General features: G+C 30.8%; 2 protein-coding genes across 2 annotated transcripts; one reads left to right on the top strand and one right to left on the bottom strand.

Moving 5' to 3' along the window:
- The first annotated feature begins 14,320 nt into the window (after positions 1-14,320).
- LOC132937152 (uncharacterized) lies at positions 14,321-69,945 on the top strand. Its single transcript, XM_061003983.1, has 4 exons — positions 14,321-14,581; positions 59,054-59,445; positions 62,628-63,048; positions 65,768-69,945. The coding sequence occupies exons 2-4, from the start codon at positions 59,054-59,056 to the stop codon at positions 65,810-65,812; spliced, it is 858 nt and encodes a 285-aa protein (XP_060859966.1). The 5' UTR covers positions 14,321-14,581; the 3' UTR covers positions 65,813-69,945.
- LOC132942065 (filaggrin-2-like) lies at positions 36,263-55,275 on the bottom strand. Its single transcript, XM_061010368.1, has 3 exons — positions 55,158-55,275; positions 44,172-44,346; positions 36,263-38,514 (listed from the first exon to the last, which is right to left on the bottom strand). Exons 1-3 carry the CDS (start codon positions 55,273-55,275, stop codon positions 37,734-37,736), a joined length of 1,074 nt encoding a protein of 357 aa, XP_060866351.1. The 3' UTR covers positions 36,263-37,733.
- Positions 69,946-72,089: the final 2,144 nt, after the last annotated feature.

Raw genomic sequence — 72,089 nt, 5'->3', positions numbered from 1 at the left:
ATCGTCATAACTATTGCATAACAATAAGTCTTATAGGTAGTTGTTATAACGTCGTAGCGATTAAATGCTAAAATATAACTTTGGCAAACTGTACGACCCAACCTTTACGGTTATGGTTTATACCACACAATATGTATTAAGCAGACCACACACGGTGGTCAGTGGTTACGCCTTATGAATAACATTCTTACAAAGTTATTATTTAATACAATAATAATACTAAAATACCTATATTATTATTTTCCGCTTACGAAACATTATTTACGCGTGCCAAATAGTCGTATTCAACATTTTCCAGAGAAAAATACAAAAATGTTTGTGGACGTGATGTATCATAATAATATTAGGGCTATAACTTTTTTCATATGCACATTTTTTTCTGCTTTTTAGATTAATTTCCGCATATTAAGCTCTATAATATTTCGCGAGTTTGAAAATGAATGAAATATCAATATATAATAATGTACCTATATTTTTGCATTTTTAAAATTTTTTTTAGTTCTAAGTACATATTTATTTTTATTTGTATTTAATTTCAAGATTTTAACGCCTATTTGGCATTAATACTATTTTTAATACCTAAGTATAATATATGCGTTTCAAAAATTTCGTGAATTAAGAATATAGACATTGATTTTAGATTAAAATATTACAACTATGTCATGTATCCGTGACCAACAATATATATTTTGCTTCGAAGACCGTAATTTATTATTTTATACCTTAACTCTACATAATAATATATATTGTAAATCGTCTATATATAGGATGAGTAGAGTACTAAAATTTTAGATTCTGAGTGGAGCGAGAGAATGTATTAATTTTACAATGATGTGTATTTTTTTTCTGTCTGTCAGCAACATTTAAATTAATAAAAATGCTCCGATTTTCGAGATTAGTTTTTGGGAGGTCACAATTGAAAATTCCAATTAGTTTTAAAATGCGTCAAGAAAAAAAAAAGTTGTAATATTTTGAAAAAATCGATTTTATTTTTCTAGTGTAACTCAAAAGTTAATAGCATCCTTTAAATGTTCATCAAAATATATTTATTTTAGCATTATCTATAAACGGTAACGTTTTCGAAATATTTTGACTATTTTTGAGCTATAGTTGTAGACTTAAGAAATTTTTCGAAATATGTAAAATTTTTTAAAATTATTTTAATAAAAACATTTTCACTTTGTAAAAAAGCTTGAAAATGTAATGCTAGGTTCCTTATAAATTTCGTTAATGGAAGTTCAAATATATTAAAGATACATAAGCACAATTATATTTTATATTTTTATATTTTCATTGGTAAATTAATGAATTTTCAACTATCAATTATTGATAATTTGTTGTAATTCAAAAACGAACAACCCTAAACACTTGACATTCTTATCGAATGTTATAATGAGCGTTTTTTATATATGGTAATATTTTCAAACAATTTTGACTATTTTTGATCTTTGTTCATTTCATTTAACTATTAAATTTTACTATTTATATAATTATACTAGGCTGACACTACGTCTCCGCTCAGAATCATTTCTTGTATACAATGATTTATCATTGAGTTCAAATATAATACATCCATAATAAAACGTCATGCTTTACAACTACTGTACAGCAGAGTGGTAACCACTTGTCCATTTTTTTATAATTGAATATGTATTTAAATTTAAAATCAACTTTAGTAAGCGTATTGACAGAAAAAAAACTGCGTATTTTGTATTGACTCTGTTTATCACCGCATGCATAATATTTTATACATTTTAAGATCGTCAAAGTTTGACACATTCGACCCATTCGATATAGCTCGAAAGTCGCCGTTAACTGTCATTTTTTTTTACAGATGGGTTATAGCCTTATAGGTACGTATACATTTACAGCACGTTAGTGTTACCCAATAACAATCTTTTCACGTATTTATAACCGACCATGAATATATCACAAATGTTCATCTAGGGCCACGTGACAACGTGATTTCAAAATATTTCCTCAAGTCAATCTTCGTCCAAAATAAATATATATATATTGTATATAAGATATATAATATAATCACGCTACAGTAAAGAGTTGATATTTTTGAAAGGGTTCGGGTGAATTCTTGAAAGGGTCTGTCCGTCCAGCAACCTAACCTCCTCCGCAGTAGCCCTCGTCGTAACCACCAAGTCAATATCTACGTAAACGATGTATTATTGCCGTACACTGTTAATCAAAGTCTTCCAAAGGTAGCAAGTAGCTATACGTTTATTATAGTTTCCGGAAGACTAACCACGTGGAATTTTCAATGACTTCGGTAGTGCTTTACTTTTTACAAATCCGCTCAAAAATGAGGTGAATTTTAAATTTTGATTTGTATTACATAATATTACACGCATGCGATCATTCTACAAATTGTATTTTTAGTGTATACGCGTGTCATAAGGATAAGACTGCGTTGGAATTTTATCGGATAATCCACCTGACTATATACGTTATATATAATATATATATATATACGTGCAATTTTATTATTTAATAATTTTAATCGACTAAAAACAGTGGTAAATTATGTTCATTATAGGAGCGTGAGAATTGTTGAGCCGTATCAAAAAAAAAAAACAATAAGTTAATCGTTTGTAAGTCAGGAAAAAATTAATAGTTTAAAAAATATAATAATGTTAAGGAATCTTATATAAAAAATATATATGTATTCATATAACCATTTCATGAACCCATAAAGCATATAATAATTAAATACGCATACAACCAACTTTAAAAACGTTACATTTGTTTAATATGATATAAACTCTTTTGTTAACTGAATAAATACAAATCTGGTACACATAATATAATATAGCAGTAAAGTAATTTTAACATTTTCGAAACACTAATTAATAATTATATATAACGTTGTTTATTTGAATCCAAACAAACGGAGCGTATTCGCTAAACATAATAATATTATAGAGTCCCATTATATCGGGCGAAGGGCGTAGTATGATGAATGAAAAAAATTCATCAAAAACTGGTAAATATTAATGTTGAAAGTTCGTGCAGTAAAAATTGGCCGCAAAAACATCAAGTCTGAGTTATTTATTATTAACTTTTTTTTGACGAATACATCGTTCGGTATTTGTACACGAACTTTTATAATCTAAGATGGAATATAGGTAAATACTATATAAGTAGATATCGATTTAAGTGTAAAAACCAATTAATACGAATGTGTCTCTGATAAAATTTCAAATTATGTTATCGTGAAAACCGTCAAGATTGTCCCTCATGGCACGCGTTTTTGAAAACAGCGATGCATTAATTCTAATATATAAACATGGGTCTAATATAATAGTTCACTATATAGGTAGGTACATTATATAGATCTCCAGTAATATAAATGTTTTTTTTTTGTTTCTGAAAATACAGTTTTGTTAGAAAAAAAAGTACACTGCAGAATATTCACTATGAAATATAAGCTAGAAAGGCTAGAAAACCTTATTAAATGAGCCGAATAGTCTGAAAACCTCAAAGTAAAAGCAAAAGTAAGCAAACAAAAGGTCATGTTGAATGTAATTTGAACCACGGTACTTATATTGAAACAAATTCCTATGTTGTCTAGAATTCAAATATTTGAGCGATCGTGGTAGTATATTTTTTGGAGTAGCTGGCATATATTTATCACCCGACTTCCTATTCACTTATACTATTTAAAATAATAATAATGGTTGTTCGCATAATGAAATAGTGAAGTTATTAATATTTGTATTACAGTTATTCATTTAACGTTTAAATTTCGTTTTAAACAGTACATAATATTATTATACTATACAATATTATTAAACAATAGTTTTAAATGTTCGAATAATTTAATTTCCTCGAAAAATATCATGATTTTATCTCATTTTGGTGAAAAATAAAATAATAATAATTCAAATTTAATACTACATTGAGTCACATGCTTACACAAGTTGTTATGTCAATATTCTGTGACAGGAAATCTATTTAAAATTACAGCACAATATATATATACATATAAATATAAAAATATATACGGTTATATTATAATGTATGAGTATATACTATTGTTCAGTAATTAATTTTGAAGTTAGCATATTTATATTCCATTATGTACTTAAATATTTAATACATTGAATATATATGATTTCAAGAACAAAAAATACTGTTTTATTATTTAATATTTGTAATATTTTTATGTATTTCATATTAAATGATCTATGTAGGTACCATATAACATTTGAATATTGTCAACTCTGTGCAAATATTATAGCATATTATAGCATATTATAATATTATAATGTTATATACTTATATACTATCTGAGATAAATCATTGTGATTTTATATTTGTAAGACCGTTTGTAATCTCTATAAAGAATAATACTTTGGAGCTAATAATCATTTTTGATTCATAAAACTACGTAACGTATCAATGAAATTTAAATATTAAAATATATATTACAATGAAATAACTTAATTCCATGTTTCCAAAAAAAAAAAAATAAAAAATATAGGTAAAATTAAAATTAAATTTATTAAAACACATTCATTCCCACTCCCACGAAAAGATAAAAAAATTAATTAAAAATAATGTTTTTCTAGGTGGGTGAAATAAATCACACTTATAGCCTTAAAGTATTATAATACACGCTGAATCTATTGTTATAACTCGGTGAAAACTTAACTGTGGTACAAATTAAACAATCACCCCATTTAGAATCCGAGAATTTTCCATCGTTTACTATTAAACTGGAGTAGTCATATTATTATACACGAGGATAGTTGAACAGTACAAGTACGTGAATAATGAATATTAGTTTTTTTGCGGGGGAATATACAGAGGGATACCGTTCGACAGTCGCCTACACGCCAATGTACCGAAATTGCCTATACACTGCGCCCGCCAACGGATATGAATAATATTATCATTGGAAAAAATAAATATATTATACCCACAATTCCGAGTAGGAAAACCATATACACCATATTTATTTTATTTAGAGCACCCTACGAAGGGTAAAATTGTAGTAAATTAATAATCATAGCAATATTGAATAAAATGTTATAATATGTAATAATTTAAGTGCAATACAATATGCAAAATGCATTAATAATAAATAATAATAGTAATAAAAGTGTATGTATACATCGAAATAATTAATTTAATAAATAATATATTTTTAATTTTCCTAGTGAGTTAAAACACGAATGAAAATAATTACTCTCAAAACTATATTATATTAGTGGATTTCTCTCTTCTATCTATCGTTCTATTTGAGTTATTAAATATCCTAATTTTGTTTAAAATTAAATATTATATTTAGTACGCGTTTCACAACAAACAAACAATAAACAACAACAACAATAAACAAAGTTGATTAAAAATGGTTTTAAAATTAGAACATTTAAAGAAATAAAAATGATTATAATAATTAAAAATGGTTTAGTTGCCAATTTCAGGTTACCTAACCTGAAATTGAACCCAAAGCCACTACTATTCACATTTTGATAAATCATATAAATTATTACTGACTTTTTATTTGAATAATCATAATGACCATCCAGTGCACATAATATTTATTTTTTATATATATAATGCAATATTAAATGTGTTTAAAAATATTTTAGAAATATTCACTTGGTCAAAATTGTTTTTAAATACCACAAAAAATATTCATCATGAGACTTGACCATTTTTCTGTATAACAATTAGGTTAAAATTATACGCCATGTTTAAATCATTTTCCACTTAGCCACTTAAAGCATGCCAACGACAATAAGTACTTAGTCCAGAATTATTTCTTTCATATTTTCTAAATATACATTTTCGATATTACTTTTGAGTTAGAAATATAAAATATAACTTCCCTGCAACTCCACCACGCAAACAAAAAAAACGTATCTACGCCACTGAACACAATATGTATAATAAAATTATCGGTGTCAACATAAATACAAAGTCAAAAGATGCAATTAACATATGCAATTTTATACAACAAAACGTTTCACCCATATAAGGAATAAATGTTTTTTAGAACTGTACTTTAGCTGTTTTTAGTATTGATTTTATATAAGCTTAATAACAATAATAACATATATATAGCGTACAAATGTCGTAAAAAGCTTTTGTACTCCGTTCTACCACATTACCGTGTGTAAAATAATTTGTTTCTTTTTTTTTTAAACACGAATTTATACTTTTTAAACACTGTTGTTGAAAGAAAAATGCACACCAAACCTAAAGTGGATTTTATTCCGTTGTTGTCCGAACCACAAGGAACATGCGAGTTAACGTAAAATATGAAATTATTTAAATTATAATAAATATGTTATTATTTCGATCGTTGCAAATGATTAAAACAACAACAAAAAAGTGGCTATAAAATATATATTTACCTTTAAAAAATTAATTATAGTGAAATAAAATTAAAACGTTTTCAAACGGAGTGTCATCGTATTTGATGGAAGGTAGAAATGTGGTGGTAAAACTGCCTTAACTCTTTTAATTTTTTTAGTTTATTTTACAGAAAAAACTCAACTGTATAATATATAATAAAGGGAGTGGTGGTCACTAATGTATGCCGATGGAACTTGTCTCGCATAATAACGAGTTTTTCAATCAACTATACTCTCCTCAAAATTATAATGATCATGGTTACCAATGCTTAAGATAAATAAAAAAAAAAATTAGTTATACTCATAATTTATAATACACCGGTCTACCAGTAAGTTCTTTCGCCAGATGGAGCAGATACCTACCGTTCATAATATACGACTGCCTTGCTGAATGATTTTTAAATTTGAAGCAAGAAAAGAATTAAGGATCCGCCTACACGAAGAATGGATTTTGTCTCATATAAATAAACTTTTGACAGAAAAAACCAACAATGTTTTATTTGATTATATATTTTTTGTATTCTTAAAATTTATCATACACCCACTCATTCTAGATTTGAAGCAATTGCCTGAAAAAAACCTTCTTTGATACGCTACTGACGTGTATTATACGGATAATTCTGTGTTTTAAGTATTTTTAACTACATAGAACTACATACCGTTTTAGTCTAAAACATGGGTACACGTAGAACGGAAACTCATACATTTAAATTATAGTTTGATTTATGTTGATGAAATACTTGTAAGTTAATTATATATTATACTATATCATAATTCATAATATATTAGATAGACTTTTATTATTTTTATCATTTTTATAATTCTTTGTCAATTTGTATTATTATTAATAAGTACATATTGGTCAGTTAATATTTTTGAGTATACAAATTTGAATTTTTTTTTAAAACTGTTATGACTTATGAGTTATGATTAAAAATTTTAAAGTTATTAAGAGTTGTATATGTTGTAACTTCAATTTTCTTATTTTTTAAAATGTATGGGTTCAATCGGTATTTTTTTTAGCGTTTAATAAATATTGGTAGTAGCCTCATATTTCAACACAATCATTAATTAAAAATGTACAAACATGGTATGTATTGGAACATTTAGATCAAACATGAAGATTTATAAATACAATGGACTTTTTGAAGATGGTTGTCCGAAGTACAGAAACTATTTATGGTGTACACACACTGTATTGTTTAAAACAATAATAACGAGCTCTATAAAATTCGTAGGATTTTTTTTTTTTAATGTATTTTCTAGATATTTTTAATTCTACAACAAAATATTGTTAGTTTTTAAAAATAATTTAATATTTAATTGTATTTGGTATTATATTTATTTGGAATCTATATACTATCTGTCGATATGCAATGAGTTAATATATAACGTGATTTGAGTAAAATTAAATTTATTACAGTGTTAATAAATAAAAAATTACCGCTGCAAATTCTTTTATAATTTTAGTTCAAACGCATATTTTAGGTTTCGTTCGTATAAACGTGCGCTAAGCGTTTAATACGTATTTCGTATACGCAGTTTGCCGTTAGCCTATCCCCCCTATCCAGTAATAATTCAACTAGCAAATGTTAATATAGCTCTTAATTCGTATGGTAAATGCCTTATTAGTTTTCTTATTATTCGTAAAATATTTTCTTGGTTGTTCAATTTCATTTGCATATATACTTTCAATTTGCATTTATTTCTTAATTATAATTCGTGCTATTTAAAACGCCGCCATCAAATTCAAAAAGTTAACGAAGTCACAAATTAATTCAAAACTCTCAACTAAGTACTGTCAGGTGCTACTATAAAGTTAATTATTCGACTTTAAGCACTAGCGTTTATTCTGAAGTATAATTATTTTTAGTTTGTAATAATATATTAGAATTATGGTTTTGAATGATTGCGCAAAAAATTATATTACATTGTTACACTGCACCCAGTAGCACCAAACCTTCAATAAAAGGTTGAGACACAACATTTCATAATTACACATACTAGGTACCTTCCAAGAATTTAAGTGGAACCAAATAACCATAATCCTAAATGTCTAAGTTTTAACAATAATAAATAAATATATATAAATAAGAGTAAATCATAGTTACCCTAACTATAATAAACCTCAACTACGCAGTCCACACCATAAATTCCATCTATGCCCTTTGAAACAAAAATAACGTGATCACTGTTACACGTTTAACTTTAGTGTTTTTAGCTACACTATTTCTGCAACTGATACAGTTTCGGCATAAAAAACAAACGTAGAATTAACCAGTAAACTTTAATAATATATTGGGGGACGGAGTGGTCGACCCGAGTTCGATACCTTGTATCTTCGGGCAAGTCACGGTGTCCAGAGAACAAGTGCCGCCATCCCCCCACCCGGGGCATGGTAGAAACCTACGGGTGCCCCATTAGAAATTCTGCTAAAACACAACACACACATGTACCAAACTACCCATTTAAAAAAAAAAAAAACCTACAGTGCCCTCTTCCACACACAATGGCCTATGTTGCCGCGGGTTACCCAATAAAAAATAAAAAAAAAAAATAATATATTGAAATCCATAATTTCACAAAACCGTTTATCATAAGATTCAAGTTAAACTAAAATAGAAATTGTATAATAGTTTAGATTTGTCATAATTCATAAAGTTCAAGTTAAATTAAAACACAATTGAAATAGGTAGATAATTTTATTGCAAAGATTGACTCGTGTCACACGAATATAAATCAATTATAACATTAAACGTACTCCGACCGAGTAGGGGTTTATGTTCTTTTAGACTTTATAGTTACAGATACTAATAACTAATAAGTTATACATGATCTGAATTAATATGCGAATGATATAACCGGATATAACCATTGTTTCTTTTGTAATTTAAGTATTTAGTGTGCTGTGAACATATCATTAAATAATGGAATCACGTTATGATATAATATTATAATACGTTTTTGTAGAACCATAGAAGTTTCATCAACGCTCATGGCCATTTAACATATTTCAGCCCTTATCCATTTATTTCAACCCCCTACCCGGAAACCCATAACCACACACATACATATAATATATTTGTATATAAATTATTTTATTTTACTTTTAAAAAAGTAACATAATTAATAATAATAATATTAATAGGCAAATAATTAACAATACATTGATAATTATAAACATAAATTTACATAACAGTCAATAACTGTTTTTAATAAGACACATGATACCAACAATCCAACCGATCGAATTTATGTTTAAATATTTAGCTGGCTTAAAGGTTAAAATATCATATCACTATCTAGCCAGTTTTCCATATTTCTCTACTGATAAATATCTGACCTTTGATTATTAAACATAGCCGCAGGTTTAAAATAAATAAAAATTGAAATGAAATAAATTAGATACTTGGTGTGAAGATAATTTAGTCTAATATTATTTCTATTCACTTAACTCCAAATAAGATGTAGGTTTACGATTTTTATTCCCCTCATGTTTTTTTTTTTTAATGTGTCAATAAACTAAATGTTTTTATATTATTTAGATTCAAATTGTATCGATAAAAACCAACAAATGGTAAACTACTATAATTGTATTGTATACTACCTAGATAACATTCTTACAAATAATTATTTTGTATTAAAAACTTACAACTTTTATTAATATATGATTATTAGTTTTTAGAATTAAGTAGGTAAATTTATTTTATTTTGTATGATAATTATAATAATAAATAACTTACCTTAGAATTCCTCGAAGTGTTTCCTTTCATGAACTTATATAAAATGATTAAATATTGAAAACGAGTATATAATAATATATATACTAGGGAGGTAGTAATGGTAGTATATATCTACCCATACATATTAATATATTGCAGGAAGCCTTTAAATATGAAATTTGTTATCCTATTTTAACTTTAATATTATGCACTTAATATTTTATATTTAATAATTAATTTTCAAAATTACTATGTTGACTGTCATTTGCGTGCTGAAGTGGCAGTATAACCAGTAGGTAGTAAAATCTATAAATAAAAATAAAAACATACTATCGGCCACTAACAGCTCTTAATATCATATTATCACTCGGGCACTCGGCATAATTATATAATAGAGTCGTATTATTTTGTAAACACTTGTAAATTGTAATGATTATTTAAAAAATCAAATCCAACAGACTCTTACAAAAGAATCACAATGAATTAAGTAATTAATTAATTAATTAAGTAATTCTGTATGAATTCAAAAATAACGGTGGTTATATATTACTTGCATTCAGAAAAATTTAGTTTAATAATTCAAAAATGATGAAATAAAAGTTGTTTGGATATTGGCCAAACGCGTGCAGCGAGTGTGGAATTCACTGACCAAATAATTGTGTATGGGACGGAACAATATTTATAATTTAATAGATTATAGTGCATAAATGGGAATTAAGTATTTTTTTTTGTGGGGGGGGGGCTTAATTTTTTTTAGAAAACATCGGTTTCATTTAAATAGGGAAGCAAATCCACTAAAACCCTCATCCTGTATTGTGTTCTATAATAAACATAAATACAAATGATATATTATTATGTAAAGACAGATATCATATCATCTCGGGTACAGTGGTACACAATATGTCAATATAATAATTGCATACCTATATCGTATAATATAACGGACGATGGATTTTATTCATTATAATAATATAATAATATTCACTCGTCTACGGAAGTGTCAACCGTTATCGATGGAGCAAAGTTCTCCGAACTCGACGTGTATGTCGATACAACTACAACAACAACAATGAGTTTTACTGAATGACGGTCGGCAGTCGTGTCCGAACTATCGCGTAAACTTTATGTGAAATTAACGAGAAATAGGTAATTATAATGACAATAGGTTATCGACTATAGAGTTCACCGAAGAATTGTGTACCAAAACACAATAGTTTTATAATAATATAATTTATTTAGTGTAATCACTAACCATAGTACCTACGAATAATTGTTGAACTAAAATAAAAAAAAATTTGTTGAATAACTGTTGAACTAATATAATTTAACGGAATATAATACTTTCCGTCTGAAATCGCTGTTTCCGATAGTATTTAATGTATTGCCTTTATAAAATCGTTTTTTGGAGTATTATTAAAACGAATATCACACGGCGTTAACCAGTTTTTTTATCACTTATAAATTATAATAGATCAAATTAATCGTCACGATAATAAAATCAATGTACGCACAAATGTCACCGAACTCTTTCAAATACAAAATATGTAATACAAATATTATACTTATAATGTACCTACTATAATCTAGCTAAATTTGTGATCTACCGCAATGATAATAATATTATATACACATAATAGTAGACACTTACACCGACGTACAAAACACGTATTTGACGGTCAGTTTTTTATCATGAGTTAATTGGAGTCCGGATATATATTCTGTTAAAACGTTTGAAATGTGATGTTTATATTATGCAGCAATAATTGACAAAATATTCCCAAAATATTTTTAATAATATTAAAATATTCTAAAATATTCTCTAATATAAACCTAACATAGCGGAAATATACTGAAATATTCTTTAATATGTAGGTACCATAAGATAAAATATTCTGAAATATTCTCTAAGCTCAAAATATGCACCAATATGAAAAAAAAAATGTTTTTGATCGATTTTATAGGTTATGAAACGCAAACATTTCTTACTCCCATCATACGCTTGTTAAAAATATGTTTTTTTCAAAAAATCCAAACCCTAGGCTTATCACTATAGGTAATTATCATCAGCATCGTTAAAATATAGCTATACGACACACCGTTTATACTATAATCCATCCAAAAATAGGCATCCATGGTATTATAACTAAAATGTAAAAAGTTTCCACCAAAAATAATTATGTTATAGATAGGTATAATATTTGGTTTTTGATATTTGATGGCAGGTACTGGAACCGAAAGTAAAAAAACCGGTTCTAAAACCAGAACCTTTAAAATATTAAAAACCAGAAACAGAACCGAAACCTTTATTTTAACAAATAAAGTACCGGAACCGAACCGGAAATTTTAAATTAAATTGGTTCTTTTGGTTCAAAAATGAAATAATTTTACTCTTCATAATTTAATAGGTAGTATTAATGTTTTGTGGTTAAACAATGTATGATCATAATATGAGTTTTCTAATATTTCTCATACTATTAATGAAACCCGCATTCCGGATGGGTATTTAAAATTATTATACTTTTCGGTACCAAAATTATTTGGAACCAATACCTTTATTTTTTTTTTATCAAAAAACCAGAACTGAGCCAGAACAGTTATTGTATTTTTGGAGAACCAATACCGGAACCGATACCGATAAATTCAAAAGGTTACGCAGTCTCTGACGGATGGTTTGCGTGGATATATGGAGATCAACAAAAGTTTATTTAAAATCAATTGACCAGTAATAACTAATAACCGAATTTTTTCTCTTATAAACTCTCTTATAAAGTATACGGCGCACGACGTTTACATAATATTAATATAGGCCCTGCTATATGTGACGAATAATATAATAATGTTTATTATATAAACAAACCAGTGAATTGCTATGGGTATAGATCGTATAAATTCTCTGTGCGAACGTCGACTGTTGACATTTGTGATTAGAATTATTATTAACTATTAAGTCCTTATTTTTCGAATCGCTTCCGGGGAACGCGTACCTATATTGATGATATTTCAATGGATTGAGTGGTGTTTTGGCGTATAGTTGACCATGCCAATACGTAAACAGTGAAACTATGATAAAATATTATATAATATTGTGTAAATCGGGAGTATAATTCGGTCAAGTGCATCGGCGGTGGCCGGTGGGCGGTATACCGGTGTAGTACAATATTATTGTACATAGATGTTCAGCTGTGTATTTCGTCATATTATTCTGTTTCGCGTATATCAGATTATAACTCGGATCCTATCATAATACAATACTCTATTATACATACGCGTTTCCTAAAATAATAATAACAACAATAACAACAATAATACGTGTGTTATGATGAGCGCCGTGAGCGAACCGGAAAAACAACAGTCGGTAATAATAACAATAATGACTCGTCACAACGAAGACGATGACGATGACGATAGCAATGGCCAATGATATTGTTGCTATACGTTCCGCGCGCAAAATAACGGTAAGAGGACGGCGGCGTTGGGGTTGGCGTAGTAATCGGCTTATCATTCATTCACAATCCCGAAACGAGTGAAATCTATATTTCCGGCGGCGGACGCTTAAAACCCGGACGGGGTGGGTCGCGCGTAGAGAGGGATTTCGTGGTCCAGCTGGCGGCGGCGCCGAGTCTGTGTGCGTGTGCGCGGGGGCGTATGCAACGTGTGTGTGAGTGGGCGTAGAGAAGTGCGTGTGACTCGGCTGCGGCGACGGTGGTTGATGCCGCCGGTGGAGCGATAACGGAGCGAGTGCGAGCAGTGGCAGAACGAAACGGCACGGCGATAAAAGCCCGCCACCGCCGTCGGGCTTCGGCGGCGGTGGATGGTTGGGTTGTGGGTGGGAGGGAATCGTGACCCCCGGCTAAAAGTGTGAGTGGGTTGTCCCACCACCACCGGCTAAAAGCTCCCGGAGTCGTATGCAACACGCTCGCACGCACGAACACGCTCGCGATCGGAACCTCTCTCTTTCTCGGGCGCGCGCGCGCCCTATCATAGAGAGGCACCTGTTGTAGATGCTGGCGCGCGCGAATTTTCTGCCACCACCCTCCCCGCCTCGCACCATTCACACCGGTGCCGTTTCCGCCGTATCACCCGCGCGGTGCGCGACAACCACCCAACATCACCGGTGGTCACCAGCCCATCGCGATCGTCGTGGTGACGGCGGTGCTTCGCTCTCTCGGCGCGCGGACGGAACCGTTTCGCCGCCGAGTCGTTCAGTACGCCACAGGACACCATAACATCGGCACGTCGCCGCCCTCGTTCATCTCCAGAACGCCACCAACAAGCACCGTCCCACCGTCACATCACATCCCAGTCCTCGCCCTCACCCCCGCCCAGCACCACCGACTCCAAAGCCGCCGCCGCCGTAATCACTGACTCTGTGATACAATTCAGTCAAACACACCGCCACGACAACATACTCCACCACGACCAATCGCGACCGGAGGCTCCCCGGCGACGTGTCAACATTGAATCATCACATAAACACCGGAGGTAAACAGAATAACAATTTTTTTTTTAAATAAATTTGTAACATTTTTTTTAGAATATTTTTTTTTTTTTTAAATATTTTACGTATTTTATTATGATATATTAATAGTGTAATGACATTGATGTATTATACTATATAGTCTATTATGAGAGAACCTTTAATAGAACACGTAATTAATTACGAATTACGCGCGTGTTGAAGCCTGTCAATGGTTTTCGGCAGACCTTTAAATAACGAACAGAGCCACGTGCACAATCAGCGATTACCTAATTCGTTCATGCAATATATTTTTATTTAATATAGTAATTATTTATTACTAATAAAGTTTATTAAATTTTATAATAGTGGAGTAACGAGCTGCTTGAATTGAAAAACCATGAACTTACAAAAAAAAATTTCAAAAATCGAAATTTTATCATGGCGATACATCTTAAAAAGTGTCAAAGTATTTTTAGAATTTTTAAATGTATGAAAAATACTAATTAAAGTATTTGGTGACCATTTCAAGTTTCTGTAGTTATTAGTTTTTGAGTTACACCAAAAAATTTAATTGATTTTGTCAAAATTATTTCACGTAAAAATTACCATTTTTACAGAATTTTTTTTTGTTTTTCCTCACTTTTTTGAAAAATAATTTTTCTTAACGAATGTACCAATTAGATTCACTATCTAGTCAGAAAATATGCTGAAGTCGTAAATCAGAGCATTTTTAATACCACAAAAGTTGAGGACAGATAGCAGAAAAAACACACATAATTGTAAAACTAATACATTGATCGCTACGTTCATAATCTAAAAAATGGAATTAAGTATTATATTTTCGTATCAACAGTTATCTTTTAAGATTTTTTAATAGTTTGGTTTGGATTGGATTTCAATAAAAATTTCAATGTTGGTTCGATTTGAGCTGGTTAAATTTAAAAATTAGTTTGATTCGTACTCAGAAATCAGAATTCATAATATCACTTTATTATACTGAATCGTTTTTTAAGACGTATTATAAATCTAATATGCGAAGTCCGTACCTTATACATAACTGAGATTCAAATCAATGTCGCCGACAAATGTTGTATCATTCACTTAAATATGCTAAATAAGTATTAAAATACAATATATAATTCTATATTTATAGAATATTAAACAGGTACAATTTTAATGAAATTTTAAGATCCACTGAAATGTATTTTTTTTTAAATTATTTAATTATTATTAATTTTTATTATTTAATTATTTAAAAAAAACTATTTAATGAAAATTATTTACTTATAATATCTTGTTGTATAGCTATTAGTATTCTTTTAACAGTGATTGGCTTTTAATTGTTTTTTCATATTTATGCAACGAATGTACCTATTTTTTTCTTTATATTTTTGCGGCGTATCTAACTCTAGCAATCTATATGAACATTATAAGACTCTAAATAACGATGCGTCGTTTCACGACATTTTTTTTTTGACAGTTTGTGGTTCCCCAAAGTCACATCATATAATATTATTTCATATCTTTCAAGAATGACCTTAATTTTTTTGGATTTTCTCAAATTTTTTGTGGTTTTGAGATGCTTTAAAACCATTTTTTGTTCAACGAATCGATATTTTACATTTTTACATTTACCTACACGGACAATAATCTTCTTTCGTATAGTTCTAGTCGGTATTTACAAGATTATAAAGTAACCATTGTCCAATCTGCTGCTGCATAAAACTGGACGAAAAACACTCTTTTGTTTCACGTCGTTTTTCTTCAATAAATTCATTGAAGTGAAATAACTCTACCCGCATAATTTTTCCATTAATAAATTTACCGGGGCGTATATTTTGATTTTTTCGGTTTTAATTCAATTGTCATCGGATCCTTTGTTTAACATTTAGTACGCACACTTCTCGTCAAATGTTTTTCGGTGGACAATAAAGTGTGTATTTATTAATTCTTAAACGAAATATTGTATTTGCTCTATTTTACTGCAGACGTCTACCATAACTAATCGATTCATACCTGGTGAAAACAAACCGAATATCATAACAAATGGAAGCCAAACTTAAACCTATCCGTCGCAGACGTTTATATTTTTCTGGCAATAATTGTTACATTCAATTTCCAAAATATAAAATTACTTTTTCGAAATTTAACTTTGCAGCTGCTCTGTCTTTGGGTTATTATTATTGTTTCACCATTTCGAACAAGAACCCTACGAACCATTCAACTTTCGGTGTATTTACGAATATCAAATAACAATTATAGCCAATTATGGATATTCTATATTGAAAGGAAAACAATTCTCAACTTAAAAAATATGTAATAATTTGTACTGAACTAAAAAAAAAAACGCTCCAATCGAAATAATAGGCTTTTGGTAAGTACGCCTGTGATTTGTTGTATCTTAATGCCGTGATCGAAATAACGGAGGTACTTCGAATCTTAAAGCTACCTACCCACCTATTCTCAATAATATATCAAAATTATACGGGATAATTTATACAAATATTTGATCTCGCATTTCGTTTCTTGTAAGTAATAACAATGAGAACTCTCCTTTGTCTGCAAACTGCAGTCTTGTATGGTTTTAAACCGTTATAATTTAAGTAGTCTGACGTAACAGAAAAGCTTCCAAAACACGATTTAAACAATAATAATATATGCAGAACACAATACACGTCATGTGCGCCAAAAACTATATTATTTTGTTATCATATTTCATATTTTTACGATTTTGTTTGAAATGTATTATTTTTGTAAAGGCTTATATTTCAAAATGGTCTTTGAATGTTTTTAAGAAAATATAATAATATACAGTTAGTAGTAATTTCTTTTGAATTCCAAGTCACGTAAACCATAGACCGACAGTTTTTCCCCAGCACAATAAAAAGTACGGTCCACCTATACACTTTCTTGATGCTTCTTATCAACTGTCTGCATCTTATAAACAAACATTTTCCGTGCAAAAAACTTTTGGTTCCCTATAAAAAGCTTTTTTTTGTATTCGCCAAAAAAAAAAAAACATGAGTTAATGTCATAAATCTTTTTCTGCTTACATTAGTTTCTGTATATTAAATATATTTTTTTTTGATTTTGCACATTTGAAACGTTTACAGTGTGTACAAACTATTTTATATATACTGAAAGCATTTGTAAATGTATATCAGAAAACAATTGGGTGTGATAATTAATAAAAATAAACAGTTAGTAAAATACTGTGTGGCCTAACTTATTTACACGAAAACATATTTTCGTCTGCTTGCCTAATGCTATAGGCTGTCGGTCAGTCTCCATGCAATGAGTATACAAACAACATTTTTATTTTCTGTACAAACAATCATCGGTAAAATGTTCTAAAAACAAATATTTTTCTACTTTTATGCGTAAATACACGTAGGCAAATATAGTTCTCGTCGTTAAAACACGCGATCAGTTATTTGTGTATCGGCTCTGGCCATATTATTGGCACATGTAGTGTTGTACCGAGCAATCGTAACGAAATCGTACCGTTGAACTATAGTCAACGGGAAATTTGTCGATATATTCATTTACGGTGGCAATGCACAAGACAACTAGGAACATTAACAGGGAATTAAATATGGACTTCAACGTGGTAGCCAGGCCATATCCTGGGGCGGTTCTCGGTCGAATTTTCTGGCATTTCACCAAGAACACGCCTTTGAAAAATACGACGCAAATGTTCAAGTCGTTATTCGAGCATAGTTTTTTGGAACTCGGTGATCCGGAGAAAAATAAGTCATAGTTGAATTAAAAGTATAAATGTCGATCGATTAGCCTGTACATCGACGAAGTACATGGGGTGAAATTGCGAGACACCATAATAATTAAATATTAAAATATAAAGTGATTTCAATTAATACGCTGTATCTCACAAAAACCAGTAATCAGAAAAAAAAATGATATTTTATTATTTTGATGGATCGTCATTCCTGCGGTTTATTTTTCATATCATAACCATTGATATTAAAGATATTAGTTATATCATAGGTCATGTCCATGACTCGCGTTCATGTGGTAATTATGCGAGTGTATAATAATTCTTCAAACATTTCTTTATTATGCCATCGAATCTTGGATGCAAAGAATTGCCTTTCAATGTTCCTGTAAATTCGTTCATAATATGATATTCGACAACAAAAAATAATTTAGGAATAACCGGAATAACACGTTTTTAGTATGAACACATGTCAGTCAATCAAACCACATTACCGCAATGTAGGTACTTATATTATGAATGATACACAAACCTCCATTAACAATACATTAACAATTCTAAACAATTTTTATTAGTTTTACTTCTAAAATTTACAATACAAACTTAAATATAATTATAAGTGTTTTGCGGTTAGCACCCCATTTAAAGTGGCTCACGGATTTGATTATATTTAGTTTTTTGGATGACGTTGCTTTCAATTTTTGTATGTGTTCTTTCCAGTTGAGTTTGTGATCGAATGTTAATCCTAGAAGGCGGAGACTTTTTGTATTAGGGAGAGTATTTCCTTGCATTTTTATCTCGGGAACTTGGGTTTTCTCTGTCGATTGAATAAAATGGATTGGCACTTTGAGGGGGAGAAAATGAATCCTGTCTCTGTGGACCATTGACTGATGCTGGCGATTGATTTTTGTATGAGTGAGCTGGTAATTTTGATGTTTGATCCTGAGAGATACAGGCTGCAGTCATCAGCGTATAATATTGTTTTCACAGGTGATTTTATGTATTTGTTAATATCGTTGATGGTTATTAAAAAAAGGGTTACACTTAATGAGGATCCTTGTGACAATCCATTTTCTATTCCGAATGTTGATGATAGGGTACGTCTGAATTTAACCTCGAAGGTTCTGTCTGCAAGGAAGTTATTTATAAAATTGAGTATTTTTCCTTTAAAATTCCATTTATGGAGCGTAGAAAGGACCCTGTGTACCCATACCGTGTCATAAGCTTTTGCAATGTCTAGAGATACCATTAATAAGAGGTTTTTTTTTTTGAACGCCTTGCATATGTTGGTGTGGATGATTGTCAGAGGATCTAAGGTTGATTGGTTTTTGTGGAAGCCGAATTGATGTGGTTTAGAGGAGGTTAAGGGTTTCTAGATGCCATGTAAGTCTGGAGTTAATCATGCTTTCGAGCGTTTTACTCATTGTATCCAGGAGGGATATTGGCCTATAGTTATTGATTTCGAAAGGACATTTATCGGGTTTAGGGATTGGGATTATATGTGATGTTCTCCATTATTTTTGGAAGATGCAATTAATCTAAATATTGTTGAATGTTTGGTGAGGATTGCGACAGGTTTTGGAGGAATGAGAATGGTATTCCGTCTGGGCCGGTGCTTTTACTAGTTTTTTTCCTCAGTGAGGTACATAGTTCAATGATTGTGAGAGGAGAGTTGATTGGGTTATCCGGGTCATCTGCTTCAAAATTGATCAGGGAGTTAACTTCAACTGTTGTTTTTAGGGTAACAAAGTCTTTATTATAGTTTTCATTGGTATTGTTCCGCTGGAAGAAAGTTTCAAAGGCGTCTGAGATTTCTTTTTTATCAGTAATAGTTTTGTTGTTGAAATTTATTGTCTTTGTTTGGATCCGGTTATTGCCTTTCATGCTGTATATCTTGGACCACATGAGACTAGAGGTTGTTTTAGAGTTGATGCTGGCTGTGAAACTTTTCCATGATTCGGTTTTGCTAATGTTAACTGTTTGTCGTGAGATTGCTCTGCGTTTTTTGAATTCTATATGATCTGATTGGAGTTTGGTTTTCTTGAAGCAGTTAAGTGCTTTTTTGTAAAAAAACCAAATTTCCTATAACTAAATGTTACCACCAGTCATGTAAACCATAGTAGGCTAATAAACCTTTGTATTTGAAGCCTTAAATTAAATAATAAAAAAAAAAACTTAAATATTAAAAATATACTTTGGAAAAAAACCTATAGTTTTAATTTAATACATATATTTATACATTTGGATTTTTAAAACATTTATAATAATATTATATTTTATATTTTATCATATTTTAAAATGTATATTTATATTTTATATAATATTTTCTGATTTCAAAAAAAAATCATCATATTAAACAAAATATATTATAAACACGATCATTCTTTAACTGCTATGAGCATGGGTAGGTGTTGGATCTTGATAATTGAAAGTGATTCCATGAATAAAATATGATGTCATTTTGACCGTATAGGTATATATTGCAGAAGAAGTCTCGTACAGAATTATTATACTTATACGGAAAAGTATTGGTTACGGTGAAGACATTCTCGTCTCACGGAAATGAGAAACACGTCGATAGATAATATTATATTGCGTACGCGTGATTCATCTGTAAACGGAGATTTTAAATTTTCTCGAGAATACATTTATTTAAAACTGCAACTGCTCAATGATTTGAGACGAGACATTAAATTAAAAATACTATAAATATTTGAATGCACGCTTCATTTATTCATAGACGGATATTTAGTCAAACTTCATGGAGTCTAGTAAAGCTTAGGTATTTTCACAAAATTTAACATAATATTATGATAATCGACGCAAAATAATAATCCATAATCAAGATATATTTTATTCTATAATATCAGTGTGTACATTTTTTCATTTTTATCGGTAGTATGAGGGAGGATGATGGGGATGATGAGGTATATCTTTGATAAAATAAGACGGGGGGCTAAACATCTGTAGATTTTCCCACCCCGATTACTGCCCAAGCCCATAGTTATATTTTATATAATATATTTATATTATATCACTTTATTCTGAGGCAATTTTACGACGGAGTAACGCTTGCCATCGTTCTCGGGACGGGCCTTGGTGTTTTGCAACACTCGTCAGGTAGTTGACATTTTCCCTTTTAATCGTGGTGTATTAGATATTCGGTCAGAATATCATTATGTTTAACGGTCAGCGTTACGCATGGCATTGCGAACACGTAGTGGATGATTTATTTTGCACAAGGTGTGTCTCCGACGGTCCGCCTGTGATCCGTCAACGACCACCGCGTCCGATCCTTGATCTAGGAAAAGCAAAAATAATGCTAAAACTTGAGTTAGAATATAACATTGTAAACCTTAAACCGTTAAAAATAAAGAAGTTGTGGTCTAAAAAAAAATTATATTTTTCCTGGATATAGAAATTTGATATAAACGATAATAAGTATATATAAAGTAGGTAGGTAAGTACTAACTGTAGTTAATCATAGATACCTACAATAAAAATAATTTTGATTTATTTCAATAAAATTATACCTCTTAAACCAGAATACCTATATATCGTTGCATTTACAAACGTATCGGTTTGTCTAACGCGTATCACGGTTTATGATAAAAACATTTTTAGTTCCTATACCTACGACTAAAAAATAACAGTTTACAAGTTTACACATTTTTACAGTTTCATAATTTTGGAAACTTTATTCAAAATAATATAGATTTAAATCATATTAACATTATATTATATGAGTATAATACGACTTCGTTATAGATGCGTACCTATCGTTAAAAGGAACCAAATAATTTGAGGACTTGAAATCAATAACGGGCTAAGTGCCAAAAAGTTGATATTGAATTATTCACAATTTTTTTGAAACCAGAGGAAAATTGTGAAAATAAATATCAATAAAAATGTAAGACCCTTTAATAACTTGTACTTAACACTAATCATTATTATTATTATTATTATTGTTTATTAAACGCCAAAACGGCAATTTTACATATTATTACAAGTAGGTATGGTATAAGTACAGTAAGCTAGAATACATAAATAATTAATTAGGTACATAAATAATTTAGATAAAAGTATAAATATTTCAGAGTATACATGTTATAATATAGATAAATAGTATAATTATAAAGGTAGAAGTATAATTAGTGGCCTAAGGATTATTGGTTGTTCGCAGCTCTGAGCATGCGGTGTAGAGTGTGGTTGTGCCCATACGAGGTCTTGTGGGTTGGGACATAAAATTGTGATTGGTTTCTGGAAGAATGAGAAGGAACTCTGAATGGTATGGCTGCAAGGAGATCAGGAACGTCCAAAGAACCACTTAAAATTAAACTTAGAAAGTCTAAGTCTGCTTTTGCACGACGAGAAGTAAGAGTTGGGATGTTCAAAACTTGCCTTATGTTGAAATAATCATGATTTTCGTGATAAATGTTCATTTTGAAGGCAATAAAGTTAAGAAATTTGCAAAGAAATCATGCAAAATATAAGTTTTATTTCACCCCTTAAAATAAAAACAAAAATCTTATTTTAAAAAAATTATAAAACGTGTTAAGTCACAGCAGTATATAATATCAGTAAAAACGTGGCATGTGCCAAAAAAATTTTTTTATTTTTTTACAAATTTAATAGATTTTTAATACAGATATTTTGGTAATATTAGACTTAAGTTTTACAAATAATAAAAAAACCTAGAGAAAAAAAATAGCTTCATTTACTTAATTAATTTTTCGAAAAATTCTTTATTTTCTTCTTTTAGAAATGGTAGCATTTGCTGAAGATCTTTTTTTTTCGACTGATATTTTATTTTCACATACCAAGGACGGTAAATCCAACTCTTTTATCGTGTTTTATCGTGTTTCCACACCTTTCTTGATGACTTTGCGCGCGCTCCAAGCTTCAAGTTCACTAAAGGTAGTCTTTGTTTGCACCACACCCTAACCTTGTTATTTTGAGCCAAGAACATTTTGAAATTTGAAGTTTTCCAGTATTTAAGTACATGTCTGCTGCTTTTTTGAAATCATAGAAATTACTGGGTTCTAATAAAGTGACAATAAACGGGTTATTTGGTGTGGCGTGGACAATGAGTTTTATTAGATTGCTCAGACACTAAGTACTTATGATTAATTTCATCAAATTTATATGTGAGTTTTAAATGTATCCATAGAAATAATAGCATTTTGTTTTATTTTGGCCCACATAGTTAGTTAGTTTACGTTTCACTGTTGGATTAGAATTCAATGCTTCAAAAACACATGAAGCGATTTCATTTCCTCCGCGGCCACTCATACCTTCGTGCCATAAAAACATGTGCCCTATGTTACTGTCACCAAAATGTACACCTAAATTGTAACAGGATAACTGACGCAAGTAAAACATTTGACTATGCGTTAATGAAGGCAAAAGATAAGACCTGTTCTAAATCCATTGAAAACATGCAAATATCACTGGTAGGGATATGAGACAAAGCCGTGGCTTGTTTCATTTGTTGCCTTGCTTTTTCAGCTTTTTTATGATGTAGTTCTAACATATATTTGGTATGTTTATCACGTGGCTTTGCCGCTATTTCTGCTGATAATAAATCACATTTACTGCAAGTGGTTTATGGAATGAAATATTTGGGCATCTTTGTTTAAACGTTTCAAAGAAAAACCTGTAGGTAACAGGAGAGTCAGGAAATTTATCTTTAAACGAACGAAATAGTCTACTGATATTTAAATCTTGGATTAAATCTTCTTTTTTGCTTTTTTTCTTCCGTAATGACTTTCATCTCTCGGAAAGGAGTTCACATGCTCTATTATAAGGTTTTTATCTGCATCAGTAAACTTGCTTCTATTCTGCGTATTACCACGTGTTTCAGTATATACAGTCTTTCCTTTTTTTTTAACACTAGAGCCTCAACTCTGCGTTTAGTAATCCCAAAAACTTCCATAAATAATTTTTTACAGACCTGTATGATGTTGCCCGTTATATCTGGCATAGAAAAACATACGGTAACTTGCCGTCTGCTGTCCTTCGGATCATCATACTTTCCATGACGCCTTCTTTTCACCGGAGTAATAATCATCAAACCCATCAAATAAGAATTTTGTTTACAGTTGTCTTTTAAAGCATAAAAGTCATGAAATTGGAGTTTCTTTTGAGTATGTGGGATACTGTGACAGCGAAACTTACATTTATAACTGATCTCTTCTTTTGGTTCTGTTTTTCCTTCAACCAAAACATTTTTCTTGTTCACGTAAGGTTTTCCTTCACTTCTACGAATTTTTCTTTCATTACGCACTGACTGTTTTTTTGGCATTTTATTAGTAATAAATAGGTAATATTTTAAGTAAAATAAATATACGTGAAAATATACAGGTAATGTGTATGTACCTATTCCGTTTGAACGACCAACATATTATACTGATAACTGAAATAATTATTTTTATTGTAGGATGGATCATGTCGTCATGAGTAGAACATTTACCTACTGGTGACAGAAATAATAATACATTTTACTATAGGACGGATCGTGTTATCGGCATGGGAAATAACATTAACATGATCAAAAATAGAAATTATATATTAAGTGGCACTTAGCACGTTATTTCACCACAAAATCCCAGCTCATACGACACACGTTATCGGATGTCTTTACCTATAATATTATTAACCAAGGCACTTAGCCCGTTTCACATGTTATTGGGCCTGACACTTAGAACATTTTTCTAAGGCTAATCCAAAAATCAACTTTTTGGCACTTAGCCCGTTATTGAATTCAAGTCCTCATTTCCTTTTCTACATATTTCCGCAGATAATAAACCAAATGTAATTGTAGGGATGCTAGACGATTACGGACGTATACATTGCAAAAATCTTAGTAGTTACTATCGGATGACATTATTTCTAATATTTCTTGTTTATTTTTTTAACAAATACATATTAGATTTGACGAAACCATAAATTTTATATCTAATTATTTTTTTTTTTGATAATGTTTGAATTTAAATTTGAACACATAATATTTCGTATACATGTCGCGCCTGTTGTAGGTCTCTGCTGGATAAAATATCACCATAATGTATATCACACACGACATGAATGCATACCGTTATAATGAACATGACGTAGGAACAGCATAACTTTGTAAACAATTTAGGTTGAAAAACAAACATATTAACTTTGCACTTTATAATTGACCAATTCTCACGATTATTTTAGGATCAATTAAAATAGGTGATATGTTTATAATTAAAACCAAAAAAAAAAAATGTTAAATTAATTGTTTTGGTTATTTATAAATTTTAATCATACAAATCAAGTATTTATGAATTTTTTTAATTATATTAATATAATAAAATTCGTTATAGTGTGCAAAAGTTACTTTTTTCAATTCACATCTACCTACCTGCTCATTATGTTAATCTGTATTTAAAATTTTCAGTTTTACATACGTACAATTATTAGAATGGTTTTGTTTAAATACGTTTAAGAGTAAACGTGGACATATTTATTAAAGACAATTAATATTGTATATTTTATTGCATACAAATACGTATATTTTATATAAAATATTTATAATAAAACATTTGCTCGAACGTGCGTTTGACATTTAATTATTATCAATTCATCATTTATCATAGATTTAATAATAATATTCGTATTTCATAATCAAATGTGGGACATTAGCCATGTTGAAATCCTTCAAAATGTTTAACAGCTGGTCTGAAACAAAAAAAAATTGTTTTATGTTTGACCTTTTGTGGAATTTTGTGAATGGACTGTTTTTTTATATGATTTGATTTATATTTAAAACACATTATAAACCAATTCTCTTTCACTGAAGAGTTCATTACAAAATCGTATGTCGTTTTTTTTTTATTTTGGAAAAGTTTATTATTTCATAAAGTTTTTTATTTTCATTTCAGGGTTTACACGGAAAACTTTCACTTCAAAAACGTTAAAACTTGATTAAATTATGTTGTTATGTGGGAACCATAATAACTACGTCCCGTCTCAACTTTTTAAATTTTTTAGAAGTCCATTTTTTAGGTTTATAAAGTTATAACTTTATTTATTGAACCAGTCTCAATCATGTTTATATGACTATACTGAATACTTACGTAATAATAGTAATAAAAAAATTCAAAATCTCATTTGATTATTTACGGAAACTATACATTTCACCAAACTAAAAAATTAAAACATTTAATTTTTAAAAAATAAGCTGGTTTTGTTATAATGAAAAATCAATTGAATATACTATATACTATATAGTGTAATATATAAGCATCATAAAAATGTCGTATTTAAAAAAAAAATGTGTCCAACTTTCATAAACATGGCCTGTTTTTGAACTATTGTCAAAATAATGATTTAACTAAAAAATAATAACAATATTTTGTATGTATTTCTGATAAAATGTATATTACATTATAAGTACCTGTTACCTAGAAACACATCGAAAAAAAAATAGTAAATATTATCCTGATATTTTTGAATAGGTAAAATAAATCATTTAAATTAAATTAATATTATTTTTACCATGAAATATAATATAATACAGTGTGTAGTCAGTTAGAAAGTAATATTATTAGTGATACATATTGTCATACCGATAGATTTTTGAATAACGATTTACGAAAACCAAAACCGCTTCTTTACTTCTACATAGGTACAAACTATTAATCGTTTAGATTGGTATAAAATATTAATTAATGTTGATGGTCAAATGTACTTAAATGATGGTTAAATGTAAAAAAAAACCTCAGTTACAAAAACAAAATATGCGGCGTACCTACATCATCGTCATATTGAGTTTATATAAAATTGATTTACCGTGTACATCGATTGAAATCCACTCGATAGCAAATACACAACTGGCTAAATATTCATCTACCGAATGATCGTTCCAAAATATTTTCAACGGAATATAATAACGGTATACGACATCGATATCGATAAATTATAATATTATAATATAACAATTTCATATAAATCATGAACAGCCCGAGCCCGAGTTTAACTTCGCGGATGAATAAATCCGAGTAAAAAAAGACATAAAGTGTAATACGAGTGCGAGTGCTAAAGAAAAGATATAGAGAATTGGGTCTCGTGGTTCAAGCGTAAGACAGTTTTGTATTATAACCTATTATAAATTTGAAAGGAATAATAAATCATGGCGTACGAAATTTGGAAATATGATTCTGATAGAAGCTCGATTCACTATTATACGCGTAGTGTTTATGTCGTTTTTCAAACATAAGTGTTCGCACACAGATACAAAGTGATGTGTAAAAAAAAATATCAATAACAAATTTCCAAACATTTTAGAGTACAACATAATAATATTATATGGTACGGTAGTAGCCTGTAGGTGTACATATTTTGGATAAGGTCAATGTGCATAATATATAATTGTATAATTTATTTGAATCGAATAATACGAAATTCATAACACTATATAAATTACTTGTGTTTCATATTCAACAATATAATATTAGGATATTATGCTGGGTGATTATTTTAACGGTGAACACAAGTTAGAAATCCGAAAGTCTTCAAAAATATTACAACATTTTTCAAAAACAAGATTATATATTTTATTAGAAAAGTTTTTTTTTTTATTCCTCGGAATGACAACAAACGTTTTAATATTCCAAAGTAAAATACTTTTTTTGACAATTTTAATGTATATGAAAAAAACCGGGATATTCGCTTCTGAATAGTAAATATTGTAAACTCTGGTTTAGTCGAATCGCAAGGAGGACAGAAAAAAGTTCAAGATATCAAAAAATTCGAGATACCGAGTATTATAGTAATGGTATAATGTTACTTTAATGGTAATTTTAAGGAAATATCAATTTAGTTCAGTATAATGAACAATTCAAGATATCAACGTTCGACATAATAAAAAACTACTATTTTGAATGTAACATGTCATTGAGTAGGTCACTGTAATGGATGTGTTAAATTGGAATTCAATGATAAGCCATTAAAATATACGAAAAATGATCCCGAGGGAAGCTGTGTCCATCTCAATAGATATTTTATCATTTATTTATATGACTATTGGTAATTTATTTTTGACAATCAAAAGTCACATGTATTATTATAGTAATAATTATTATTATACTATTTCACAAAATACTACAACTACTAGCACTGTTATTAATTATTTGTAGGTAAGTAAATATACCGACGTACCTACAGTAAAACAGTGTGAATGAGTTCACGGTATAAATAGGTAGATACCATGAACCCATTTAGTTTTACTTTTTATTAGGTTAAAATTAGTTTACTATTTTGAAAATATCATTGTACATAGAAAATAACTATACATATTTTTTTTTCGTATGGCGCTACTTCGGACGTTTATTTGGCAGAATTTCTATTTGAGCACCCGTAAGTTTCCGCCATGCCCGATACATACATAAATATAAAAATAAAAGTATTTTAAATCTTAACAAATAATATTTTTTTAATTATGGTATTAGAACTAAAGCCGTTAGAAGAAAAATCGTTACTCTCCTTTCAAATAAAATACATCCGATTTCTTCAAAATTAGAACTTCAACTGTCTGTGAAAGAAAAGTAGGTATGCCTATGTATTTTGATTTTTTTAGAATGCTGTAAAACCAACTAATTATATATTAAATTATGTAAATAATATACTTTCAAAAAACGTTATGAATTATCGAGACTACGTGTGTTTACTGTTGAAATAACCAGCCTGTATATATCGTATTATATTATAATACTGTTGAACGGTATACGGTCAAATTCATAGCATTTGCACAATATATTTGTCGTGATCAATTTTAAAATGTATACCTATACAAGAAATGAAATGGTATACAAGTAGTTTAATAAAGTAATAAAAAAAAGATCTGTGATTTATATTAATAATCAATGTCTTTTATACATACAAAAAAAAATATATACACAGGGATGTTTTAAGCATGCTCACTCTATTTTTATGCTTAAATTATTCATACATTCAAACTGTGATTCTTGGAATTTTTAAATACATTTAAATACTATGTTTTCGAATACTTTAAAATATTTGTACCACTTAAGGATAATCCTGTGGTAATACAAACTTCTGTATTTTCAAATAGGATCCAGCCCCTTTTTTAACTTTTAATTATTCAGTATATATTTTTTTGTTGGGAATTTTGATGTATTTAAATTAAAACTCGAGCTAGTATATTTTGAGTTACATACTATTTCTGGACCATGGATAATAGGTATGTCTAATAATTATGGGTAAGTAGCTAAGGGGCATAGATGAATTGAAAATGTTAGAAATTGCTATGGATCTATCAATAAAAACAATTTATAAAAATGGCCAAAGTAAAATAAATACTACATTAAATATTACAATATAAATGTTATATTTTTGTAAAACCATTTTTAAGGATTTTTATACTTAGTATAAATATTTTAATAAGTTCGAAACTATTCATTCGAATTTTTATTTAGATACATCAACATTTTTAAGAAAATTATACGCTAAATTATTTTCAGGAAAAAAGTGGATTTCCATTTGAAGTTATGGAGTAGTTATCTTCTAAGTATCATAATATTAGTATCCAATGATCAGTCTTCAATTTACTTGTTTCGTTTTCAGGCGTAGTCTTTAAAATTATTGTTTCCAATATGCCATTAAATGACATTCAAATTTAAAAAACAAAAACTGGGAGAGTCACTCTGGTGTATATAGGTGTTGATAGTGTTTCTCGTCATTGGATAGGTAATTGTTATGGATATGCTAAAGCTGAACTTGAATTATCATTGCTTACAAAACAATTCTGAATGGATACGCTTTGTTCTCTTATATTAATTCTAAGGATATTTATATTGCTCAAAGTATCTAGTTAATTATTTCATTAGTAAATACAATAGGTTAAATTCATTTTTACAAAATAAAACTGTATGTATTATACAGACATAATATGTAGTTATTATTATAATATCATTTCATGTCATATTACTAGCTGTTAAACTTATACATCGAATTTACCGACAAACCATAGAATAACTTGAATGGGTTTATGTCATAAATAGCTTAAAATTAGTTTAAATATTTTGAAAATTTAGTAGCACATAGTAAATATTAATCTGTGTGTGTCAGTACGCACGCCAGAAGTAAATACGAGAATGGTGGTGGTGGAAATGGTTTAATTTATCGATAAAATATAAACATAACATAAATTTATATTTATTTTTATGAACTGTAGCAACGTTGTTACTGTATGACCATACTTAGTCGTATTTGACCTAAATATACGGTAATTACCATACACCTATTTACACTAAGCAGTAATTGCAAACTACCGGAACCCACCTCATTTTTCAGAGACCCAGTACCACAAAATAATATATTATATAATCTAGATCACCAGACGAGGTCCGTTACCCCAGTGCCACCAAAGAATATATATCAGACAAAAAATATCTTATCGATTGTTATTTCATTTGTAACGATTTGTAATCCTAATTTAAACATTTGTACAACTTCTCAAACTTGGGAAAATCAATTTTCCGGTGGTGGTACCAGTGTAATCATTATACCAGTGCCGCCATGGCGCCATCGGCTTTTATTGGTCCTTTTGACTCCGGACTAGTATTGTGACAAACTTCTGATTTTCAAAGTTCCAAACTCATAATTACGGGAATTGTCACACAAATTTGAATAACTAAAAAACTACTTTGAATTTAAATTTTGATAATATTTTCCGAAAAATTATCCATAAAATAATTTGTAGTATAAAAGAAAGGTCATCAAAGGAAAACCAAAAGTTTGTATCTCCGTAGGACATTCCTTAAGTGGTATTAAATAACATCAAGAAGTTGAGTATGTTTAAAAATTTCAAAAATCAGAATTTAAATAACTTCAGCATTATCAAAGATCTTCTTGAGCGTGAGCATACTTAGTGAATCGCCCTGTACAATAATTTCTTTAACGTAAGTAGGTATTTTAAGTAACATATATTTTTTCTTCTTCTGGCATGTCTACTCTATAAGAGTTTTTACCACCATTATTAGCCTTCACCACCTGGATCTATCTTAGATTGCCTCTCTCCAGTTCTCAACTCTTTGAGTTTTTAAATCTTCTTCGACTACGTCAATCCACCTTTTCCTAGGTCTTCCTCTGGGTCGTTTGCCTTGTGGTTTTCATTCCAATTCTACTCTAACTGTTTCGTTCTCTCCTCTTCTTCTTATCCTAACCATTGTATCCTTTGGTCCTTAATAAAGCTTGTTACTAATGCTAGTTTCAAAAAATCGTACAGCGTTCTGTTATATCTCTTCCACCAGTTCCCCGTTATTTCATCGATAATCAGTCCACAATATATTTCCTCTATATCCCGTTCTCAAATTTATTCGAATTTCCCTCTGATTTTTTGGTCGTTTTCCAAGCTTTGTGGGTTACGTGATAGTCAATTTTATAATAGTCACATACAATCTTGATTTCGTTTTTCTAAATAACATTTTAGATGTTAAAAATTTGGTCGGACTGTAGATCATTTTTTGGGCCTTCTTTATTCGGATACTTATTTCTTTTGACCAGTAATTCTTTGTACTTAGCGTTGCTCCTAAATATTAAAAATCACAAACTTTTCATAATTTAAATCCTCTATTTAATTTGATTCCTCTCCACTCTCAATGAGTTCCATTATCTTTGTTTTCTTAGAATTTATTTCGAGACCTATTTTTATTATTTTTTTTTTTTGCTACTTATCTTCTAACGCTGTCCGCGTTAGCTGTGTCTGCAAATGAATCGCCTATTATGTCCAAATTGTCACCTTAATTTTCCTGTAGTATCCTTACTATCTTCTCCAGCGCAATATTAAAAACCACTGGATACAGCATGTCCCCCTGTTCTATCCTAGTTTCCACTTTAAAAGTTCCTGATGTTACATTTTGCGTTCTTACACTACATTTCATGTTTTCCATACACATTCTAGAGTTAAAGCTATTCATTTATTTGTGAAACCGAACTTGTACATAATATTGTTGAGACCTTCTCTGTGGATACTGCCATAAGCCTTTTTGAAATCTATGAATATTTGCTGCATATCTGCGGATACTCGTTACTTTTTTGAAATGAATTAAAATGAATCCTTTCCGGAAGCAGAATTGATGATCACTTAAGCTATCCTCCGCATATTGGACAATGCGATATAGTAATACTTTAGAGAAGACCTTGTACTCAAAGTTCAAAAGCGATATACCTCTATAATTGTCGCATTTTGTCTTGTCTCCTTTTTTGTATTATGATTACTCCATTCTAAATATCTGGTACTCGTTCCTCAGCCCATATTAGTTGACACAATTTGAATATTGCTACGTGCATATATCACCTCCGTACTTAATGAGTTATGCTGGGATATCATAGGTTTCCGGCGCTTTTTAATTTTTCAGGCCAAATATTGCCATTTTAACTTCTTCAAGACAAACATCCTCTACGTAAGGCTCCATTTATATATTATTATATAAACGTGTGGTACCGATTCATTTATATTCTACTGTCACACGTGTCAATGCGACATACTACTTGCTAGATCATTTGAAAGGTTCATATTAAATTACCATCAACAATGCAAGAAGTTTTGAAAAAGTTCAAAATTTGTTTTCGATGTATTTATACAAGTATAAAATTATATACCTATGTACGATGTAATATTATATCAGTGAAACTTTTGCATTTTAGTTATTCCATCCTAAATACATGATAAAATATGTGCACGTATAATATTCGATTTCTGCCCTGGGAATTATTATAATGTGTATGGAAAATATCATATTATTATCATATGCATGAACACTTTTTTTATCATTTATTAATCACAAAATTATTTATACCTATTATAAGTAATTGCGTCTGCCGTGAATCGTAAATCATCGTAAGCTTAGATGTGACAGACAAAGATAACCAAACAAAATGTACTTATTATATTATATCTTATTACAAAGCATGCACACCACCATTTTTATTTTAAATTTAATAATACATTTATTCAAATTCTGATTTTTAAATTGTTTTTGTGTACTTAAACACCGATATGTTTAAGTATGTATGCACTTAGATTTTTTTATGCCATTTTTTATTCATGTTCTGTGTTGATAGAAACTTATTTTTCACAAACGAGAACCACACTTTTTACTGTAAATAATCGTTATACAGATCATATTTTTTAAATGTTGATTTATATAAATTGATATTCGAAAGAGAAAATTCTGAATTATTAAACTTTTATGTAGATACTTATATTAATGGTCCTTGGTAATAAGTTCAAATACATTAATGATTTGATGATGTGAACATTATAGATTTATAGCTATTGTTTTATTAATATTAATTATTTATATACTAGCATTTTATTTGTTTAAACATATTCCAAGTAAAATAAGTACGACTAGATTGCATATTACATTTCATTTAATTTATATTTTATGTAAGACTTTTATTATTTATAATACATAGGTTCAATAACTCAGAAACTACTTGTTTGAATTTTGATTGACCAAAGTTATGTCGAAAACTAATTGAATACACGAGTGCAATATAATTGACTCGAGTGAAAACGTTTCAAACTTTTCAAATTTTAATTTAATTAGCTATATTATATCAAATAATTTTTATTTTGGTCTATGACAGTTTGATAGTATGCAATAATACAGTTTCATTTATATCTACAGCAAACTTCGAATTGCCCTTATTTAACACCCTCCTTAACGGCCTGAACAAAATTTTTCAAACTTAATGATGGGACTTAAGGCTCACAAAAAATGTATGTACTTACTTAGGAATAGCGTGAAGAACAAACGCACATGATTCTACTTTGGTTCTACAGCAGTACAAGCAATGTTTGTTGATCGTTTTATAATATCATACTATAATATTATTGTGAATATACTCTTTAATTATTTCAACCAGATTTAGTTAGTAATCAATTTTCCCTTTGCAGTATTATATTCAATCAAATTTTAATCTTTACAATAAATTATTGTTTGACAATACAGTTGTTTTGACATACATTAACTTGTAATATACTAATTCCTAGTCGCTTTAATGAAGTATTTCTCGACTGGGATTTCGGTTTTACTAAATATTTTTTCCTATACATTTTTAAAATTAAAAACAATTAAATTATTTTTGGAGCAATTAAAATAGTAGAAAAATAAAAACCGGTGCAAACCGGTGGTATCAAAGATTAGCGGGTGGTGGGTTTCAAAACTTGTGAAAGAAACGCAATCACAATATTCACGTTAAAATATTAATAGATAGCTATAGGTATATATATAGGTAAATATTAAACAAATAATTACACTAATAGGTGATGATTAAAATTATTGGAAGGAATTAGATAACATTTTTTTTTTCACAAATGGCATTTAATAAAAATATAAAACATGTTTGTTAGAGGCGACTGTGGTGATTGGGTGTTGAGATGTGGTCCATGTCTTTGTGGAATTTTCTGTGAGTGATCCTTAGTGCAAACAGCCTAATAGGTTAGGAACCACTGCCTTAACGGTACACATAAAGCTTTAACCAAAATGCTCTGTACCGTAATTAATTTATTCGATGTTTTAAAGCTCACAATGCAATTTAAACGTGCTTTCGTCGATTTAATTTTAAACGTTAAAGTGTACATCAATGTGCATGTTTTTGTGTTTTTTGGCTACCAGACGTAAAGAGTTGTTTTGATTTGCTTAAGTTTAATTTAAAAGCATCTCTATAGGACGTTTTTGTTAGTTGCATATACTTATTCCGTAGAAAAGATCTATTACCGATTTAGGTTGTTCTAAATTTGTCGAAAAAAGTAAGTCATTCGTACTCCATATAAATACAATATTTCCGTTCGAAATTCGTACGCGTATTAACTGTGAAACTACTTGAGTATATGATTATATTATATACGCGATATTCAACAATTGTACAAAAAATTCCACAGTAATAATTTTACCGAATTTTAACCATCGCGATCCTATAGTTTCTCGGAATAATAGAGCGAACTGAATCAGAATTAATTCTCTAGAAAGCCATAATATAATTCATGCTCTAATAAATACATTATGAAAATAATCAAAATTGCTTGAACAAAAAAATAAAAAAAGAAAATATCTATGGATGGATACTAAAACTAAACATACGTTTTTATTGTTCGTCTTGGAGCATAATACGGTTATGGAGATGACAATATTAAAGTTATGAAAATATTATTGATAGATCGATATACGTATAACCAGTGGGTATGCCGAACCTCCTTTACTGCAGTCGCCACTGTTGACCGTAGTCCGAACAATGGAAAATTATTCATTTTTTTTTTAGTAAACTTTATTACGGAACAACTGAACAACAACAGTCAATATAACGTATATAACATTAGGTATATGGAATAGAAAACAATATTTTTTTAACAATTTTAACATTTTGGAGTAAGTCTGTTTATGTTTTTCTCAAAATATACAAACTTTATAATACCCTGTATTATAATATACCTATTATAAGGCGGTGGTGGTGATGACGACCACAACAGCCATCGTCATCATCGATTTGCATTACCAGCTTTCATCTGCCAGACACGGGCGAGTGGTTTACCAGTATTTATTTCAATAAATAGAATTAATATGACTACCTCGAGTAATAGTTGTGTCAAATCTTTTTTTTAAGTGTTTTGTATTTTTGCCTTTTATAGGTATGTCAAATTAAATGTAGTATAGGTACATTATTTTTTCAGTGTGATTCTTACAGATTATTTGAAAATATATTATTTGCAAACGATAGATTTAAGGTATATCCTCAAAGAGTTTACCGTAAAAAAATTAAGAACAATAAATGAAAGAAGAAAAAATTATTTAATGTAATAAACGTATTTATTAAATATGAAAGATATATTATAAACATTGTAATTACTACTTTTCGTTGTAAATTTATATATTTTTTTCTTTAAAAAATCAAATGACTATTTTTTTGTATATTAAAATCAGTTGGTTATAAATTAAAACTTGTTAAACTATATTATTAGTTGGTGAAAGACATAATTAGAAACAATTTTATAGATCGCTCCAAAATGTTCACATCCCAACGTTTAATCCGGAAGTGGTGGTAGCTTATGAACACTTAGGTTATAATAATATATTAATTTTTCTTACATTCCGGCATATATTCTTACCGAATAAAATTATTATAAGTTACATAATATTTTTCATTCGGTGATACCAGTCAATTAATATATTTTAAACATATAATATATAAAACTATTTTTTTTTAGTTTGACTGCTCTATTACGTGAAAATATTTGTGAATACATGTAATTTACTACCTACCTATGTGAAATATGTAATATGTATTGATATTATTATAAATATAAACACCTACAGTTATAGGTATATTATTCAGCCTTCCCATGTATATGGGTATGTTTTTTTGGAATATCCTTCGTTATAGATCAATTCAGTAAAATATTGCGTAAGCATATATCTACAGTTCCCCGCTGAGACTTTTATTCAAACTCGTAATTTTACGCCATAGAAGGTTGGTGAATTATATCAAATTTTGTTCATTTTATATTTGCAAGAGGGTCATAACTTGTATTGTTATTTATATCATATTTTCAATATAAAAGTTGACTAGGAAGTAAGGTCGCAGAATCAATAATACAATGTTCTTTATAAAAATTAAAAATGTTCATCAGCCATCTTGAATCTCAAAATACTCGTGCTCCGCTTTAAAAGGCGAATTTTTGGAAAATGCTTTCTTAGTGCACACTTTACATGGTGGTACGAAGGTGATGCGGGCCTAGTGAAGGCCGCGTGGGTGCGGTGATGTTGAGGTAGAGGTTTCACACGACAAAACAAATAAAGAAAAAACACAAGTTTTGCGATGTGAGGGTTAAATTTATTTCGCGGATGAACAAACAAGAAATCCGTTTGTGGCCCTGTCAGTCACTGAACAAAAAAAACAAATCAAACGGAAAAAAAAAAAAAAGAAACAGAGACGATCGGCCAGGGACGTGTGTGTCAGTGTCGTGCGGGTCGTCGGTAAAAACTGGTGACTTTATAATCCGGTTCACCCAACGGCCGGCCGACGGTTCACAGCGCGGGTGTCGCGCGCTGGCGTCGTCCGTCGTCGATTGGCGGTTTGTTTGAGAAGCGTAGCGCGGCTTTCCGCGTAAAAGGCTATTTGAATTCAAACAGCTATTACGCGGGACCGCGTCATACTCCCCCCCCAAACCGCCAACGGCGGTGGTGTTCCGGCCGTTGCCGGTGTCGTCAAAGGGTGTGTGTGAAGGGTGGTTGTGGTAGACACCTGTCCGTGGGTACGCTTTTCCAGCTGTGTTCAGCGGGCGTGGCCCTGGTGGTGTCTAGGCACGTTGGGGGGACGTGGGGGGACTGAAGTACATGAGGCTGACCTCCATGTCTTCAGTTCCAGCCGTGCCTGCGTCCGTCTCACCTAACAGGTCCGCCTCCTCTTCCGGGGATATTTCCATATCCGCGGTTTGAGGGTGAGCGGCTGTTAGGTTTTCCGCGGTTCCGGTTGTTCCGGAAGTGTTTGTCACCTCCGGCACCGTGGCCACGGTGAGGTCTGGTGTCGCAGGCTCTGGTTGTGACGGGGCGGGGGTTGCTGTTGACCCCGGTTTTTCCAGGCGGTGTTGTTGGGACGTCTGTTTGGCCTTGTAGTCCCGCATCCGCTGCTTGTTCCGGCGCTGGCGGGCGTTGAGCGTGGCCGGTGTTGTTGTCTCGGTGGTGGTGTTTGGTGTTGGCAGCGGGTTGACGAGCGTTCCTGGCGGCGGGATGGTCGACGTCCTTGGCGCTGGTGTCGGTCTCTCCATTAATGGTCGGGGTGGCAGCCTCACGGGTGCCCGAGTTGTCGACGTTGGTGGCGCCGGTCGAGTTGTGGCCGCGGGTCGTGCCGTGGCTACCGGTCGTGTCGCCCGTCTGGGGCTGCGTGACCTGTTGTGCCTCACCATGGTTGTGGGTTCCCCGCTTGTCGCTTTCATGAACACGGCTGTGCGGTCGACCCACCCCCGCGTGTAGGCTGCCCACAGTACCGGGTCCCGCTGCAGCTGCGCCGTGGTCATCTGGCGGACCCGTGCCGCCGTGGTGGTGTTCGTGCCCTCCTCCAAGCTGGCTGACCTCAGCAGCTGCTGGCTGCGTTCCAGCAGTTCCGCCGCTTGTTGGAGGGTGCTGGGTGTCGTTGATGGTGTACGCTCCATTGGTGCTATTCCGACTGAAATTATGTACACCAAATGCTATTGTGGGTTTATGGTTGGGGTGGGGGTTGGGTGGGGGGTGTTTTGGGCGTTGCGGTGTTTGCGCGTTTTAGGCAGGACACGTGGATCTTGCGTGTTGGCTGTTGGTCTGTGGTGAACACACCTTTGCCTACGCGTTTGTGTAGCTTTACCGGTCCCCACCATTTCGGTGCGAAGCCGGCGTGAAATTTTTTGTGCGCGTTTGACAGGTGGTGTGCCTTGTAGTACACTGTGTCACCTGTTTTGTACCTTGTGTCCGTCGGCCCACCTGTTACCGGTGGTGCGGTCAGTACATTGTTTTCGCGACTCGCCCTAGCCATGTTTATTTGTTCGATCGGGTTGTCCGCTGTCCGCGACAGTATCCAGTCCCCCGGCCTTTTTCCCTCTCTCCCGAGGACGAGTACCGATGGTGGATATCCTGTCCGGTCGTTACGCCTGTTCCTGATCGAAAAAAGAATGGGGGCTAGCTTGGTGTCCCAGGTGTTGTGGTTGCCGTCGATGAGTAGCGCGCGTAGACCTTTTTTTAATTCCTGGTTACGGCGTTCGACTGGGTTGGCCCTCGGGTGATATACCGGAGTTGTCCAGCCCTCGGCCCCCCACTGTTCGATAGCTTTACGCATATCGTTTGCTACGAACTGTGGGCCGTTATCGCTTAAGCACACACGGGGGTATCCGAAACGTGAAAAGAATTCTCGTTCAAGCGTTTCGGTTATTGTTTTTGTAGTGGCTGTTCCGAGGGGGTATGCCTCGGTCCATCTACTAAACAGATCCGTGGCGACCAGTATGTATTGTTTTCCCCTACTCGTACGCGGGTAGGGGCCCATGAGGTCTATGCTAACCACCTCCCAGGGGTGTCGGGGTATTCTGGTGGTCGCGGGGTCATCTGCGCGCGTGTTCAGTGGTTTGGTACACGCGCATATGTGACACGACTTGACGTACAGTCGGATGTCGTTTTTTTGTCCTTTCCAAAAAAACCGTTGTTTTACCGCTCTGTACGTTTCTTTCCAGCCCGGGTGGTTTGCGAGTACGTGATCGTGGTATGTCCAGATCACGTTCTGCGTCTTGTCCTTTGGGATGACTACGGGTGTGTGTTCGCCCAAATTTATCCGCAGAAGACCGTCGGTAAAAATGTATTTATTTTTTTTATCCGTGGTACTTCCGGTATTGTGCGCTGGGTCGTCCGTTGTCATGTTGCGCGCTGTGTCTCGTGTATTGGGGTCATTGGCCTGCCATGTCACGAGCATAGCGTGTGTGATTTTGGGACCACTAGTGGTGTTAGCCGGGTCCGTCGTGGCGAACAGATTGTCGGCCGGTGAGCTAGTAGCAGTGGTGAGTGGTGAGGTGGGTACTCCTACTAGTCGTTCCTCGAGGTGTTCCTCGTCTACCGGTGGCCCGGTGGTTGGGTTGCGGGATAGCATGTCCGGCGCCTCGTTCTGTACGCCGGGCACATGTGTGGTTTTGTAGTCCAGGTTAGCCAGCTGTAGTGCCCACCTGGTTAACTTGGAATTTGTGTTTTTGGCTCGGTGGAGCCATGTGAGTGCCGAGTTGTCGGTGAATAGGTCAAAGCGGCGGGCCTCTAGGTATGGTCTAAACTTGTCGGTTGCCCAGATTATCGCGAGGCACTCGCGTTCTACCGCGGCGTACCTTGTTTGCGTATCACTAAACTTTTTGCTTGCGTAGGCGATTATCCGCCTTTCGTCCGGGCTGTCACCCCGTTGGAAAAGGACGGCACCTGCTCCTATTTCGCTAGCATCAGTTTGTAGGCAAAACGGTTTTCCGTAATCTGGTGTCGACAGTTTTGGCGAATCGTACAGGGCGCGTTTTACTTTGGTAAATGCGGCCTGTTCGGTTTCGGTCCACGACCATTTGGTCCCCTGTTTGAGTCTATTCGTTAGGGGTGCTATGGTGTCCGCGTAGTTGTCGACAAACTGGCTGTACCAGTTGCAAACGCCCAGGAACTTCCGTAGGTCCCTCAGTTTGGTTGGTGGGGGGTAGTTTATGATGCCCTCTAGTTTCTCCGGTTGTTTGTCTATTCCTTCGGAGGTGACTAGGTGTCCGAGGAATGAAATTTCGGTGGCTCCGAATTTGCACTTTTCGGGGTTGCATGTGAGCCCGTGTCTCTGTAGACGTTCTAGAACTTTGTCCAAGTGGCACTGGTGTTCGTCCACAGTGTTCGAAAACACTACTATATCGTCTAGGTATACGCGGACGAACTCGTCCAGGTACCCCCTCAGGACTTCGTCCATTAATCGCACGAAGGTCATGGGGCTGTTTTTGAGGCCGAAGGGGAGGACTCGGAATTGGTATAGGCCCCGACGCGTCCGGAATGCCGTGTATTTTCGCGCGTTTTGGTTAAGTGGGACCTGCCAGTAACCCGACTTAAGGTCCAGGACGCTGAATACTTTTGCGCCTCTCATCTGACGTATCAGCGTATTGAGGTCGGGCATTGGGTAGGCGTCAGACTCAGTGATATCATTGAGCCGCCTATAATCAATGCATAGTCGGGGTGAGCCGTCTTTCTTTTTTGCTAGAACGATGGGTGCGGCCCACGGGGATGTGCTCTGTTCTACCAGTCCCTGCTCTTCCATGTCCCGTATCATGGTGTCGATTGTGGCCTGTTTTACCGGTGGGTAGGGATATGGTTTGAGTGCTATGGGTGTTTGATTTTTGAGGAGGATGTCGTGTTCAATTAACCTGGTGCGTCCTACCCTACCGTTGAATACGTCCGGATAGTTGCGTACTACTTCGGCGAGTTTCGCGCGTGTGTGGTGGTCACCGTTTATTGTTAATTTGTCGACATCTAGTGCTGGGGTTGAGGTGGGTGTCCGCCCTTTCCAGCACGCTGTTGTTCTCCTATCCGAACCTAAATGGATAGTGCTCGTTGTGTAGTCCCAGGTGACTTCGTTTTGTACGAGAAAGTCGTGACCTAGGAGCATATCGCAGTACAAATTTTCCAGAATGGCTGCGTTGAAGGTGACCGTGAGGTCTCCGATTCTGGCTACGAATGTGGAGGTACCACTTGTCATTGTGGTATGTCCGTCCGCCATTCGTACCTGAGTTGGTTGTCCGTGTGGGGGTGTGCCATATTTATGTGCTATGTTCGGGCTTACATACGATTTTTGTGCTTGTGAGTCGAGTAGAGCTGTTACGGGGCCTGACCTAAATTCGAGTTCGACCGCGGGGGTCGGAATTTTGTCGGGGCATACACGTTTAGCGTTATTCGACGGTGGTTGTGATGTATAGCTGGGTAACTGGTTCTTAACCGCGTTATCGGTACCATGGGGAGCGGTTTGCACCGCCATTACCAGAGCATCCGTTTCGGTTACCTCTGTGCTATGGGTGTGTACCGTATGAGTACGTGTTAATTCCGTAGTAGGGGTCGTTGTGTGTGGTGATGATGACCTGCTACTTAACGGAATTTTAATTTTTTTGATGGGTGATATATCTGATGACGCCGAGTTTATCGATGCGCGTTTGATAGTTATATCCCCGTCTGTATTGCCGAGCGTTGTGTGTGGTGGCGTGGTTGTATGTGTGTGTGTGTTTGAGGCGGCGGCGTGGACAATTGTCCGTCGACTCATTTCCCGTTTCCCGAACGCGGCGTGTTCCCGGGGCAGTCACTGTTCCAGTGAGGACCTCCACAGTACCTGCACGGGTTGGGCGGTTGCGTTTTACCTGCAGTACCGTCCCGTGTACGCGGTTGCGGCTTCGGTTGGGGCGGGCGGGTTTGTGAATATGATTTGTACGCCGGTTTCTGCTGTTGTTGTGTGGGCGTTTCGTCTGGTGTGTATTCCAGGATTCCAGCGACCCGGCGGAGGTCTCCGAAAGTCACTGGTCTCTGCAATCGGATATGTGTGCGGTATTCGTTGCGCGTTAGACCGGCTATCGTACCGACTAGCTGTGTTTCAGATAGCCCGGTATTGACGCGGCGCGCGAGTTGGTTTTTTTGTGTCACGAACTCCGTAAGCGATTGCGTTTGTGTTTGTCGGACGGATACTATCTCAGCCCGCAGTCGTGATTGTATTTCCACGTTGTCGAATTTTTCTAAAAATTCGGCGCGGAACTCATCCCAGGTGAGGTCCAGTAGTCTGATGGTGTTCCACCATGTACTGGCTGCACCCTTCAGCTGCTGCGTGACAATATTAGTCCAGGCCGACCTATCTATACGCGTTTGGTACAATATCGATTCCGCTTTGTGTATAAATCGTACCGGGTCCTCAGGCGTTGTTCCGAGGAACTCCGGCAGCGAATGTTTCGCTGCACATACGTCGTCGTATGGTATCAGCGTCGATTGTTGTGACGCATAGGTGTGTGTGGAGGAGGGGGCATGGTATAAATTTGGCGTGTCATCGAAACGTACCGAACGTTCGGCGTGCTGGTTACCCGCGGACGGCGGTTCGCGTGCCGCGGAGTACCTCGTACCGTATTCCGTGTTGTTCGATGACACGTTGTGGTGGGGGCGGGTCGGTGCTGTCCCTTCCGGTTGGTGTTCCGGTGCTTGGCGTGCCATACCCATTTCCAGGCGTCGCATTGTTTCTGCAATGCGGCGTTGGTCGTCGCCAAAGCGGGCCATGCAGTCCTCGAGCATGGTCAGTCGCGATTCCAAACTGTGCCCATGCGCCGAGTTTTCCGCCGCTTGCCGTACCTCCTTAATTATGGACCGACTCGCTTGAATCATGTCCATAGCCTGTTGGTGTGTGGGTGTGGGTGGGATGTTGGTGGTGATGTTCGATGGCTGGGCGGGTGATGATTCGACCGGTTGGTTTTCCCTTTGTCCGGCGTCAAGTATTTGACCTGTTGTCGGGTTGTTTCCGGTATGCCCGGCGGGTTCCATAGGCGGAAACCGGACTTCATTGGCCTGTAGGTTCAGGTCCGTGAAGTGTTGTATCAACCGGATTTCAAGATCATCCTTCGCGCCCGTATCCGACAACTCGCGCTGGCTGCATTCGTAGCGCAACTCCGCGGCGGTCAACTCATTAATATATTTTCCCGACATGACGTCCGGTTGTTTTTCCGGTGTTGTTTACGGGAAAATCTAAAATGTGGCTGTTGTCGGTGGAACGGTCGTCGCGTTCCTTCGATCAGCTGTGTTGACCGTTTATCGGTGTTTATTTGCGTACGGAATGTAGGTCAGTGGGTTGTTATTGTTTTGTTATTGCGCTTGCCGGGCGATCACAGTAACCGGTTTTCGCGGAGTGTTGTCGCGGATGCGCGTGTGTGCGTTATCCGGCCCACTACTGCGATTAGGGAAGACGGCGGCTGTCGCTTTGGGCGGCGGCGACGGCAGTCCGATTATGTGGTATTTCTGTCCCAGGTAATCGCGTGTTGACGTTATCGGTGGTGGTGCTGGGCGGTGGTGGTGTGACCCTCTCGCGCTCTTGCGTTCCTACCTACCTACGTCGTGTGTGTGTGGACTTTGGAGCGTCGCGCGCGGTGTAGTCGGTGCGTCCGTAAATCGGGCGGCGCGGCTGGTCGTTACGTCCTTATGTAATATATTACGTAACGCCGGTTTTTCCGTTTTCGCCAGCTAACCACGTTTTTGTCGGATCGCGTCGGGGACTTTTTTCCCAAGTCGCGCAACGGGAAGGGTATATGATGGTGGTAGTAAGGGGTAAGTTAATAAGTTTTCACTTACCGGTGATTCCTGTACGGGGAGCCAGTTGATGCGGGCCTAGTGAAGGCCGCGTGGGTGCGGTGATGTTGAGGTAGAGGTTTCACACGACAAAACAAATAAAGAAAAAACACAAGTTTTGCGATGTGAGGGTTAAATTTATTTCGCGGATGAACAAACAAGAAATCCGTTTGTGGCCCTGTCGGTCACTGAACAAAAAAAACAAATCAAACGGAAAAAAAAAAAAAGAAACAGAGACGATCGGCCAGGGACGTGTGTGTCAGTGTCGTGCGGGTCGTCGGTAAAAACTGGTGACTTTATAATCCGGTTCACCCAACGGCCGGCCGACGGTTCACAGCGCGGGTGTCGCGCGCTGGCGTCGTCCGTCGTCGATTGGCGGTTTGTTTGAGAAGCGTAGCGCGGCTTTCCGCGTAAAAGGCTATTTGAATTCAAACAGCTATTACGCGGGACCGCGTCAAAGGTATACCTCAAGCTATTATTGTTTAGGCTCTACTTTGATCAATTAGTTAGTCAGTTCAATTATATTATAATATTATAGACATCCCGCCTGCCGTTGTCTGTGAGATTAACTTATGATATGGGAGCAGTATATTATCAGGCGCCACTGTTGTATATCACATTCGTCCCGGTTTCCCACTTTTCCGGTCAATTTTCCTAATTTTTTCTTTTTCCTGACAACTACGAACACAACAAAAAATAAATCAGCCAAATCGGTCAAGTCGTTTTTGAGTTTTAGCCAGACTAACAAAAATCGTTTGATTTTTTATTAATATATATATAGAAAACGTCGTTTTAGTAAGTAATTTGTCGTTATACACTTAGTTATTAGTGGCGTAGCCAGAAATTCCAGATTTGGGAATGGGAGAGGGCAAGAACTAATGATGTATGTTCACTAATTCCAAAATGACAGATAGCTAGAGTATTGTGTGAGATGAAAAACGTGTGTCGGTTAATACTTAATACTTACTATAATAATTACAAAAAAAAAACAGATGGGTACGAATTTAATTATAAAAGCATTCTATGCTATGAATATTGATACACCAAAATGATTTAACGTCTTCAGATGGGCGGGCCACAGGTGTTTAATCATAACCATTTAATTTAATCAAAGCCCATGTCTATTATAAATTTCAAAGCAAAGATTTTAACGTATTTAATACAACTCTGATGCAGACTTTATTGCAGAGTTTTTTTTTACGTTTAGAGTTTATTGACCGTAGAGAAAAACGAATTCCAAACTAATAACGAGTTAATTCCACCCATTTCAATTATTACAATCTAAAATGCACAGAGCGTCAAAAATGTAGGTATTACCTATATAAATTATTGATATTTTTAAAATACAAAACAACCTCAATAAATTTTAGGTTCTGTAAATTTATTTTCAAATTTATGGAAGGCATTTTCGTAAATTTTTTTTAAAGTAAAACTTCATTCTTGAGGTGTGGGTGGAAAAAAAATAGTAACGATAAATGAAACGACAGAAAAAATGAAACGACACGTTTGTTTATTTATTTATGTCCATAGCAACCGTTAATAAACAAAAATTACATATTGTTTTTTTTGTATTGATTTTTCTCACTCTCTCCCTAATTCACTTATAATTTCACGGGCCCAATTTTTTATGAAAGAAGTTTTTCTTCCGCAGTATGTAATGGTGGACTCACACACTTTCTCACTTTTTTAATTTATCATTTGTCTTTTAAATCATAATAAACCATTGCTGATAAATTGGATATAATTTAAGGTCAAGTATAGAATTTTTAAAATAAATTGGGATTATATTTGAGTTTCATGATTTTTAAGGAATTTGAAATGTTTTTACTTTTCTTTTCACTTTTCTTTATGTTATAACTACTTGAAAGTGTTTAATTCTTTTGATATAGACTTGATAATAAGACAATTTTAAGTTATACCGTGCTCATTCAATATTTCTCAATAATTTGAAGTAGGAAAGACTTATGAGAAACTTCAAGTTATTGAGTGCTAGATTTTTTGAGTGGTTTGAAATAACTAGAGGAAAAAATATCGATTTAGTTATAAAAAATATAAACAATTTATTTGAACATTTGTGTATGCAATGTTTAATGATTAATAAATAATAAATAAATAAATAACAATAATGTAGCACTAATAATATTGTCTGGTTTTTAAATAGATTTCGAACAATAATGATTTTGATTAATTGTATATAGGTTGTAGGAAGTTCACACAATTGTACTATTGTATATCCATTTGGACTCGTTGTTTTAAATTTATATAAATATCAGTATGTTTAACTATATTTTATATTAAACGTGAGGTTTTATTCTGTTATTTTTTAATAAACAGAAATAGTATTTTTGTTTAAAATGTTCAATAAAAAGATTGTTAATGTAGTATTATGTTCAAAATTATTTAGTAATGTTTTTTTTTTTTTTATTCAATTGATTAAATACTTTGGTATGCATAATGGATGCGTTTGGACCCGTAACGAAAAATTTCCCGTAAAATGCTAAACTTCAATTAGGTACTTACCCAAATTTTTTTCAAATAAAAAATGGTTGGCAAAGGGTAGTAAACAATGAAAATGTTCTCATTGATCATTCAATCATACTTAAACAACTTTGAACTACCGAGATTTGAGTAAAAGAAACATCGAATTGATGCACATTGTTACCTGTTTCACCCTAAATTTTACTTTGAATTAATAACTATGTGTACCAAATTCATTGTTTTTCTTTGAATTACCGAGAATTTCAAATTATCGAAGGGTCCTTTATTGACAGTTCATTAATTTGTGATATTCAACGAATATGTATTAAAAAAATTAAATTACTTAACAATTTATTGTTTTTATTGATAATTATTATTTATATACGTTTTTATTCAGTTTGATATTCTAATGTTTTAAAAAACCTATTCTCAATAGGTAAATAAAAATCAAAAACTAGACAAATCAAAAAGTTTTTTTTTATGTCTTAAAGATCAGATATCGTTGTAGACTTTGAGCGGAGCGTAATGTATTGATTTTACAATGATGTATGTTTTTTTTTCTATCTGTCAGTAACATTTAGGGTAATAAAAATCCTCCAATTTTCGGTAAATTAAAGAATTGTCATCTATCAATTTTTGATATTTTATTGTAATTCAAAAAAGAATAACCCTAGACTTGAAATGTTCACCAAATATTTATATAAGCATTAGTAAATGCATGGTAAAATGTTTAAACTATTTTGGGCTGTTTTGAGCTATTCTTAGCCATGACAATTTTTTCAAATTATTTAAATTATTCTTCAGTCAGAAATTCATAAGCGTTTTTCTTTTCATAGTAACATTAGACACTTTAATAAAATGTTCCCAACAAGTTTTTTTCCTCCATCAAGAAGCAAAAATTCACCGGAAAGTCACACTATTTAAAGCTATGAGATATTTTCGAATTTTATAGTTTTTTTTCTAACTATTAAATTTGATTATTTATACAAGTATGTTAAGCTGAGACAACGTCTCCACTCAGAATCGTTTTTCATAACAATGATTTATCATTTAATTCAAATATAACATATGCATTATAACGACATGCTTGATAACTACTGTACAGAAGAGCCGTAACCTCTAAAGAGAGGTCTACCTTTTTTTAAATTTTAAGTTTAAATTTGATAATCTAATTAAATATGTCACTGTATTTTTTAGTTGTTTTCCATTTTTTTCGTACAGAATGTTGTGAACATTTTACACTATCGTTTAAAATGTAGTAAATTGTGAAATTTCACAGTATAAAATATAAAGAGTTTTCATCGTTACAAAAACAAATAGATAGTATCAAAACGAAGACCATAGGAATTTATTTACATAATTTATTAAACATAAATTAACATGAAAAAAATTTCAAAAACTCGTAGTGAAATCTAATTCTAAACTAAACATTAAAATATATTAATATGAAATAATACTTTGCCATCGTTTCATGGGATAATATGTTCTTTGGTATGCTAACACTTTTATAAATCCCTTCTTTAGAACTTCACTACCGATACGAGAAATATTTTTAAATTGTTTTATCTTATAGAAAATAGCGTAGCATTAAATTCTATAAATTCTATGACATTTATACTTGCATTAGTATTCGTCGTCTTAATAAAATTCCCAAGATTCTTCTGAATGCAAAACTCGCCGCTTTTGTAGTATAAGTAAATTATAGGTTAACTCCCAAGTTGCAGTGTATGTGCTTTTTGGTTCAAATAGTATTATTTTTAATACTCATACAAAAGATTGAAATTACAGCTAAGACAGGTATCGGATCCGAGGAAATATTCTAAAAAATTAACGTTATATACTGTATAGAGACAAACATTAAATTATCCTATAATTATAATATTATTATTATTACAAAATGTAATAAACCTTGTCGAGTTGGACGTATGTAAATAGTTAAATATTGTTTGCATTGTTACGCGTGCTGCTTTGTGCTTACCTTTTTTATTACGAACGCTATCGAAAGTAATGCTCTATAGTATAATATATTTGGCTAATTTTAATTAATTAAATAGTTTAAAAAGATCAACAAATTATCTTTAGGATAATGTTTGAAGATTTGTAGAGGTATAACGAATACGAAAGTTTGATTCATAATTAAATACTCATTTGTAATATAAATTATACAAGTACGTATACAGGTATTTAAAACTCTTTTATTTGAAAACCAAATACTTAAAAGTTTAGTCCTTTTATAGTTGTATCCAACATTGCAGTGCGTTCAAACAATGTTTTAATAATTAAAACAATACAACTATCATCTTAAAAATTAATTTTAGAATATTTTAATTTTAAAACTGTAGTAGGTACTAGGTAGGTACTTCGTTATAGGGTTAATTTTATGATTTAAGGATAGAAGAAAGATTATTTCGGTCAACGTTTTCAACGAGACTTTTACAAGACCTATCCTCAGGCATATACATCAGATAAAGTCAAAAGTATCACAATGTTTATTAGAATCCAAACGTTACTTTCATTATAATATTAATATATATTATATCGTTAGTCAATTTGCATTCAAAAAAACCAACATTGTACAGATAGCTATAGTATTAGAGTAAATTTACCTATTACCAAATTTTAATTTGCTAGTTATGATCATTATTAAATTGTAACATTTTACATAGATCCTCATAACTAGCTTACAAAATTTAAATATCGTAAAAAATCTAACGCAAGAATATAGGTAACATTCTTAACTTTAAGTTTGATAATAGATCAACTCAATCTAACACTAAAGTTATCAACACAGGGTTGGTTCTGCTGAATGGAAATTTGTTGCACGAGGGTTGGAGAAAGGAGAAAATACTGTGCTAAAGGAACTAAGAGGAAGATATACTTTTTAATTTTTATTGTAAAATTATACCTGGGGAGAACAGTGCTTACGGAGATCGGTTAAAAGTAATTTTAGAGAATACTAGTCCGCGAGTTACACAATTTAAAATAAACAATATTCTTCTGAAACGTCGGATCCATTTTTTAAAATAGTGCATAACGAAAGAATGATAAAACTGTTTAAAAATAATTTCTTGTAACTTGAATTGTAAAATAAATATGAAATATATTCCAAAACGGATATGTATAATGCATGTCAGTCGATATGTGTGGATATGTTTTAATGAAATTTCTATGTAATTTCGTATTCATGGAACAACCAACAAAGAGCACGACGTAGAACCATCCATAAAATACGTACTTTGAATTAATATTTAAATAATATTGTATTTACATTTTTTCATAAATAATTTGTTAAAAACATCTTTATTTATATCCCTTAAAAATTTAACTGTCTGAACACAGTTTTTTCTGTCACAAATTTAACACTTTAATGTTAATAATAAATATACTATCGCAGTACATTTATTATAACAGATATAATTATTATTTTTATTAAATTGTTGAAGAAATTATGTATATTTACCGAGTGGGGAAAAGGATGGTTTTTCATATGATATGGGTAGGCACTATAGTCGCGTATTCAGCGCACGGATAGGATAATAACATACATGTTTATACATTTTTTTTTTATATATGTACAAATTAATATGTGTCACCATTTGGCACGATTTTCCAAAATTATTATAGTGTCAAATCGTGCCATTAACATTACAAATCGAGTTATACCTACGTATAATACTTATAAGTAACGTTTTGCAAGGAGGGATCACGTATAGCGAGGTGATGGAATATATATGTGGACACGTTTTTATACTCGAAACGGAGAAGATGAATTATTTTTAATTTAAATGTATTAATTTATTCTATTTCATATACGTAGTAACTAATAATGAATATTTATATGTAATTATATAACTACAATGTATTAATATAAAAAAATCATAAATACATTTTTAGTTAAAAATATAATATTTAGATTTCACAATTAAGCTTAAAAAATGTTCTAGTCAATAAAACAGATAATTTGGTTTATTTTGTAGAAAACATTAACGAATTTGATTATTTCTGCACAATTCCTTTAAGTTGCCCTTGTATTGGTGGTGTAGTTCTAAACATTAGGCTTGTACTTACATCGTGATAAGAAGAGATTTAAGATTTGAATGTAACAGTAAATGTTTACAATAACATAACATAGATGAGATAGCAAGTAGGTAGGTACGCACTGTACAAAACAACATGGATATTTAGATTAACTTAGGCATACTGTATACTATTCTTATAATGATGATAATTCCGAAATAGGTTAATGTTAATTTTTAAAACTATACATATCTTAGTAGCTGTATTAAACGAGCTTCTAAGACCAAACGACTTATGCCATTTAGTCATTTAGACAAAGTTAAATTAATATTTTTTTTATACCTGAGATATAAATTATGATTACATAATAAGAATATAAGATAATATCTGTATGCGTATATATATATATATATATATTAATAGTACCAGATATTTTTTAAATAACCTATCAATATTAATTATTTTTTGTTGGTTCATTATAAACAAAATTCGTATTAGTAATACTAGATAATTGTATTACAAATCTAATTTATTTATTAAGTGTTATTTTTAGATGGTTTAAATGAATATCATAAGTGTAACAACAAATTTCCATACCATAGGACAAGTGAAATATATATTATTCCTAATTGTTTAATAATGAGTAAATCTCCTAGGTTTCGGAAAACATAAAAGAATTTACGGGTTTGTTGTATTAATTAATAGTCTATATTATGATAAGTTTGCAATTAATATTATCTGGACTGCTGAAAAATTCTGAAATTACCGTTTGCGTTTATAATTATTATCGATCTAAAGAAAGTGTTCTTTAGTGTACCTATACGACTTTTTAAACTTATTTTATTTACTGTCCCCAAAAAAATGTTCTTATATAAAAAAAAAATCCTAGCTCGATTCCAAAATAAGTTTACAAAGAAGTAAGAACAATCATACATAAACTTGATTTTACTTGAAGTTTTGAAATGTTTGGTTTCACAGACCATTACACACAGCTGTACCAGAAACTTGTAAACAGATGGGCTGCATTTCCAGGAAACTGTTGTATTATGTAGTACACATACTTAGAGAAGACCAAGATTAAACTTGATTCACCGCATTTTACACATTGATAAGATGCGAACCCTGGTGTGCCCACGGGGCTGACAATTATTTTGACGTAGTGAAACATGGTTTCAGTTTTTGCACCGGTTATCAATTTTATTTATGGCTTCTGCAGCCCATCGGAACTGGGGAGTAAAGTTAAATAAATTATAACGACTTAGTTGTTTTCTTAACGACGCGACTCAATGCAAAAAAATGAAAGCGAATAAATCATTGTTTTGTGATGTCTCCCAATTTATTATTGCAAAGTTTGGCGTACCTTCACAATTTAATTTATTCATATCAGCAAAAACGCTTATAGCTGTGATATATTTTATACTTGTTTTAATAATGATGCAGCGCACTGAAACTAACCAATAAATTAAAATAAAACCTAATCAAATCATTTTTGGGAATTTAGTTTAAAATTGAGCAATGAAAATTAAAATATTGTTTGGAAAGTTTCATTGGCTTATATGTTGTATATTTGTTCATATATTCCATTAATTTAAATATCTGCCTGGTCTTCAAGGCTTTCTTTAGTGCCCCACTTGTTGATATTGATTTTCCAACTGCATTAGGTACGCGTTTACCAGTAATTGTTTGTTTGTTTTTTTTTCAAGAAGAAATACTTTGTACAATTTTTTATGTTGCTGGGACTGAACATTTTTCTGAAATGCTTATTGGACCATTATTTCTTATTGTGTTTCGTAATAGATACATGAAAAAAACTATTTTCATGAAGGACTGTACATACAATGTCTAAGAGTTTTCGTATTTTTATTTAAATTAAAATAAACTCTTGATGAAGTCGAACTAAAAAATATATTTTAAGTTAAAAATATTCCAATGCGAATTAACTCCAGAAACAACTATGTAGGTATTTGCATTTACCAATGAATTATCAATTATAACTCGAGTGTTGTATTATATGATAATTTATACAATGCATATGAACACGCTTAAACATGCTCTTTGTGGCCGATTTTTTTATATTTACTTGGGGGATTTGAGTTGGGCTCTTTCCTCCGGTCAAGGAGACTAAATTTACCTACTCTTAATCAAGCCAAAAGCGTTTTGATTTACTCCAAAAAGTAGGTACTTAAGTTGGAACTCTCAAATCTGACATCAAATAATTTTTGAAAACATTTATTTATTTCCGAAAACGTATCTTAATTGATTTATCAAGAAATGTATTATATATTTATATCCAATCGAAAATGTTTAATTATTGGTACAGAATAGTACTTGCGATATAATGACAGAAGTATTTAGGTTTCTTTCAAGGCATTGGGAGCTTTACTCTGTTTAAAAATAAATGATGATTTATGACTAATATCCGAAAGTGTATTATTGAAAAGTGTACATACATATATATGTGTGGTATAAGTATTACCTATATATGGTCAAAATAGAGATCACAGCCTATTCTTTTAGTTTTTTTGGTACTTATAACTCTAAATTTACTCAATGTTTTATTTGAAACCCATGAATATCCATGAATATCACTCAAATGAATATTACTTTAACTATATTATTTCAATAACAAGGGGCAATAATTTTGATTGTAATTTGTAAGTGCAAATCTAAGTAAGCACAAACGTACGATATGTATTATGATAAATTAATAAAATAAAAATTACAATTTGTTTTAACTCGATGATAACTTACCTTGTTATTAGTACGCCAAAATTGATACAATGTATCCTTTTTTTTTATCACATTACTGTGTTCTAAATTATAATGTTATATTATGCTAAAATTAGAGTAAAATTATTTAATATTAAATCAAAAGAAGAGTATTCACATAATGAAGGCAATGTTTTTATGTCTATAATCTATATTCTACATGAACGTACGTCGACGTTTCCATTTTAATGGTACGATAATCAATAATATTATTTTTATTTTTGTACTTACTTAATATAATATTATTTACTATTTAGCGTTTTCAGTTTACAAACTAAGCTTCAAAAGAAACATTCTCGTCATTAAATTGCATTATAACTTATAAATGACTGAGCTATACGGTAAAATAGTAAACAATAAATAATGTCATCGAGCTGTAGCGTTTGATTAACACAGTGGTGTTACCTACCTGTAAAGTTATTTAGTAAAAAGTTATCCACGTTTTAATGTAGTTTTGTTCATAATATTATGTATATTTAAATTAATTTCACGTTCATGGGTACAACACTCCTTAATGACCCCTTTCCGCTATCGTCCCTGGCAAATGCAATAATACACAAGGACGGTTTTGGTGATAGAGTATAAGAGGTGGAACCTCACCTAAAATGTTGAGTAAATTATATGTTTTTCACCAAGTACCTACTTAATATTATATTAAATCTACTTTTAAATGATTTATAGGAAAACAGTCATTGCACAGAACCATTACGTTATTAAATCATCAACAACATAGCCGTAGCTGTCTATCCTTATGTTGAAGGTAAAAATAAAAATTATACACACACACACGCACCATTGTAAAATATAATGAACTGCGTATGCGTAACTTAGTCAACCAGCTAAGTTGACGTTTCTTGTCGTTTTGGACACAAGTTACCACAACAAGTGTTTTGGTTTTTGGTTTTTTTTATCTTAAGAATATCATAAGTTAAATTGCTTATACATTATTATGAATATTATAGGAACGGAAGCAGTTTTTTATTTTTTTTTTTTTTTGTTCTTAAACCTGGCATTTATGGCCATTAGCTGTATAGGTTTGTGTATGTCTTAATGTCGGTATGGGGGGTAGGGCACGTGTGTGTTGGGTTTGGCAGAGTTTTTGATTGGGCACCCGTAGGTATCTGCCATGCCGGGGGGGGGATGGCGGCACTTGTTCTCCGGACACCGTGACTTGCCCGAAGAAAAATGCCGCCCGTGACCAAGGAATCGAGCCGGCGACGGCTGCGTCGCAACCGACGCCTTAGACCGCTCGGCCATTCCGTCCTCCAGTTGGTTTTATTATTGGAAATGTCATACTGACTTTGCCTACTTCTATTTTGCTGGTTTTTGCTCCAGACAAAACAAACTTAGATTTTTTTTTTTTATTTGCTGTGATGTAGTTACGTGTATAGTTAGTTTATTATGTTTTATTATAAATAGAATGAGTATACCATAAATTGCCACACCAAAAATATATGGCAAGCATCACCACCGATAATATTGATACCTACTCTCTGTTGCATGTAAAAATCACGAAAAGCTATAGATGATAGCAATATCATACTCACGTTTATTATAAATTAATTTTAATGAGATGTTATAATTAACTTGGTAATATAATATTGTGAAACTTGTAGTTACATTTTTGTCGAAGAATTAACTTGAATAATATTCCCTGAATCGTCGCTGTAAACCCGAATCGATTATTACAAATAAAAATATGCGTATCTTCAAGAATATTTTTACTCACTACATTTATTTTGCATCTCAATAAAAATGTGACCGCTGACAGGATCTGAATCAAGAAGTCAGAAATTCCTGTAGATGAGTAGGCGGTGACCTTCACGTCTTTGCGCCTTTGCATTTTATATTTGTTATTTATAAACAAAAATCCACCGTATTTTTCGATATCAATAAATGGCTACGTGTTGTTTTTACGTGCAGCCACCGGACGGTCGTGGCAGTATTCATAAATAATATTATAACTCCACATAAACCTTTATTTTAAAACTATTTTTTCTTCTTTATTATTTTCTCAAAACGCTTTTATCGCTGTACAATAACAGTCTAAGAACTTATTATTGTGTTCTTTGAAATCGAACCTTGAAATAAATATATAAATATACATATATTTATTTTTTATTTTAAATCGCTTTGTGCAGTCGGACTTACTTTAATAGCTTTTAGCTGCAAAAAAAAAAACATTAAAAAACAATTATTTTTATACACCTTGAATGTATATAGCATGTAATCCATATACGTATATCAGAGTTTACCGTTTATTTTTATTTAGTAAGTTAGTTATTATTATTATTTTTTTAAACATTATTAGTTACAATATAAAAGCATCGTTTAGTAATGCCAGATTACCTATTGTTCAGAAATTATTTGATAAAAACTTTACAATTCCTTTGCTTTTACCTACTCCCAATTATATTTGATAGATACTCGTTTAGAAAAATCGAACTAAATAAAATAATGGAATTCACCAGGTGCGAATTCGATAATAGTACAATATGGGTAAAAATATTATATAGTATTTATATATGTGAATTAATATCAATTATTGTATTATTTCAATCACAAAATTACGATCACACGGCGTTTTAGATAGGCTATTTAGGTACATTGATAACTTTCATAGATTATCTTAATCGCCAGATGCTTCAATAATAAAATACTATGATTTCACTTTTGCGGATTGCACTTTCACCACATATTTTCAACTTTTGCGAGTTAAAATTATTCAGTTCAAATGGTAATTATTCCACCCGTGGCATTAGTGTGTAACTAATGTTATTGTTAGTAAAATATGTTTACGCACTATTACAATTTGGAAAAAAAATTAAGCTGAATCATAAATTCTGAAAAAGGTACAAACGTATACTGAAATATTGTAATTCACTGTGTTTATAGTTGCGAATACCGGTCAATTGGTTTTTATTTGTTTTCATAAACTAATAAATTATGTAAGTTAGTAAATATACTTGAAATTCTAAACCCAGCATAACATGTGAACGCAGCATATTTTGTTTCAAATTATAGGTCTATGTTTAATTTGTATAACTTTTTCAGAAGTTTTCAACTAGGAGAAAGTATCTTATAACTTTAAATTAAACTATTAAAACATTAATTGTTTAATTGTATGACCCAGTTTAGTGCAGTGTATACAATGGTGACCATAGTATGTCTCTTTTCAAGCCTCATTTACTAGGGTCGTCTTGTCCTAAAATAAAGAAGCAAACTTCAAACGGGACGGATTTTATCTCATTTAAAAAAGATAGTGCTTGTGTTATTATTATACCTGAATACACGAAAACAACCTGTGAACGAAATAAATACAATAAAATATGTTTAAAATTAAATCCAAATAGTTATGAGTATAACAGTTTTTACGTAACGAGTGTCAAGTACAGATGAATAATATTGTTAGCAATAAGCATAAGACACGTAGTATTGCACAGTGTTTTATTACGAACTCGCATGGCTGTCACATATTTTAACAACAAACCTTACCTACTATCAAGAAACGTTATCTCTAAGACATCTTAAAAATAATATAAAAACGATTTAACATTATTAAATCTTTTTTTTTTAGAGCTAAGCTCAAAAAATAAATGGTTTTTATTTTATTTTGGAAATATGGTCACTCTAGCTAGACTCCTATATAGTGTATCTTTTCAAACATTTTATTGTTGCGACTGCCAAAATAGATCAATAATAAAGTCAGTTACTGAGGTAACTCCGATACCACCTTGCAATGAAGACTAATTTCAGCTTGATTATCAGTTTTACCAGTTTTACTAGTCTATAAGTCAATATTACGTTTTTACAGTAGTCCAATTAATAATTATTGAATTATTTCATAAACGTACCTGTTAGTGTTTATAATTATGTCTCCATATACAAAGGTACATTATTAGTTTTAAACTATTTTATACGTACCTAAAATATCAATAATTAATTGAACTTTACTTGTAACTTGATTAAAATACATTTTGAATTTTCATCTAACTAAATTATTAACTGTTCTTGTTCATAACAACATTAAAATGTTTATGATAAAAAACACAAATAAGTCTATAGTAATTATCCTAAGTATTTATTGATAAATTCTTCAAGTTTTCTAAAAGTCCATTAAAATATTTACCTTTTGGACAAATCTTACGTTTGCAAATATTGTCCGTTCTTGAACAAAATTGTGCTTGTCTGATAATTTAGCAATAAAAAGATCGATACCTATTATATTATAAGACAATGTAGTAATTTAGTTATTTATGTATTCCTTCTTTGATTTTAATTTGGTCTTGACGACTAGTTTAATTGCGTAACATCAATTTACATTATTGAAATATATAGTAATAACTAATAATATAATTACATATTTATATTGCTAACATGTTACACATAATAATATGAATGAAAAAAAAAAATAATAAAAAGAACAAACTTAATATATTGTATACAAAATATAGTTTAATATCAACCACATTAACTCATAATGATGCATTGAGTAGTCCAATGTTTAATAAATGATTTAGGTCTTAAGAAATACTTTTTTTCAAAAACAATAAAAGTTTTTGAAAAAAAAAATTATTTGAATACATAGTAACTTATAGTTACTGATAGTTACTGATAGTTTACTGAAAAATGTCACTAATGCGAAAGTTAAAATTAATAAGTAATTTATTTACTTGACTACCTTCTCGGAAATATAGGAAAATTATCTTCCTTAGATAAACAGAATAAATCGTGAACAGAAAAAGTTGAAAATACTTAAAACTAACTAATTGCATATTTCTTACTTTAATCAGATTCTTAAGTAATACCATTTTACCGTTATAATAAAAATAACTAACGCAATTCCAACAATTATATTGCATTGTTTTATAGCTATCGATAATAATAAAATCAGTAGATACTTCCACAAAACCACAACAACCGGTATTAATACATATTTTTGAATTTATTATACTTTGTTTCGATACAAATACGTATTAATTCTGAAAATCACTATTAAAATTGATTACAGTCTTAAGTTGCATTCGATATTTAATACATATACCTAATAGTTTATTAAATACAGCACTTTAATTAATTACGTCTGTTGATACACTTAAATAATTTTATTTGAAAACAATACAATTTTATATATATAATATACTATATAAGTACTTAGTAGCTGCCATAAAGTCTATCATTTCTAATTAAAAATATATTGTTGGATTTCTAATGAAAAACTGTATTCAATAAATTCTTCAAACGAAAATAAATAGTCGTTTTGTTGGGCAAATCGTTTTTAGGTACAAGGCTTGTCTCGCATTCATTGAGTTCTATTAATCTCTTCTTTACAGAATTTCGTTACTCGCATTATAATACTCTAATAATACGACATAAATAAAACCAAAACGTAGGTAGGTACCTACACAATAATAAACATATTATAATATAATCATTCCTAATTAAACCTTTTAAATAACAATTTGTAAACATTTGTTCATCAATTTATTTATTTATGATTAGGCCATGTGATTTTATATAACAAGCATACCATATTATGCTCGTTTACTTGTTATACGTTTAGAGAAATTAATAATTTGATATTTAGAAATTAAATGAAATATTTGTTTTTACTTTTATAGATGGACCTGATGAAAATCAGCGTCGTATTGTACATCTCACTCATATTAGTACTCAATAAGTATTCGGATTGTACCACTCACCCTAGGGTCAAAATGTATGGTCCTAAAGTAACAGTCATAGATCGTCGGAAACCTGATCCGAAAATTGGACAAGACGTAATTAATGAGGTAAAAATTATTTCCCAACCAGAAGATTTTTTGGACGAACCCAGCTGCCTTGAATTGCGTCTAATGTGGCGCACTTATCAGCGGCAAAATCAATTGACACAATCAGCTAGCAGCTTACCGCTGACTTTCGATCCGTTTGCATTTAATACATGGGAAGATTACATTAAGCCGAGATATATAAACAGACAAAAATCAATGATGTTTGAACGAACCATACCAGACAGGTAATATATTATGCTATTAATATTATTAATAAAATGGTAGTACCGAAGGAAACAACAACAATAATATACAGAAGTGTGTATTTTTTTAATTATCAGAATAATTTTTGAAAACTTATTACACTAGTAAAGACGTTGTTTTAATGCACATAAATTTATCAGAATATTACTATTATACATATTATAGTTAAGAACTGACATTTTACTACGATTAATATTTGATATTAGTAAGGTACTTAGACGATTCTCGACAGTTTATCTCGTCGAATTTTCGATCAATCATTTTGTTTACGATTAAGTAAAATAGTTTTAACTCGTTATAAACCAGTATTTTGTGATTTAATATTTAAAAAATAATATGGGACATCGCTCCTGTTCACTACGCTCGATAACTCCCCTAGATTTGTATCTATGTATCTCATGATTTGGTATCTGATAGTGGGTATTTTATCTAAAATGTTTTTTTTATTTTTCAATACTATTTTTTTTTTTGTAACCAGGCAGTATGTGTATAGTCTATTTGCACCCCAATAGTTATAGACATTTTCCCACAAAATAAAAAAACTTAATACGCTGATTATAACCCAAATGCGGCCATTTTACTTGCAACGTTGCCGTCAGTTATCCTTTAAGATCGTTTAAGACGAATCAGAAAAAAGTTAATCATTTTGAAAATAATGATAAATACTATATACAGTTAAAGTACATATTAATATATTAGTATATATCTAAATATTATTAATATTGTATTAAATTATAAATTTAAAATAGTTAAATTTTTACGTAAAATCAAAATACACATTAGTCAATAATATATGAATGTCAAATAATACAAAAATTTATTAGTTACAATAATTATAAATCAATTCCTCGAAATGTATGGCCAATTTTTTAGGTAATCTACCTACTCTATTTAAATGTTTTTCTTTGTACTCATTCCACCCTTCATCACTAAATTATATTCGTTCTTTTTCGTCTTTACGTCTGAGTTTTATTTTACCCTTCTCTCATTTAGTTTAAAATGATTCCACTTGTATTAATTCTAAATTGTTAATAACATAGTAAATGGAAGATGAGGTGAATTAAATTGAGATTTAAAGGGTTTGTGAAATGATTCAGCGCAATTTATAGTGTTCGGTGGTTCAGCAAATTTATGGTACAAATGGACATCCTTAAATGATATAGTATTATTCAATATGTAATCAGAAAATTTGGATAAATATATGCCAAGTTAAAACTAGAGTTAAGTTCTGTAAATCAAAAAATCATCTTCTAAGAGCACGACTAACGATAAAATATTATCTTTATTGATTTGGATATTGGTGTTGATTAGCACGAGAACCGAGCAAATATTATTTTAGATTTTATAGTTACCTATAGCGGCTATACCAATATACCCAATAAATGGCAACGTTGCACGATTTTCACCCAATTTGAATCGGGCGCATATGGGCTATGATTTGGGGCGCAAATGGGCTACGATAAATGAGTACAGACTCAAAGGGGTTGCACCGATTCGAAACATTTCTTTATACCTAAATAATAAGTGGGACAAATAATTTTAAAAAAATGCCCAAGAATAATTTTTGTTTAACGCCATAGGAATTTTACAGTTTACTTTTCTCCACTAAAATTAATACCTACCTTTTTTGAATACATATTGAAAGTATTTTTAACTTGTATATCAGTAGCACAAATACATGATATCGTAATATTGTGTATTTCTCGATTTAGCTACTTTAAACAAATAGTTTCTTATTACGTAAATACACATAAGTACTTAAATGTTCGTCTTTCAAGTTTAGGTTAAATTTTTACATAATATATTATGGTTATTTTACAGATATAATTTAAAAATTTAGTTGCAAAAAGTTATCGTGATTAAACCAAAACAACGACAAGTATAGTTAGGGTCCCACATCATTTGTATTGTGCCATTACAAAAATCAAAATATCAGTATAGTTTGAAGTTAAGTTGGTTAATTTTTAAACCTTATTTTATTGACAATTTTCGAATTCCGTAATACATATACCATGTTTGGAATAGTTTAAACGAGTGGGATTTTTATAATTATAACTAGGTAGTTTTATGTATCTTGGGGTCTAAACTAGGTTGAAAATGGCTAAGGTATTGTCAATCGCTTTCATGAATTATTTGTTTATATTTATTCTAACTTGAACCAAGTACCTTGCATAAATGAATTAACTCCATTTAATGATTCCTTTTCTAACTCCTTAATCTTAACTAATTTATATGTTTCATCATGAATTTTAAACGATCCCAACCGTATTCAAAATATATTTCTTTATAATAAATTGCAGTTTTACTTTAAGCCCCGTGCTGATTAGAATCTTTTCTTTATCACTAGAATCTGATAATTTTCCTTCCCAATTGATCGTTTATCTCTCAAATTTTAGACATTCGACATTTTTTCTATTTTATATCAATTTCCAATGTCGAAACTATCAATATTATTCCTAAACACTTTCCCAAATTAATATCTTTAAAAATAACATATTATTGTTCTACGTTTCTCAACAATAATCAATATGGTTTTATTCTCAGGCGATCTTGATGTAATAAATAATTTAGTTTTAACCAAAAATATTATTCTACACTCTTTTGAAGAGTGCAATGTATCATACATTTTATACATAAGTTTCAAAAGCTTTCGACAGAATCAACCATGAAATCTTATTTAAGAAACTACAATAATTTATTTTACTGATTTTTTTTTTTAATGTTTCATCACATATTTTTTCAAAACATTTTGTACGTAAAATTATATTTTACAATTAGCTACAATAAAATAAATATGATATTTATCATAATATACTTACAGTTTATTTTACATAGGTATTAAATCCATTCATCTAATAAATGTTATTTTATGAAGCTTATCTATTTATTGTTTTCATAAAAATATATATAATTTTTTATATCAATATATTTTTATTTTTATTTATACATTTACTATACATTATAATACGCATATTTTTTATTTGTTTTTTTAAAGCCATATATATATTTGTGATGAATAAAGTACTTACATTTTTTTTTTATCATAGATTATATTTCAGAATTCAGAATTTCATGAATTTTTAGTGTATTCAATTTATAGTCACTACTCGTTACAATTTGTTTAATTATTCGCGTTTAATATATAACTATTATGAATTTACAGGTTTCATATTTACAGACAACTTAGACCGTTTGAAAAAATCGCTAGGCTGACCACTACAACGAGGGCTATCATGGACGATCAGCTGACGAGAAAAGCAAATTTATTTCGTCTGGGTTATCATCCCTTGACTAAAATACCTGTAATCGCCATGCGCCTGACAGCCAAAGATAGATTCCAAGAGTTAAAAGAACTGATGCGTCACGAGAAGACAAACAATTACCAACCGGGAGACAGTGACGATGATCCGTTTTCCATAGTACCGATCACCGCGGCGGCGGTCACTTCCAACGGCACTGCGGGCAAAAAACGACCTGGCTACGAGTCATTGATGTCACGACCCAGACACTTTTCACAAGGGCACTATATGAACATGAAACCAAATGGCGAACGTATCGACAGTACTGTGACAGTTACACCGCAGGCAATTATAATTTTGTTATATAAAATATATTATTATAATTGTAACAGTGGTGGCTAAAATGGAAAAATATAAGTATTGCACTGTACTTATATATTAGAGCAGTGGTTCCCAACATTTTTAGGCGTATGTTAATATACTATTAATAGGTACATGTTTGCAGACCATTTTTGTGGTCAATTGCTACAATTTCGTTATAATAATTGAGAAAATTATAAAATAAGTATAGGTATATACATTTTGACCTAGGGATCTAATTAATTTTGTTATAAATATATGATTCGTGAGGCAGATAGGATAATATTAGAATATTATTAACGAACCGATATATATACAAAAATAAACCATCGGATTTCATGTTATCATAAAAAACTAAAAAAAAAATACACACAATTTAAATGGGAATATTTACATTTTACGTTACATCAATTTTTGAAATCGTTGTCTTAAAAACCAGTAACCAAATATTTATTTCAGCGTTCAGTATGAACTACTTATGAGAAACCTCAAATATTTATTTCAGCGTTCAGTATGAACTACTTATGAGAAACCGTATTTTGAATATTCAATCCTCAGCTAGTCAGCTATACAAATTTAACATTTTATATGTATTTTTAACTTAAAATTGTTAGCAAATTTTTGTGATTTTGAAGAATTTTCTTCACAATTTAAACTATACTTATGAAAAATTCATGATTATATGTAAACTTTAATATTTTTAACCGCCATTCTAACAAATTTTGAGGAACCTTGTATTAAATTATCAAGCTTTTTGACTTTATTAAAACAGTTTTGACGTTATTAAATATTTAAATTTTAGATACAAAAAGAAAAATTTTCATATGAACATCTGATTCAAAATATAATTTAATTATTTTGTCAAGGTTCAAGACTTTAAATGGTTATAAAAATGTATTGTTAATTTACGCTACGTTCATTTAAAAAACGTTACGTTCACTAATAACATCTTATGTGGAAACTTCTATTATATCATCAATATTTTTTATCGATAATAATTGAAGAGAAACTAAAAAAATCTTTTATTTCTCATTTTAATAAATAACTAAAAAAGAGGAGACTTTGATGAAAAATTTAAGTATCTATGGTTATTCATTTTTTAGTTACCAATAATACAAAATCTATTAAATCAAAAGTTCCCAATTTTTCTTAATTTTTTTTTTTGTTCCTCTTTACGCCATCAGAACTACTGTGAATTATTTAATCCCTACCTCACAGTTACATTCAATTTTATACCAGAACAAATTTTGAAGCAGAAAATCACAGTATTTTTACTACCACAAAATGTGATGAAATATATAAAAAGACGCACATATCATTGTAAAATCAATACATTCATCCCTCCACGCGGAATCTGAAAAATCGAGAATCACTGTATTTCATCATATGTTTCCGTGAGCGGCGACCATTAACCAAACAGCTCGTTTAGAACCATACAAAGACATAATATAGAATATTCATTGATTATTGTTAGGTACATATTATTATGTCAACTAGTAAAAAAAATGTTGAATCGTTTGAAACGAACTTGAATTCTCTCGATTTTTTTCTATAGATTACTGGTATACCTTTAGTGGATGAAGTTTATTTAAAGATTAAAAGATTAATATAACTTTAACAAAATAAATATTAAATTAACTTACCTAAGTATATTCATATAATATTCTGATTCTATAGCAGATAATAAAGTTGTACATTTCAGTACCTATGCACGTTGATCAATCGTACATAAATACTTTTGCAATATAAATAAACCAGTAAGTATTTATAATTTTTGTTTTTTAAAGTTTCAATGTTTTTCCGAGTTTTGTAGTTAAAAATATGTCCGTTGTGAGATTTTATCACAAAGTTACGAATATTTAACTTAACGTAACGTATAATTTGCAGATAGAAAATCTGTACATTTTCTACCAATTAATGGAATTTTAAATAGTCTTCATAAAGTAAAATATATGGCCTACCCTTTGGCTGCTCTTTTCGTATTTTTTTTTTTTTGTGATAATGATACATTTGTAATGTTACTTATATTTTCATGGTTGAATTAATTCTAAAATAATAAAATAGTCTGCTGAATCAGGATAGATATAAACATTATTTAACATTGAAGTTTTATTTATTATTTATCGTGGCCATTTATAGGTACCACACCGGTAACTATGCTTAAGAAGAGCTTGTTAGGTCATCTATTATCAGTGGCATATTCAACGAGGGGTATAAGGAAATTTTATCTAAAGACTTTTTCTTTGTATGACTATAATGACTATAATAATAACGGTAATATTATAATAATTGAAGCAAAGTTATGATATGCATCGATCAACAGGCTGATATAATTTGCAGATGATAATTTAAGTAAATTTTAATTTCTACACGCTCCTTGCAAATAGCTACCTATCTGTTATTTTTGACTCCATCCCATTCCATCTGCAAAGTGAAAACACGTTCTATTCACACCACAGCGTCAAAGAATACACCGAATTTAAAGGATGAATATTAAGTCGAATAAATCTTAGTTTAAACATTGTAGAAAGCTATAGTGCTATTATAGTGCTTAATTTGATTGATTACGTTTTCGAGTTTAATATTTCAGTCTTCTTATTCAACCTAGCTATACTTTAGAAATGTTATATGTACAATAAGTTGTATAATCAGTTCCTTTAATTAATTATTAATCGTATAATAACAGTTTGCTTCATGTTTACAGTATAAATCTTCGCCGCTTATCAAACCATGGAATTCTAGATGGTAAATGTCATAAAGACAATATTGCGTCGACAGTAAAGCCCAGAATACCTATAGGTACACAATATTATGTTCATATATATTCAAAGCAAATCCTACGTCCATTCACAGAAACTAACCATTTGTCTTCCTTCCGGCGATGAATTATCTGATCTGTTGCGCTTATTCTTGTGTATAAAAGATTAAGGTAAGTATAGACACTTATTGTTCTTTTATATTGATTATAATTTAAGCTAATAACTAATATGTTTTTCCTATCTTTTGTAAATTATTAATAATTTTGAATGCCTGTTAAAGTTCTGTTTCTTAATATTATAACATAGTTACGTATTATGAACCTTCACATAATCAAATAAAAATAGAATAATTATTAATTAAATTATTATTAAAAACGTAGGTGATAAAAATATAACAGCATCATATAATATAAATATTATAGAGTTAAAATAATGCTCTTACATATATACAACTATGACCAATATTTAATTTTAAGATATAAAAGAGTAAGACTTGCTTAGTTTTTATTTTTTCTGACATTGATGATTATTGTTAAAACTTAAAACTTATTACCTGTGAACAATTCTAAGGTCTTTCATGAACTATTCGGTTAGACATTTAATTTTTAATTAAATTTCAAAACCGAGATGTGTTAGTGTTCCGTTTTAATCGTCCACATTAGACTTTTACAAATAGAATGTTCGAGTAAAACACTGATGTAGGTTCTTTGAGATGATTCCACATTCTTTCCTTTGACTAATCATAAAATATATAATTAAAATGATTTGTTTGATACTTTTACGATTTATTTTATTATAAATAGATAAAACTGTTTATAAGTACTTTTGTTAAATAAAGTCTGATTAAATATCAACCAACAAAATATTATGTTAAATAGATAATATAAAATACAAAGATGCCAACAAATTTAAGGAATTATGAAATTACTACATTAAAAGCCATATTTAAATATTGTACAGGAAACATGCATTGTTCATTAATTTCCATACATTTTTAAAAGTTTAAAAAATTAAATTGCAATGTTTTTATTAAAATGACATTACACTACATATAAACACATTCTGATCGCCTATATATTTGTGATTTAAATATTCTCCTAAACTAGTACCAATGTATTTGTACCTAAAATGTTTTAAAAAAAAGTGATGAAAAATATTATTAAATACTACCGTCTTGCTCTCAATAGTTTAATCATTCAAATTACAAATAAGTATATGATAATATGATTATAAGTTATATTGCATGAAGAAAATCGGATATAATAATTTGAATCGGATAATATAGTTTTTTATTTTAAATTGCATTTTAGTCAGCGCTAATCCGGTATTGGACAGTTAAAAAAAATATTATTTTCTCACAGCCAAATAATATCGTAAAAATAAAATGTAAAATATCAGACCATAACATGCATAACCACTCATCAAAAAACTCGAAAACTCAAGTCAAAAAACAAACAATATGCAGAAATGGGTACAGTTGTATTTTGCACGACATATCGGCGCATAATACTACGTAACTACCTACTTCGAACTTTTATTTCCAAACGACGCGAGTGCACCGCACATTACCCTACAACAATATACACACTCACACCAATAAAACGACGAACGGATGGGAGTAGTGTAGTAGCTAATTTTGAAAAACATAATATCAAAGTATCATAAAAATGGCAATGAAGCGCTCGCGTTTTCTGGCAAGACTGTTCGCAATAAGGTCTGCGATAACTGCGAACGATCGCATGACACGATGTAATATTTCAACATCACTGCATTTTATTGTAATCAGATAGTGTTCGGTTGTAATAGCGGTAAAAGTCTAAATATAAAATTTAAAATACCTACCAGTTTAAATAGTCCTCAACAATTTAATTATTGTATGATACCCGTAAAACGTGGAAATGTACGCGATTATTTCCCAAGACAAACATAGGTACCTACATTTTTAATTAATTACTAAACGTTTTGCAAATAAAACATAGCAATTAAAAGTCATTATCATTTACACCTTATATTCAGCAAAAAAGTTGACTCGTGATTTGGATATAGTTGCCTAGAAACTGGTCAAATTCAATATAATATTTTAACAAATTTAAAAAAACTTTTAATAAAATATAATGTTAATGAAAGTGTAATCATTTAATTTTTACATTAATTTATCCTACCAAACTACACAAGTAAATATGACGAAAAAACATTAACTTGTAATACAATCCCTGAAATTAGCAATTACCTCTAAAATATACAAAACAAAATGTTCTCTATACTTGAAAGCAGAGCATTGCACCTGATTTAATTAATTAAAATTTTGGATATTGAATATATTCAAGTTTTAATAGTAAAGCACTGGAGTGTAAGATTCAAAAAATCAATTAGGTGATTATAATCGTAATTATTCGGATTAATTTAGGTTAATATGGGTGTCGGTCAATAATGTATTAAAAAACTATTTTCTTATTTAACTTTAGGATATATCTTACTTCTTAGAATAGTATTTCAACCCATAAAATATTATTATCATATAACTATTACTATGACAATTTTTACTTATAACTGTCCATTCAGATACTTATCTCGATAAAAAAAAACGTTCATTTTAAAAATAGTTATAACATATTATTCTATGCTTGTTAATAATATTTTTAATAAAAAAACTAATAATAAATTCGAATCAATCCTGAAAAATATGTCAAATTTTTATAGTTAAGAATTGTATAGGTTTTGGTTAATTCGGGTGTTTTGAAAAAATTTATTTGGGATTGGTATACGGTATACCTATTTGAGTCGATATTTCTTAATGGGTTTTACGGTTATTATGAGACAGGTAAATTCAGGTGCAAAGCATGGCTTGAAAGTATACTTGTAACACGAAAGTTAATGTCTATCTTTTAGATTTAATGCATCAACTATGAATATTCTGCAATTGCCACAAACTATATTTATAAAATACACATTACTTCGTCAAATCAAAAGTCAACACGTTTTGTTGAATATGCTTTTCAGACTTCATTTACACATTCACGATAATGACAATAATATCATCGTTTTACCTACGTCGGATTTTTTTTTTATAAATAGTTCATATTGTTAGGTTTCTGTCACTTCTTAACTCAACATTTGACACTCGTCTCAAAAAAATGTATAGGTACATTTCCGAGAAGTCGACACTCTTGTCTCTTATTATAATTTAAATAAAGATAAAAGGCATAGATAACGAAATAAACGACAAGGCATTTTGATAAGTCTTCTTTAAAATAAATTATGGTTGTGTTATTAAACAATGTCTTACTAATATTAATGTTATAATAATTATTACCATTGATCTAAATACTTAATCAACTATTCATATGGAATTTAAAATAAATATAAAACTATTTCTACGGTTTCTTGTTAGTTTAACCTATTATTGCTCAAATGAGATTTTAGTAATACAAAATTATAACTATTTTAGAATAACCTAATATATATATATATAACTATAAATTATAAATTTTAATAAATAATTAAAATTATATTATAAATAATACTTTTGAGTATCTAGAATAGTAAGTAGAAACATAATGAATATTTAGGATAAATGTTTGCGTTAATTATTTTGCATTATTTTTTATTTTGTAATAATTATTATTACCGTTTTAAAGGCTATTCACCTTGTCTCTCGACAAGGGGCCTTAACAACAAAGACAGAAAAGTGAGACTGAATTCCCGTAACGCGGGATTTCAGATATTAGTTTAAGTTAGGCTGACGTGTGAAAATATATGTAAGGTATCATTAAGAGTTAAGTTTAGATTACAATTATTATATATATATATACGTATAGTATATACGTACTATGATATAGTACTATTCTATTAAGCAATTATTATTCTTCTTCTTTTTTTTTTTATCGTCATTGATGCATTAAAAATAATGTAAACGAAAATATAATAACAATATAGTTACAATAAAAAGCTGAAAATTTTTTATCACTAATATATTGTTGGTTAAATTTATTAGAAAAAAAACATAATATACTCTAACTCTATTGTCAAAACGTTATTAAACTTTCTCTTTGATGATTTGGATAAATATCACAGTAAATAAGTAGTTACCTACAATGAAAAATATCTTAAATAAGTTATAACTTATAAGTACCCATAATAAGACAGCATATTTCATAGTACCTATTTCAATTATTGTAATAAAAAATTTTACTATAATAATCAGAAATCAGAAATCAGAAATCTAAAAACGTTTTTACATTTTATTTAGAGTAGATTTATGTATGTATTATTTTGACTTCGTTTTCCTTTTTTATAGTGATAATTTTAAAAAAAATATTTTAAATTATCTTACTCTTGTATTTAATATACTTAAAATAAATTAAATTAATATTATATATGGGAATCAATATAAAAATCTATTATATACCTACCTATGGAGATATATTTAGTTTATAATTATGATTTAAATTAATAACCAATTGAAATTAAAATTGATTTACATTTATTTGTATTCGTTAGAAATGTGGTTGGAAAGTTACCATTTTTACCTATCATTTCAAGCATAAAGCTGAATGATATTATAAGTTATTTGATTTTGAAATTTTAAAAATTAATCTAATAATACTCTATTTATGACGTTTATTGACGTATTAGAAATATATTTAATACATTTGTATTATTATTATTATTATTATTATTATTATTATTATATATTAGTACCTAAATTAATAATTAAAAATATTTGCTGGAGGAGTGGAAACATCTCAATTTAAATAATCTTGAATAATTTAATTACAACTATTTTATCCTATTTTTAAAATGCAGTTTGATAATTGTTCGTATTTTACCACTTTAGGTATTTAATTGCGAGTTATTGTTTAATTATAAATCTCAAAAACGTGCCAATATAATACGTAAATATTATTTTATACAATACCTATATACCAACATTTCTTGTATTTTTTAGGATAGGTAACATTAAATAGGATAGGATATTAAACGTTACATTTATTCATTGGAATTTAAAACTGTATTGTGAGAACTTTTTAATCGACATTTTAAATTATATATTAAATACCTAGTAAATAATTATATTTAATAAAATAAAATAATATATAGGTTAACCTAAACATATTGTTTACATTCAAATAATTTTTAAAAATGATTTAAAGTTGTGTTGATAAATGATAACATATTGTAACTATCAGGTACATTTTGAATGGAAAACACGATAGTTTGAAAAAGTATAAGTAGCTATGTATTATATTAACAGGCATTCAAAATTATAGTAATTAAATTCTATTAATATATTGTATTAATAATTGTACAGTTTAAACGAAAAAAAAAAACAATAATTTATAGTACTTTGATGACAATAAAAAATCATGAATTTATTTTAAGTAATTATTATAATATAGCAGTACCTAACTATAATTTATAGAATAATGTAATATTATTATATAATATGAAATTTTATGACAATAATGAAAAGTGAGATTTGCGTGTAACTGTAGTTTGATAATAATAATTAACAATTATAAATTTTAGTTTATTGTTTATGTTTAAAAATTCGATTAAGTTTTTATTAACTGTTTATTATGTGTTAAAATGTATGGATAATAATAATAATAATAAAATGTTGATATGTTATACTCTATTGGTAATATCATTTTTGTTATACTGATATCTATCATTTATTTTGTATGGTGAAAATTGTTTTGTACAACATATTAAGAGGAAAAGATTATATTTTATTTTATTGTTAATTTTATTATTATTTTTATCATTAAGCATTATTATGTACCTACACAGGAATAGACAATAAATCTATCAAACTTAAAATATATGTGTAGAAGTGTTGGATAATTTAGTATCCCAAATATTGGAAAACGAGACAATAATGTTATAAAACTTCCTAAACTATTAATTCAAACAAATATATGATTATATTTTAAATTACCTATTAAACATAATATTATAAATGCTAAATAAATGTAATACAAAGACGTTGGTTATTGGTGTTAAATAATATTTGTTATACATCACAAACATAAAATATAACTTTGAGTTAGTTGGTCCATTTAAATGCTGTGAGTTTTAAAATAATTTTCCTATATCAAATATTCTGTATACTAAATTTGAAACAACTAAAATGTTCCTTAATTTTAATGAATCTAAAAATATTATCATTTTTGACCTTTACTATTCAAATTTGTTGAGTTTTTAAAACAATTTAAAAAATGTATACTTGAAATACATAATGTGTGCTTAGCACAACAAAAAAAT

This window comes from Metopolophium dirhodum, chromosome 1 (assembly GCF_019925205.1).
Source record: "Metopolophium dirhodum isolate CAU chromosome 1, ASM1992520v1, whole genome shotgun sequence".
Lineage (NCBI taxonomy): Eukaryota > Metazoa > Arthropoda > Insecta > Hemiptera > Aphididae > Metopolophium > Metopolophium dirhodum.
This window is presented reverse-complemented; position numbering and strand designations above follow the sequence as displayed.

Excerpts from the sequence above, each read along its gene's own strand:
- LOC132942065 (XM_061010368.1), bottom strand. The coding sequence starts at position 55,275 with ATGCAAAGGCGCAAAGACGTGAAGGTCACCGCCTACTCATCTACAGGA. Across the intron at positions 44,347-55,157 it reads ATGCAAAATAAATGTAGTGA|GGCCACAAACGGATTTCTTG; the intron begins GTAAAAATATTC and ends AGTGACCGACAG. Across the intron at positions 38,515-44,171 it reads TCCCCGTACAGGAATCACCG|TCGGAATAGCACCAATGGAG; the intron begins GTAAGTGAAAAC and ends ACATAATTTCAG.
- LOC132937152 (XM_061003983.1), top strand. The coding sequence starts at position 59,054 with ATGGACCTGATGAAAATCAGCGTCGTATTGTACATCTCACTCATATTA. Across the intron at positions 59,446-62,627 it reads GAACGAACCATACCAGACAG|GTTTCATATTTACAGACAAC; the intron begins GTAATATATTAT and ends ATGAATTTACAG. Across the intron at positions 63,049-65,767 it reads CTGTGACAGTTACACCGCAG|TATAAATCTTCGCCGCTTAT; the intron begins GCAATTATAATT and ends TCATGTTTACAG.